Genomic DNA, 72089 nt, shown 5'->3' with positions numbered 1-72089 from the left:
TGAGTTTATTTTTGTGTATGGTGTAAGGAAGTGATTCAGTTTCATTCTTTTGTATGTTGCTGTCCAGCTCTCCCAGCACCATTTGCTAAAGAGACTTTTTTCCGTTGGATATTCTTTTCTGCTTTGTCAAAGTTTAGTTGGCCATACATTTGTGGGTCCAATTCTGGGTTCTCTATTCTCTTCCATTGTCCTATGTGTCTGTTCTTGTGCCAGTACCATACTGTCTTGATGATTACAGCTTTGTATAGAGGCTGAAGTCTGGGACTGTGATGCTTCCCCCTTTGGTTTTCTTTCTAGACATAACTTTGACTATTTGAGGCCTTTGTGGTTGCATACAAATTTTAGGATTCTTATAGCTTTGAAAAGAATGCCGGTGCAATTTTGATTGGCATTTCATTGAATGTGTAGATTGCTTTGGGTAGCATCAACATTTTAACGACATTTGTTCTTCCAATCCATGAGCATGGAATGTTTTTTTTTTTCCATTTCTTTCTGTCTTCTTCAATTTCCTTCATAAGTTTCTTTCAGTTGCTTCATTATTGGCTTATAGATATGTAACTGATTTCTGTACATTGATTTTCTTTCCTGTGACTTTGCTGAATTCGTGTAACAGTTATAGCAACCTTTTGGTGGAGTCTTTCAGGTTTTCCATGTAGGATATAATGTCGTCTGCAAAAAGTGAAAGTTTGACGTCTTTTTTTTTTTTTTTTGGCCAATTTGGATGGCTTTGATTTCATTTTGTTGTCTGATTGCTGAGGCTAGGACTTCCAACCAATGTTAAACAACAGTGGTGAGAGTGGACATCCTTGTCATGTTCCTGAACTCAGGGGGAAAGCTCTGTTTTTCCCCATTGAGGATAATATTAGCCATGGGCTTTTCATATATAGCTTTTATGATGTTAAGGTATGTTCTTTCTATCCTGACTTTCTGGAGGGTTTTTATTAAGAAAGGATGCTGTATTTTGTCAAATGCTTTTTCTATATCTATTGACAGGATCATATGGTTCTTATCCTTTCTTCTATTAATGTGATGTATCACAATGATTGGCTTGTGAATATTGAACCAGTCCTGCTGCCCAGGAATGAATCCCACTTGATCATGGTGAATAATTCTCTTTAAATGCTATTGAATTCAATCTGCTAGTATCTTGCCGAGAATTTTTGCATCCATGTCCATCAGGAATCTTGGCCTGTAATTCTGCTTTTTAGTGGGGTCTCTGTCTGGTTTGGGAATCAAGGTAATGCTGGCTTCATAGATTCATAGAATGAATCTGGAAGCTTTCCTTCCATTTCTATTTATTCCATTTACATTCAGAGTTATCATTGAAGGATATGGATTCAGTGTCATTGTGTTATCTGTTGGTTTCATGCTTGTAGTGATGTCTCTGGTCTTTGTAGTCTGTGCAGCATTCCATTCACAGAGTCCCCCTTAGGATCTCTTACAGGGCTGGTTTAGTGGTCATGAATTCCTTCAGTTTTTGTGTTCTGGGAAAGTCTTTCTCTCTCCTTCTAGTCTTAATGACAACCTTGATGGATAAAGGATTCTTGGCTCCGTATTTTTCCTGTTCAGTGCATTGAATATTTCCTGCCAACCTCTTCTGGCTGGCCAAGTTTCAGTGAACAGGTCTGCTACTACCCTTATGTGTATACCCTTGTAGGTAAAAGCCCATTTGTCCCTAGCTGCTTTCAAAATTCTATCTTTGTATTTTGCCAATTTCACTATGATAGGCCATGGAGAAGATCAATTCCTGTTAAATCTCTGTGCCTCCTGGATTTCGATATCCGTTTCCTTCCCCAGATTAGGGAAGTTCTCAGCTATAATTTGTTCAAGTAAACCTTCTGCCCTTTCTCTTTCTTCTTCTTCTTCCGGAACTCCTATGATACAGATATTATTATGTTTCATTGAATCATATAATCATATAATTCTCCCCTCATGATATAGTATTTTCTTATCTCTCTTTTCCTCAGCTTCATAATTTTCCATAATTTTATCTTCTATTTCACTTAATATCCCCTCTGCCTCCTCTATCCTTGCTGTCACTGCATCAAGTTTATTTTGCACCTCACTTACAGAATTTCTTAATTCATTGTGCCTATTTCTTAGTTCCCTGATTTGTGCAGCAAGATTCTCTGCTGTCTTCTATACTTTTATCAAGCCCAGCTATCAATATTATGACTATTATTCCAAATTCTCAGTTATATTGTTTATATCTGTTTTGAGGAATTCTCTAGCTGTCATTTCTTCCTGGAATTTCTTTTGAGGAGAATTCTCCTGTTTCATCATATTGGCTACTTTTGTGTCTTTTGCTTGTTTTAATAACTTGTTATGAGTCCTGCACTTGTAAGAACTATTATGTTAAAAAGGGACCATATGCTATCCAGGTCCTGGCCCTTCAGGAGTTGTTTTTGGAGTGTGTTTCATGCTCTGTTGTTGAGACTCTGGTTGCTTTATTTCCCTACTTGTAGTGGTAGTTTTGACCTTCCACCAAGTGTGCTTTGATTTGTTAATTGAAGTATCCCTTAAAAAAAAAAAAAAACTTTAAAAAAGGGGGTGGAGGGTGGAAGAGGCCTTATCCCATAAAAAGAGAAATGACAGGGGTGGAGAAAAGGAAAAAAAATTACCAGATAGAGAATCAGAGAAACAATATGGTTTAGACCAGAGAGAGAGAGGAAAATAAAGAAGGAGACACAGAAGAGGTGTAAAAAAAAAAATAGATTAAAGATGTCTGCTTTAAGGGGCACTTAAAGGTGGTTCAGTTGTTGGGCATCCAACTTCAGTTCAGGTCATGATCTTGTGGTCTGTGAGTTCAAGCCCTGCAATGGGCTCTGTGCTCACAGCTGAGACCCTGGAGCCTGCTTCAGATTCTGTGTCTCTGCCCTCCCTCTTCCCCTCCCTGCTCATGCTCTGTCTCTCTCTCTCTTTCAAGAATAAATAAACATTTTAAAAAGATTTTTAAACATGTCTTCTTAAACCAACAAAACAATCAGACTAGAGAAGGGAAGGAAGAAAAGGAAGGGGAAAAATGTATATATACACATAAGATATATATACACACATAGAATAAGAATTGACTAAGAATCAAATCAGAGAATACAAAACCACTGGACTGATACCTGATGGTGCCTTGGGACTGGTGCCTGCGCTGGTCTGGAGGAGTGACTGTCTGGTTCTGTCAGTGTCAATCTTGCTCTGTTAGATATGCAGTTACCAGGCACAAAGGGGCCTGGTTTCGTGTAGGTGATTCCCGCCTCCACTGTGGGCCCAGTTGTCTGTTCCCTGAAATCCCACCTCGTTGGTGATGGGGAGAAAAATGGCGATACCCCAGTCTCTCCCCACTGGACTGGGTGTTCCAAACCACTTTGTTCAGGCCATACTCACAGTGCCACACGGGCATGAGCAGGCTGGTTCTGTTCTGTCCACAGTCTCCCACGCATCCCCAGTGCTTTGCTGTGATTCAAACCCCAAATATTCAAACCCCGCACACCCCAGTTCCAGGGTACTGTCACTCTGCCAGCCAGCCAGCCAACAAAAGGCCTCTGGCTGGCAGGGGCCTGCAGGGTCTGTTGTCCTTAGAATGTCTATTTGCCTTCCCACAGCACTCAAGGGAGAGGATTGCTTTCTCTGACTGCACTGGGAACTACCTACTGAAACTGGGGCTGGCTTACCGCCTCTCTAGGCTCACAAACAGAGTGGAGAAAGCCCCGCAGTTAGAAATTGGTTCTTTCTCTGTGTTTTCCCTTCCTTGGTCTGTGGTTTTTCTCTTGTCCAAATACAATCCTACACTTCCACAGCCTCTCTTTCTCTTCCTTTCATCTCTCCACAGAAGGAGGTCCCTCCTCTCTGTTCCTATACCACCCATTTTATCTCTCCCAGTTCATAATCATGCACCTATGGCTCGCCACATTGTCTTCATGGTCCTCTGGAGATGTTTCTGTCCCTTTGTAGCCCGGATTTATGGAATTCCAAGTCTTCTGGCCTCAATCCTGCTGTGTTTGAGGGACAGGGGAACTTTGGGTCCCCTTACTTCTCTGCCATGTTGACTCCTCTCAATGGTTTCCTTTGTTGTGCAAAAGCTTTTTACTTTTATGTAGTCCCAATTGTTTATTTTGCTTTTGTTGTTCTTCCTTAGGAGAAGATACAAAAACATATTGCTAAGACCTATGTCCAAGAAGTTAAAACCTGTTTTCTTTTAGGAGTTTTATGGTTTCAAATCTTACATTTGAGTCTCTAATCCATTTTGAGTTCATTTTTGCATATGGTGTAAGAAGTGGTCCACTTTCATTCCTTCGCATATAGCTGTCCAGGTTTCCCACCATAATTCATTGAAGAGACTGTCTTTTCCCATTGTTATCCTTGCCTCTTTAGTCATCGATTAATTCACCATATAAATGTGGGTTATTTCTGGGCTCTCTCTTCCGATCCATTGATTGTGTGTCTAATTTTGGGATCAGTACCATACTGTTTTGATTACTATAGCCTTGGAGTTTAGTGTAAACTTTGAGATTGTGATGCCTCCAGCTCTGCTCTTAAGATTATTTGTTGGGCTCATTTTTTGTTTCCTACAAATTTTGGGATTCTTTGTTCTGTTAAAAATGCTATTGGTATTTTCATAGGGATTGCATTGAACTTGTAGATTGCTTTGGGTAGTAGGAACATTTTAACAATATTTTTCCGATCCAGGAGTATGGCATATCTTTTCATTTATTTGTGCTGTCTTTAATCTATTTCATCAATGTCTTAGAGTCTTATTGTAAAGGTCTCTTATTTCCTTGGTTAAATTTATTCCTAGATATTTTATCTTTTTGATGCCATTAAAAATGGTATTGTTTTCTTAATGTCAATTCTGCAAGTTAATTATATCAAAAAACATACAGACTTATATATATTAATTTTGTATCCTCCAACTTTAGTAAATTTATTAGTTCTAATAGCTGGTGAAGTCTTTAGGATTTTCTATATATAGTATTTAACTTACAAATAGTGACAATTTTGCTTCTTTCTTACCAATATGGATATCTTTTATTTCTTCTTGTCTAATTGCCAAGGCTAATATTTGGGCATAGTACTTGCATAAAAATAGAGTGGATATCCCTGTTTTATTCCTGATCTTAGAGAAAAGCTTTAAGCTTTTTACCATTGTGTACCATGTTAACTGTAGGTTTGTCATATGTGTCTTTATTATTTTGAGGAATGTTCCTTCTATACCACTTCAAGAGTTTTTATCATGAATTATGTTGAATTTGTCAAATCCTTTTTCTGCATTTACTAGGATTATATAATATTCTTTACTTTCTTAGTGTTGTGTATCACGTTGATTAATTTGCAGATACTGAACCATCCTTAAAGCTCTGGAATAAGTCCCGCTTGATTGTTGTGTATCATCCTTTTAGTATATTGTTGAATTTAGTTGGCTATCTTTTTGTTCCAGATTTTTGCATCTATGTTCCTCAGGGATATTGATCTGCAACTTTCTTTTTGTGTGTGTGGTGTCCTTATCTTATTACCTTATCAAGGTAATAGTGGCCTTGTAGAATGAATTTGGAACCATTCATTCCTCTTCTATTTTTTGGAATAGTTTGATAATGATATAGGTATTAACTCTTGAAATATATGGCAGAATTCACCTGTAACGCATCTGGTCATTGGCTCTGGGAATGTATCAGTTTCTTTTAGGTTATGCAATTTTGTTGGTGTATAGTTTGTGTAGTCTTTGATAGACCTTTATCTGTGGTATTCTAGATTGTATTTTGTAACTTCTCCTGAATTTCTGATTTTAATTATTTGATTTCCCTTTCTTTCTTTCTTGGTGAGTCTATCGAAATGCTTATTATTTTTTTCATATTTGGTAAGAAACAGTTCTTAGTTTCATTGATGTTTTCTTCTTTTTGCCTTTATTTCATTTATTTGTGCTCTGACCTCTATTGTTTCCTTCCTTTTTCTAAATGCTTTAGATGTTAATTTACATTGTTTATTTAATATATTTCTGGTGTCTGGATATAAGCCTGTATCACTGTAACATTCCCTCTTAAAACCGTGTTTGCTGCATCCCCAGGATTTTGGAATGCTATGTGTCCATTTTCATTTGTCTCAGGTATTTTTAAATTTCTTTTCTGATTTCTTCATTCACCAATTTGTTGTTGAGAAGCATGTTTTAGCCTCCATGTGATTTTTTTTCCAGGGTTTTTTTTTTTTCTTGTAATTGATTTCTAGTTTTATACCACAGTAATCAAAAATGATGCTTGATATGATTTTGGTCTAAATTTATTGAGACTTGCTTTGCGGTCCAACATGTAATCTATCTTAAAGAGTGCTCCATGTACACTTGACAAAAACGTGTATTCTGAGATGGAATATTCTGTATATATCTGTTTAGTCCATCTGTATGATCTCATATGTTGTTCAAAGCCACTGTTTCCTTATTACCTTTCTGTATGATCTATCCATTGATGTAAGTCGGATGTTAAAATTCCCTATTGTATTACTATTAATTTCTCTTTTCGTGGATGTTAATATTTTCTTTAAATATCAAGATGTATCTGTGTTGGATGCATAGATGTTTATAATTGTTATATCATCTTGCTGGATTGATCTCTTTTCATTATCTAACATCCCACTTTCTCCCTTGTTACAGTCTCTGTGTTAAAGTCTATTATGTCTAATAGAATTATTGCTACTCAGATTACTTTTTTTTCCATTTTCATGGAATATCTTGTTCAGTTTTTTTTTTTTTTTATTTCCAGTCTTATATGTATCTTTTAGGTCTAAAATGAGTCTCTTGTAGGCAGAATGAAGATGGTTCTTTAGTTGTTGTTATTGATTTTGTCATGCTACGTCTTTTGATTGGAGTATTTCCTCCATTTGTATTTAAAGTAATTATTGGTAGGTATGTCCTTATTGTCTTTTTGTTAATTACTTTCCATTTTTTGTTATAGTTTTTCTCTGTCCTTCCCTTGCTCTCTCCCTTGTATTTGATGGCTTCCTTTAGTCTTATGTGTTGATTTCTTCACTTTTATTATTTGTGTAACTCTTATACATTAATGAGTTGTGTTTATGGGGAAGTTCAAATATAACCCTTTGTATATGGAAGTTTATATTAAGCTGATGTTCATTTAAGTTCAAACCCATTCTAAAGAACTGCATTTTTACTTCCCACCGTGTTTTATGTATTTGGCATCATATTTCACATCTTTCTATGTTTGTACACCCCTTAAGTAATTATTGTAGATAGAATTGATTTTTACCACTTTTGTCTTATAACTTTCATACTAGCTTTATGTGATCAATCTACTTTTTCTATTTTTTCACTTTTAGCAGTGAAATGTTTTCTTATGTCTAGCTATGGCCTTATCTTTTTTGCTTTAAAAAGTCCCTTTAACATTTCTTATAAGGACAGTTTAGTGGTGATGAACTTCTTTAACTTTTGTTTGTCTAGGAAAAACTTTATCTCTTTAATTCCGAATGATAACTTTTCTGGGTAAGTTTACTTGCTTGTATCTATTTTGCTTTCAGCACTTTGAGTATATCATGCCTTTTCCTTCTTGCCCACAAAGTTCCTACTGAAAAATCAGCTGATAACCTTATGAAAGTTCCCTTAAGTGTAACTGTTTGCTTTTCTCTTGTTTTGTTGGTTGTTTAATGTTATGGTATACTCACCTCAAGTATAGCTAATATGTCACCATACAATACCATTGCAGTACCATTGACTATATTTCCTATGCTGTATCTTTCATCATCATGACATGTTCATCCTTAAAATGCAAACCTGTATCTCCTTCTCCTTTTCCCCCATTTTGCAGAACCCTATACCCCTCTCTCCTCTGGCAACCATACATTCATTCATTGTATTTATGAGTCTTTTTGGTTTTTGTGTGTTTTTTGGTTTGGGTTTTCAGATTCTGCATAGAGTGAAATAATATGGTATTTGCCTTTCTCTGTCTGACTTATTTCATTTAGCATGACACCCTCTAAGTCTGCCCACATTGTTGCAAATGGTAATATTATCTTATTGTTTTTAGGATTGAGTAATTATTGCAGTGTGTGTGCGCGGGTGTGTGCGAAAACACACACCACATCTTTTTCATCTACTGATGGATTCTCTTGTTACTTTTAAGATTTTTCATCTTTATTTTTTATTGAAGTATAGATGATACACAATGTTTCAGGTATACTACGTAGTGATTCGATAAGTCTATATGTTATGCTACCATCACTTTCTTTATTTATGAGTATCTTGAATTTTTTTCATTTTAATTATTGTGTGTGTTGATGTGGACTTCCTTAGGTTCATCTTGTTTTGGGCTCTCTGTGATTCCTGGATTTGAATGTGTGTTATTTTCCCTAGATTGGGAACATTATCAGTTATTATTTCTTCAAATAAGTTTTCTGTCCTCTCACTTCTTCTTCTGGGATCATTATAATGTGAATATTATTATGCTGCATGATGTTCAGAGCTCCCTTAACCTATTTTCATTTTTATTATTCTTTTTTCTTTTGTTATTCAGCTTGGTTGCCTTCCATTAGCCTGTCTTCCAGATTGCTGATCTGTTCTTCTGCATCCTCTAATTTACCACTGATTCCCTTTACTCTGTTTTCCATTGCAGTTACTCTATTATTCAGCACTGAGTGGTTCTTTTTTAAATATTTTCTCTTTGTCGAAGTTCTCACCGAGTTGGCCCACTCATACATCAAGCCCACTGAGTACTTTTATGACCATTACCTTGAACTCATTATCAAGCATCTTGCTTACCTTTGTTTCACTTAACTCTTTGTGTGTGACATGGTCTTGATCTTTCATTTGAGACCTATTTCTCTGTATCCTCATTTTGTGTAACTTCCTGTGTTTGTTTCTATGTATTAGGTAGGTCAGCAATGTATCCTTGTCCTGGAACTAGTGGCCTTGTATAAAAGGGGTTCTGTGGTGACCTGTAACACAACCCCCCTGGTCACTATAACCAGGTGATCTAGGGGTGTCCACTGTGTGGGCTGAATGCACCCTCCTGTTGTGGTTAAGCCACAGTTGTTGTGGGCATGCTAGTGGGTAGCGTGGGCCCTCAGTCCAGCTGGTTGCAATGATCAACTTCACAAGCTGGGGGGCACTGTTGAGCAGGCTTTGCGCCACATCATGCTGAGAGGTGCTACTGTAGCTACTGGGAGCTCACTGGTGGGGAGGGTCAACCCTCAGCCTAGCCATCTGCAATTAGCCACTGCACAGCTGCAGGCACCTGAAGGACAAAGCTTGCTCCCTGCACAGCCAGGTGAGAAGCTTGTCTGCAACAACAGTGGGATCATTGGTATATGTGGTTAACTTCCTTCCTTTCTAGGAAAGAAATGACCAAGGAGAGGAGCTAGTCCCAGCTGGGGTTGCCTTCTGGGTATGGCAGGATGAGAGCCACTTTAGAGCCCCCAAGGGAGGTTGGGTGGGTAGGGTGGGTTCATAGAGAAATGCTAAAGTAGGGCAAGGCATGTGGTGCTAGTCAAGTAGATAGAGAACTGAGAACTGCTCTTGCAAGAATCTGGCTGGGAGAGGTCAAGAAAAAGGACACCTGCCAGTACTTTTGTTCCTGAAGAAATCTCCTACAGATCCCTGCCCCTCCAGCATATGTTCTAAAGTTAGTCAATAAATCTCCTTTACATCTTCTTCATAGATACCCTAGGTACCTTTCAAACTACTGCTTCTGTGCTGTGTCTCACACAGTTAGTGTGTTAGCTCTTTAAGGGAAGGGATACAGTTTCTAGCTCCCTCAGAGTTAAGACCTGTTGATTTTTAAAGCCAGGTGTCATGGGGATTTGTCTTTCCAATGCGGGTCCCCAAGGCCAGGGTTGCCTGGTATGAGATCTGGTCCCCTCCATCCTCTGTGCTTGTGATGTCCCTCCTTTTTGTGATTTGTCAATGTGAATGTCTTATTCCTGACTGTGTCTCTGCCATTCCTGCCCTTTTTTATGTGCCCTTCTCTCTATAGCTAGTTGTCAAACATCTTCTGACAGTCTTCAGGTTGTTTTGAGAGTGAGTTGCAATACATGCAGTGTCCATCTCAGTGTGTTTGTGGGATGAGGTGAGTTCAGTATCCCCACCTCGTCTGCAATCTTCTGTCTCAATTCTTTCTTAAAAATTTGGTGGAATATGGGGCATCTGGGTGGCTCAGTCGGTTAAGCATCTAACCTTGGCTCAGGTCATGATCTCATAGTCTGTGAGTTTGAGCCCCACATTGGTCTCTGTGCTGACAGCTCAGAGCCTGGAGCCTGCTTCGGATTCTGTGTCTCCCTCTCTCTCTGCCCCTCCCCTGCTTGTGCTCTGTCTCTCTCTCAAAAATAAATAAAGCTCAAAAAAATTTTAATTAAAAAACAATTTGGTGGAATTCACCTGTGACATCATCTGGTCCTGGACTTCTATTTCTTGGGAGTTGTTGTTATTGTTTTTTTTTTTTTTTAACTACTGATTCAATTTTGGTACTAGTAATTGGTATGTTCATATTTTTGATTTCTCTCATTTAGTCTTGGAAAACTGTATGATTTTAGGAATGTATCCATTTCATTTTAATTTTACCAAATAATATTCCCTTATAATCCTTTATATTTCTATGGTCAGTTGTAACTTTTGTTTCATTACTGATTTTTGACTCCTCTTTTTCTTTTTGATATTGAAGTATAACTAATATACAATGTTATATTAGGTTCATGTGTACAATATACAGATCCGAAAGTCCTATACATTTTTCAGTGCTCACCACATGTTACCATACATTCTTAAAATATTATTGACTGTATCCCCCCACCTTTTCTTTTTCTTTTTTTTTTTTTTTACCTCTGTAAGTTACTTATTTTACAACTGGAAGTTTGTACCTCTTAGTAATCCTTATCTGTTTCATGTACCTTCCAAATACCTCCCCTCTGGCAACCACCAGTTCTCTGTATTTAGAGGTCTGGTTTATTTTGTTTGTTCATTTCTTTTTTAGATTCCACATATATGTAAAATCATATGATCTCTAACTGACTTCATTTACCGTTGTACTCTCTAGTTCCATCCATGTCTATGCAAATAGCAAGGTTCATCCTTTTTTATAGCTGGATAATAGTCCATTGTGTGTGACATACACATATACACCATATCTTCTTTATCCATTTAAAACTGACGGACACCTGGGCTGCTTCCATATCTTAGCTACTGTAAGTAGTGCTTCTATAAACATCAGAATGCATGTATCCCTTTGAATTAGTGTTCTTGCATTCTTTGTGTAAATACCCAGTAGTGAGATTGCTGGATTGTAAGGTAGTTGTTTTTTTTTTTAACTTTTTGGGGAACATCCATATTGTTTTCCAGAGAGGCTGCACCACTTTGCATTCCCATCATCAATGTAAGAGGGTTCCTTCTCTTCCAGTTCCTCACCAACACCTGTTGTTTCTTGTGTTACTGATTTTAGCCATTGACAGGTGTGAGGTGACATCACCTTATAGTTTTGATTTGCATTTCCCTGATGGGAAGTGATGATGAGCATCTTTTCATGTGTCTGTTGGCCTTCTGTATGTCTTTGGAGAAATGTCTGTTCATGTCTTCTGCCCATTTGTAATTGGCTTATTTTTTCTTATTGAGTTTTATCAGTTCTTTATATATTGTGAATACTAACCCTTTATCAAATATCTGATTTGCAAATATCTTCTCCCACCCCATAGTTTGACTTTTAGTTTTGTTGATTGTTTCCTTTACTGTGTAGAAGCTTTTTATTTTTATATCGTCCCAATAGTTTATTTTGCTTTTGTTTCCCTTGCCTCAGAAGACCTATCTAGAAAAAAATTTGCTATGGCCAATGTCAAAGAAGTTACTGCCTGAGTTCCCTTCTAGGATTTTTATAGTTTCAGGTCTCACATTTAGGTCTTTAATCCATTTTGAATTTATTTTTGTGTATAGTATAAGAAAGTAGTCCAGTTTCATTCTTTTGCATGTGGCTGTTTAGTTTTCTCAACACCATTTGTTGAAAAGACCGTCTTTTTCTCATTTGATATTCTTTCCTGCTTTGTCAAAGATTAATTGATAATATAGTTGTGGGTTCATTCCTGGGTTTTCTATTCTGTTCCATTGATCTATGTGTCTGATTTTGTACCAGTTCCATACTGTTTTGATCACTGTAACATTGTAATATAATTTGAAATGTGGAACTGTAATACCTCCAGCTTTACTTTTTTAAGATTGATTTGGCTATTTGGAATATTTTGTTGTTCCAGTCAAACGGAACCTCTGTCTAGAGGTTTATCGATTTTAGAGTTATTGTTTTTTCTTTTTTTAAAACCAGCTCCTTGTTTGTTTGATCTGTTTTATCTTTTTTTTTAGTTTCTATATCATTTATTTCTACTCTGATCATTATTCTTTCCTTCTGCTGGTTTTAGGTTTTGTTGTTCTTTTTCTAGCTCCTTTGGGTGCAAGGTTAGGTTATTTATTTGAGATTTTTCTTCTTGAGGCAAGTGTGCATTGCTATAAACTTCCCTCTTAGAACTGCTTTTGCTGTATCCCAAAAACTTTGGACCAATGTGGTTTCATTTTCATTTGTTTCCATGTGCTTTTAAATTTCTTAGTTTATTTCCTGGTTGTCCCATTCATTGTTTAGCAACATGTTATTTAACCTCCATATATTTGTGCTCTTTCCAGATATTTTTCTTGTGGTTGATTTCTAGTTTCATAGCATTGTGGTGAGAAAAGGTGCATGGTATGATTTTGATCTTCTTGAATTTGTTGAGATTTGTTTTGTGAGCTAATATGTGATCTAGAGAAAGTTCTGTGTGCACTTGAAAAGAAGGTATATTCTGTTTTAGAATGGAATGTTCTGAATATATCTGTTAAATCCATCTGTTCCAGTGTGTCATTTAAAGCCATTGTTTCCTTGTTGATTTTATGTTTAGATGATCTATCCATTGATAGAAGTGTGGTGCTAAAGTCCCCTACTATTATTGTATTATTATCAATCAGCTCCTTTATGTTTGTTATTAACTATTACATGTGTTGGGTGTTCCTATGTTGGTTGCATAAATACTTTACGTTGTTATATCTTCTGGTTGTACTGTCCCCTTTATTATTATAGAGTGTCCTTATTTGTCTCTTGCGACAGTCTTTGTTTCAATACCTATTTTTTTCTGATCTAAGTATTACTACTCTGACTTCCTTTTGACATCCATTTGCATGATTGATGTTTCTCCATCTCTCACTTTGAATATGCAGGTGTCTTTAGGTCTAAACTGAGTCTCTTGCAAGGAACATATAGATAAGTTTTGTTTTGTTATTCATTCTCTCACCCTGTGCATTTTCATTGGAGCATTTAGTCCATTTATATTCAAAATAATTATTGATAGATATGTATTTATTACCACTTTACTACTTGTGTGGTTTCTGAAGATTTTCTCTGATTTTTTCTTGCCTTTCTCTCTTTCATGGTTTGCTCATTTTCTTTAGTACTGCATTTGGATTTCCTTCTCTTAATCTTTGCATATTAATGATTTTTGAGATATGGTTGCTGTTAGGTTTGCATATAATCTTTTCTGTATGTAGCAACATACATTAAGTTGATTTTCATTTAATTTTGAGCTCATTCTTTTCTCCTGTCCTTCCCATGTTTTGGTGTATTATTATTATTATTATTATTATTATTATTATTTTATATCATTTTATTTTGTGAGTTCCTTGACTGATTTTATTTAGAAATATTAATTTTTACTGCTCTTGTTTTTCCTACCTCTAAATTGTCACTTTTGCCTCTCCTTTCCAGCCAAAGTGTCCCTTTTAACATTTATGGCAGAGTAGTTTAGTGGTCATGCACTCCTTTAGTTTTTGTTTGTTGGGAAATTCTTTATCTCTCCTTCTATCCTGAATAATAGCCTTGCTGGATACGGTATTCTTGGCTGCAGTTTCTTCTCACTCAGCACTCTCAATATATCCTGCCACTCCTTTCTGGTTTGCAAAGTTTCTGTTGAAAAAATTTCCTGCTAGCCTTATGGATTTTCCCTTGTAAGTTAATGATTTCTTTTTTCTTGCTGCCTTTAATTTTTTTTCAAATTTGCAAATTAAATTAAATCGTATCTTGATGTAGGTCTGATTTTGTTGATTGTGTTGGGGTTTCTCTTTACCTCCAGGATCTGGATATCCGTTTCCTCCCCCGGATTAAGGATGTTTTCAGTTAGTATGTCTTCAAAACAATTTTCTGCCCCTTTTTCCCTATTTTCTTCTGAGATTCCTATAATAAGAATGTTACTAAGTTTGGTGGAGTAAGCGAGTTCCATAAGTCTATTCTCATTTTTGTATAATCCTCCTTTGTTCAACTTGATTACTTTTCATTACTCTGTGTTCTAAGTCACTGATTTGTTCCTCTGCTGCTAATTCTATCCGAATGTGTTTCTCATTTCATTTATTTTGCCCTTTACCTCTACTGTGTTATACTTTATATCTGCAGTAAGCCTCTCACTCAGGTCTTCCACTCTTTTCTCAGGTCCAGTTAGTATCCTTATGATCATTGCTTTAAATTCTCTATCAGGAATGATACTTAGATGTTTGCTTAGGTCCCTGGCTATAGACTTCTTCTGTTCTTTCATTTGGGATTAATTTTTCTGCCTTCTCATTTTGTGTGTTTCTCTGTGTTAAGAATGGCAACCGTCTCTTCTGCTCTTGGAAGTGGAGACTCTATGAAGAAAAGGTCCTAGACTGCCCTGGAGTGCGGTGTCCCCTGTGCAGAACCTGACACTTCAGGACACTATTGCATTTATGTTGCTTATGCCCTACTATTCTGTCTGATTCCCTTTTCCTTTCAGTGCAGTTATCTGCACTCACTCTCTCCCTGTTCTGGACTACACTTGTTCTTTGTGGTGTTGGTGGGACCCTGTCAGGCCAGCTCTGAGGGGGCATGCCTGCCGTGGAACTTTGGTGCACAGTGGCAGTTTTAGCAAAATTTGCACCGGTTATTTGTTGGGTCTCCCAAAGTGCTATGGCAGCCGGAGGCTGAGGTGACCAGGGGTGTGAGGCTGGGTGCGGTGCACTATGATGGCTGGAAAGAGCTGAGTTCAGCGTCTAGTGGTGCCTGGGGGCATGCATCTGGGTACAGTGTGTGACAGTGGCCTGGGATGCATGCCTATGTAGGGCTAAACCACATATTCTTTATCCATTCATCTCTTGATGGACGTTTGAGTTGCTTCCATATCTTGGTTATTATAAATAATGTTGCAATAAACATAGGAATGCATATATCTTTCTAAGTTTGTGTTTTGATTTTCTTTGAGTAAATACACAGTAACGGAATTACAGGATCATGTAGTATTTCTATTTATAACTTTTGAGGCATCTCCCTGATGTTTTCCACAATGGCTGTACCAATTTATGTTTCCACCAATAGTGCCTGAAAGTTCCCTTTTTTCCACATTGTCACCAACACTTGTTATTCTCTTTTTAATACTAGCCATTCTGACTGGTGTGAAATGGTAGGTCACTGTGATTTTGATTTACATTTCCCTGATAATTAGTGATGCTGAGAGGCTTCTCATATGTCTGTCAGCCAACTGGGTTTTTTTTGGGGGGGGGGTTATTGAAAAATGTAAATTTCAGGTCTTCTGTCCATTTTTTTTTAATAGGATTGTTTTGTTTTTGTTGAGCTGTGTAAATTCTTTACATATTTTGATTATTCACCCCTTATCAGATACATCATTTACAAATATCTTTTCCCATTCAGCATTGCCTTTTGGTTTTGTTAATGTTTCCTTTACTGTGCAAAAGCTTTTTTATTTTGACGTGGTCCCAGTACTTTAATTTTGATTTTGTTTCCTTTGCTGGAGGAAACATAGCCATAAATGTGTTATTAAGGGCAATGTCCAAGAGATTACTGCCTATGTGTTATTTTAGGAGTTTCATGATTCCAGATCTCACATTTAAATCATTTTGAGTTCATTTTTTGTGTATGGTATAATAAAGTGGTCCAGTTTCATTCTTTTGCATGTAACTGTTCATCTTTCCTAGCACCATCTACTGAAGAGACTTTTTTCATTGTATATTGTTTCCTACTCTGTCATAGATAGACTATATAGGTTTGGGTTTATTTCTTGGCCTTCCATTCTGTACCATTGGTCTATGTCTCTATTTTTGTGCCAGTATCATAGTGGGTTGATTACCGTGGCTTTGTGGTGCAACTTGAACTCTGGGATTGTGATACCTCTAGCTTTAATCTTCTGTCTCAACTTTCACTGGCTATTCAAGGTCCTTTGTGGTTCTATACAAATTTTAGGATTATTTTTTCTAGTTCCGTCAAAAATGCTATTGGCATTGTGACAGGGATTACACTGAATATGTATATTGCTTTGGTAGTATAGACACTTAATAATTATTTACACAATGAGCATGGCATCTTTTTATTTGTGTCATCTTCAGTTTCTTTCATCAGTGTCTTATAGCTTTCAAAATGTAGGTCTTTCCTGTATGGCTATATTTATTCCTAGGTATTTTATTCTTTTTCTGGTGCAGTTGTTAATGGTATTTCTTTTTTAAGTTTTCTGTTGCTTTGTTATTAGTGTATAGAAATGCAACATATTTCTGTGTTTTAAGTTAGTATCCTTCAACTTTACTGAATTAATTTTTTTAGATATAATAGTTGTTAGAGCCTTCAGAGTTTTCTATATGTAGCATCATGTCATCTATAATGATAGTTTTACTTCTTTATTAATTATAATACCTTTTATTTCGTGCCTTATTGCTGCAGGTATGGCTTCTAGCACTATGTTGAATAAAAGTGGTGTGAACGTAGTTGTCTCGCTTCTGTCTTAGAGGAAAAGCTCTGAGTTTTTCAACATTTAGCATGCTATTGTGGGTTTGTTGTATATGACTTTATTATGTTGACTTTATTATTATCTCAACATAATAATTAGGTTATTACTTTATAACCTAAAGTAATAAAGGTTACTTTATTTCAACATAACCTAACATAGAGGTTATGTTTCCTCTAACCTCATTTTGTTGAGTTTGATCATGATTTGATGTTGATTTGTCAAACGCATTTCTGTATCTATTGGGATTATCATATTGTTTTTATCTTTCTTTTTAAAAAATCTTTCCTCTTGCTAATGTGATGCATTACATTGATTTGGAATATAGAAGCATCCTTCTGAGTCCTATAAAAAATCTCTTGATGGTGATGTTTTTTTAATGCGTTTTTGATTGATTTTGCTAATATTTTGTGAAAATTTGTTCAGAGATATTGGCCTATAGTTTTCTTTTCTCCTGGTGTCTTTGGTTTTGGTATCTGTGTAATGCCAACCTTGGTAGAATGATTTGAAAAGGTTTTCTTGATTTTTTTAATTTTTTTTAAATTTCACCTTTATTACTAGTAATCTGTTCAAATTTTCTTTCTTCCTGATATACTTTTTTTTTTTTTTATTGTATGCTACTGGCAGTTTATCCATTTTTTCTAGGTTTTCCCTTTTGCTGGTAAATAATTTTTTTATATTTACATATCCCTTTGTATTTCTGTGGTGTGAGTTGTTTTCTCTCACTTAATGTCTGCTTTTATATATTTGAGTCCTCTCCTTTTTTTTCTTGATGAGTCAGACTAAAAATTTTTCAATTTTATCTTTTCAAAGAACCAGTTCTTTGTTTCATAATATTTTCTATTGTTTTTTTAGTCTCTATTTCATTTATTTCTGCTCTATCCTTGTTTAAATTTCCTTATTTCTACTGGTTTGGGGTTTTCTTTGTTCTTCTTTTTCTAACTCCTCTAAGTGTTAGTTTCTTTATTTCAGATTTTCTTATTTCTTGAGGTAGACCTGTATCACAATGAAGTTCCCTCAAAGAACTGCCTTTGCTGTGTTTCCGTGTATTTTTCATTTATCCTTTGATTTATTTATTGACCCAATTGTTGTTTGGTGTCCTGTTGTTTTGCCTCCACGTTTGTATTTTGTCCACATTTTTTTCTTGTAATTAATTTCTAGTTTCATACTGTTGTGGCGAAAGGATGCTTCAGACAGTATCAGTCCTCTTACATTTTTGACACTTACGTTTTGTGGCCTAATATATGATCTATCTTGGAGAATGTTCCATGTGCACTTGAAAAGAATATGGATTCTGTTTTTTGAATGGAATGTTCTGTATATATCTGTTTAGGCCATCTGTGTCATTCAAAGTCACTGTTTCTTTGTTGATTTTGTCTGGATGATTTATCCATTGATGTAGATGGGCTGATAATGGCCCCTACTATTATTGTATTACTGTCCCCTTCTACCTTTATGTCTGTAAATATTTGCTTTATGTACTTAGATGCTCTTATGTTGGATGTATAGACATTTACAATTTTTTATATCTTCTTATTGGATTTATGCCTTTATCATTATGTAGTGCCCTACTTTATTTCTTGATAAGTCTTTCTTTTAAACTCCATTTTGTCTGTTATAACTATTGGTACCCTGCCCTTTTTCCCCTTCCATTTGCATGGTATGTTTTTCCATCTCTTCACTTTCAGTCTGTATGTGTCTTTAGATCTAACATGAGTCTCGTCTCTTGTAGGCAGCATATAGATGAGTAGGGTTTTTTTAATCCATTTAGTCACACTATGTCTTTTGATTGGAGCATTTCGTTTGTTTACATTTAAAGTAATTATTGATAGGTATGTATTTATCACTATTTTAACTGTTTACTACTTGTTTTTGTAGTTCTTCTGTGCTCCTTTCTTTTTTCCTTCCTTTGATTTGATGCCTTTATTATTTTGCTTGGATTCCTTTCTCTTTTTTAGGCATCTATAATATGTTTTTTTGTGTGTGGTTACCACTGAGGTCATACATAACATTGTATGCATATAATAGTCTATATTCAATTGATAGTTGCTTAAGTTTAAACACAGACTTAAAGCACTAAATTTTAAGTGCCCCCTCCAAGTTTTATATATATGATGTCATATTTTACATCTTTTTATTTTGTGTACCTTTGACCAATTATTGTACATATAATTGATTAGTGTTGTGTTTTAACCTCCATACTAGCTTTATAAGTGACTAATCTACTTTTACTAAATGTTTGCTTTTACTAGTGAAAAATTTTTTCCATTAATAATTTTCTTCTATTTATAGCCTTTTCTTACCACTCAAAGAATTACCTTTAACATCTCTCATAAGGCTGGTTTAATGGTTATGAACTTTCTTAATTTCTTCCTTTGGGAAACTATCTCTTCTATTCTGAATGATAATCTTGCTGGGTAGAGTATTTTTAGTTGCAGGGTTTTTTTTTTCTTCTTTCAGTACTTGGATATATCATGCCACTCTGTTCTGGCTTGCAATGTTCTGACAAAAAATTAGCTGATAGTTTAATGAGGTTTACATTGTATATAACTATTTTCTTTGCTCTTGCTACTTTTTAAATTATCCTTATCACTACTTTTTGTCATTTTAATTATTATGTGTCTTGGTGTGGACTTTTTCAGGTTCACCTTGTTAGGGACTGTGTTTCTTGACCTAGACATTTGTTTCTTTTCCCAGATTAAAAAACTTTTCAGCTATTTCTCCAAGTTTTCTGCCCTCTTCTCTTTTCCTTATGGAGTCCCTATAATGTAAATGCTATTATGTTTAATGATATTACTGAGTTCCATTAACTCATTCTCATTTTTATTATCCTTTTTTCTTTTGCTATTCAGCTTGGTTGCTCTCCATTACCTTGTCTTCTAGATTTGACACATTCTTCTGCATCCTCCGATCTGCTGTTGACTCTTTCTGTGTTTTTTTATTTGAATTAGTAAATTTCTTTATCTATGGCTCTTTTTGATATTTTCTATCTCTCTATTGAAGTTCTCACTGAGTCAGTCCACTTTTTTCTCAAGTTCAGTATCTTCACGACCATTGCTTTGAATTCTTTGTCAGGCACATTGCTTATCTCAATTTCACTTAGCTCTTTTGCTGTGGTTTTTATCATGTTCTTTATTTGGGACATATTCCTCTTTCTCCTCACTTTGTCTAACTCTCTATGTTTATTTCTATGTATTAGGGAAGTCAGCTACGTTTCCTAGTCTTGCATGTAGTAGCCTTGTGTAGAAGAGGTCCTGTGGTGCCCTGTAGTATGGTCCCTTTCCCCCATCACCACAACGAGGTGCCACAGGTGTATCTTCTAAGTTGGCTGTATGTGCCCTACCATTGTGGCTTAGCTGCATTTTCCCTCAACCCAGTGGACTGCAATGACCTGCTTTGCCTTCTGTGGGTATGGTGGGTGGAATTTGGCCCCTGTGTTATTGGAGGGTCTGCCTAAAGCCTCCATAGGCTTATAAATTGTAAAATCAGCAGTCAGGCTAGATGTCTGCAGTTAGTCTTTCTGACACAGTTGCAGGTGCACCAAAGGGCAGCACTTTCTCCCTCCGAAGTCAAGAGGCTTTGTTGATGGGTAGGGTGAGCAGTCAGGTGAGATAATTTCAATTACCTCCCTGCCACAGTTGTTATGGGCTCAACAAATGACAGGGCTTTCTCCCTGAGCAGTCAGTTAAAAGATTTGCCTGCTGGAACTTGGGGCACACTGATATGTGGAATTATCTCCTCTCCCCCATCACTTTGGAGTGGTGCCAGTCTCTGGGATGCTTACAGGTTGTGAAAGGGCAGGAGATGCTTTGGAAGGATGCCTGATGAACAGATGGGTGGGTTTTCAGGGGGATGTGGGGATAAGGCCCACGGTGCTAGCAAGATAGGTGGAGAGTGTTAGTGCAGCATCCTGCAAGTGTCTGGACATATAGGCTAGAAAAGGAAAGAGAAATGACACCTGCCAACACTTTTGTTCTTGGAAAATCTGAAGATCCTTGCCCTTCTAGTGCATGTTCTGAGAAGAGTTATCATCTCCTTCATGTATATGTTATGCATTTTTCAAACTGCTGTGTCTGTGTCGTGTCTCAGGCCAAGGTATTTACTGTGACTCTTCTTAAGGTGGTGATTCAGTTTCCTATTGCCTTCTGTCTGTCCTAGAGTTAAGCTGGATGATTTTTAAAATACCTGGAATTAAGCCCTGCTGATTTTAAAAGCTCCTGGAGTTGAGCCCTGTTGATTATCAAATCAGGTATTATATGGACTCATTTTTTAAGTGGAGGTTTCCATTGCCTGGGGTGGTATCTGACCTTCCTCCTTCTCCATGCTTGTGGTATCCCTCCCATTTATGGTTAGTCTCACTGGGGATTTGCTTTCCAACCACATCTCTGCCCCTTCTACCTTTTTGAAGGTGGTCGTCTATGATTAACAATGGAAGCTCTGTTTTGCCACCTTTCATGTAATTTGGAGAGTTAATTGCATAGGTATAGCTGTTACATTAGTGTGTCTAAGGGACAAGGTAAGCTCAAGATCCTCCTACTCTGCCATTCTTCCGAACTCCTTCATTTTTTATTTTGCTCTGAAGAAGCTTTTTATTTTTCTTCCAGTTTTAAGGATATGTAATTTACATAAAGCATTATAAGTTTAAGATATATGGCATGTATGACTTATATATTGTGAAATGATAGCCACAGATTTGGATAACACCCATCATCTCATACAGATACAAAAAAAAAAAAAACCTGACAAACACAAAAAATAAAACCTTTATTTTTCTTGTGATGATGAAGATTCTTAGGATGTATTCTCTTACAGCCTTTCAAATGTACCATACAGCAGTGTTGACATTAGTCATAATGCTGTACGTTATATCCTTACTACTTATTTATCTTACAGCTGAAAGCATGTACCTTTTGACTACCTTCATCAAATTCTCCCAACCTCCTCCCACTTCTGTAAGTCACAAACCTGATGTTTTCCTATTTTTTTTAAGGTTTGGGGGGCTTTTATATATTCCAAATATATATGAGATCATTTGGTATTTGTCTATCTCTGACTTAATTAAGTCTTGTCTGACTTAATTAAGTCTTGTCTGACTTAATTTCACTTAACATAATGCCCTCTAGGTCTATGTGTTTTGTTATAAATGGAATGATTATTTTTTTCTTAAAAACTAAATAATATTCGTATGTGTATAATAAAACAAATTATTCATCCGTTGATGGACATTTAGATTGTTCCTATGTCTTAACTAATGTAAATAATGGTGCTATGAACATAGGAGTGCAGATATGTTTTCAACATAGTGTTTTGTTTCCTTCAGATATATTCCCAGAAGTGGAATTGATAGATCATATAGTAGGTCTAGTTTTTATTTTTTGAGGAAATTTCATACTGTTTTTCATAGTGGCTGTTTCAGTTTACAGTTCCACCAACAGTGATCAAGCCTTTCCCTTTCTCTGCATTCTCACCAGCATTTGATATTTCTTGTGTTTTTGATAATTACCATTCAAAGAGGCATGAGGTGATATCATTGCGGTTTGATTTGCCTTTCCTTAGAAATTAGTAACGTTGAGTACCATTTAATGTACCTCTTGGCTATTCTATATCTTCTTTAAAATAATATCTATTCAAATCCTTTGACTATTTTAAATTGAATTACTTGTTTTATTGTTATTGAATTGTATGATATTGTTGTATATTTTAGTTATTAACCCCTGATCAGATATATGGTTTGTAAATATTTTCCCACTGTATAGTCTTTTAATTTTGTTGATTATTTCTTTTGCTGTAAAGATTTTTAGTCTGATAAAGTCTCACTGGCTTATTATTGTGTTGCTTGTGTTTTAGATGTAATCCAAAAAAAATCATTGCCAAGACATATTAAAGAGATTTTTGCCTGTTTTCTACTAGGAATTCTACAGTTCCAGTCTTATATGTAAATCTTTAATCCATTTTAAGTTAAATTTTGTGAGTAGGATAAGATAAGGATCTTGTTTCATTCTTTAACATGTAAATATCCAATTTTCCCAGCACCATTTAGAAAACCTTTTTCATTGACTACTCTTGACTTCCTTGTCAAATATTAGTTGACCACATTTGCATGGGCATAATTCTGGATTCTCTATTTTGTTCCATTGGTCAATATTTGATTTTATGCCAGTACCATGCTGTTTAGAACACTATAGTTTTATAATATATCCTGAAATCAGGATGTCTGATGCCTCCAACTTTGTTCATTTTCTCAGAGTTTCTTTGGCAATTTAGGGTCTTTTGTGATTCAATGTACACATTAGACTGGTTTTTGTACTTCTGTATAAGATCCCATTGGAATCTTTATAGTGATTTCATTTAATCTAAAGATGGCATTGTATTATATGGACATTTTAAATGTCATTGTATTTTATAAATGGTATTGTATTGTATGGACATTTTAACAATATTCTTCTCCATGAACATGGTATACTATTCTGGTTGTGTCTGCTTTGATTTATTTCAGCAATGTCTTGAAGTTTTCAGAGTAGAGATCTTTCTATTTCCTTGGCTAAATTTATTCCTACATATATTATTACTTTTGATGCTGTTTTAGATTTAGTTCTTTTTAAATTTATTGTTAGTGTATAAAAACTGCTGGCTTTGTAGTTAATTTTGTTTAATTTTCTTATGCAAATTTACTGAATTTCCTGATTAGATCTGACAGTTTTTCAGTGGAGACTAGGATTTTCTATATATAAAATCATGTTGACAAACCAGACATTAAACCAAAGACTGCAATAAGAGATGAAAAAGGGCACTATATTATAATAAAGGAGGCAATCCAACAAGAATATCACAGTTGTAAATATTTATGCACCCAAAATGAACACCAAAATATATAAAACAAAAACAAAAACAAATTGATAATAACACAATAATAGGAGATTTTAACATCCCACTTACTTCGACAGATGATCTAAACATAAAATCAAAAAGGAAACAATGGCTTTATGTGACACACTGGACAGGATGGACTTAACAGATACACTCAAAACATTCCATTCTATAGCAATAGAATACACAGTACAAAATACATTCTTTTCAAGTGCACGTGAAACGTTCTCCAGAATAGATCATATACTGGGTCATAAATCAGGCCTCACCAAGAATGAAAATATTGAGATCATACCATGCATATTTTCTGACCACAAACCTATGAAACTTGAAGTCAACCACAAGAAAAAATTTGGAAGACCACAAATGCATGGAGATTAAACAACATATTACTAAACAATGAATGGGCCAACCAGGAAATCAAAGAAAAAAGTTTTTTAAAATACATGGAAACAAATATCAATGAAAACACAATGGGCCAAAGCCTTTGGGATGCAGAAAAGGCAATTATAAGAAAGAAATGTATAGAATACAGGTTCACCTGAAGAAGTAAGAAGAATCTCAAACAACCTAATCTAACATTAAAGGAGCTATAAAATAACAAATGAAACCTAAAGCTAGCAGAGGGAAGGAAAGATTAGGGCAGAAATAAATGATAGAGATATTTTTTAAAAAGTAGAACAGAACAATGAAAGCAGGAGCAGGCTCTTTCAAAAAATCAAAGTGATAAACTCCTAGCTAGACTTATTAGAAAGAAAAGAGAAAGGACTGAAATAAAATCACAAATTAGAGAAGAGAAATAACATCACAGAAATACAAACGACTACAAAAGAATATCATGAAAAACTATATGCAAACCATTGGACAGCCTGCAGGAAATGGATAAATTCCTAGAAATATATACACTACAAAAACTGAAACAGGAAGAAATAGAAAACTTAAACAGACCAATAACCAGTAAAAAAAATTAATCTGTAACCAAAATCTTCCAAAAATTTCAAGATCAAATGGATTCACAGGCATCTTCTACCAAAAATTTAAAGAAGTGTTAATACCTACTCTTCTCAAACTATTCCCAAAAAATAGAAAAAAGTAAGGAAAACCTCCAAATTCATTATGAGACCAACACTACTCTGATACCAAAATCAGATAAAGACACCACTAAAAAAGAAAACTAGAGGCCAATATCCCTGATGACCATAGATGCAAAAATTATCAATAAAACACTAAGAAACTAAATCCAACAGTACACTAAAAAAAAAAAAAATTTAAAAAAATAACAGTCACCATGATCACATGGGATTTATTCCTGGGCTTCAAGTGTAGTTCAATATTTTCAAATCAATCAACATGATACATCACATTAAAAATAGGGTAAGAGCTGGGGCAGCTGGGTGGCTCAGTCAGTTAAGCATGCAACTTCAGCTCAGTTCATGAACTCACAGTTCGTGAGTTCAAGCCCTGCGATGGACTGTGCTGACAGCTCAGAGCCTGGGACCTTCTTCAGATGCTCTGTCTCAGTCTCTCTCTGCACCTCCCCTGCTTGCATTCTGTCTCCTTCTCTCTTAAAAATAAACAAACTTTAAAAAAAGGGTAAGAACCATATGATCATTTCAATAGATGCAGAATAAGCATTTGACAGAGTACAACATCCACTCATGATAACCCTCAACAAAGTAGGGTCAGAGGGGACATCTCTCAACATAAATAAGGCCATATATGAAAAACCCAGAGTTAATATTATCCTGAATGGGGAAAAACTGAGAGCTCTTCCTCCATAGTCAGGAGCAAACCTGAGATGTCCACTATCAGCACTCTTATTTAACATAGCATTAGAAGTCCTAGCCACAGCATTCAGACAAGAAAAAGAAAAGGCATCCAAATCAGCAAGGAATAAGTCGAATTTTCACTATTTGCAGATGATATGATACTTTATACAGAAAACCTGACAGACTCCACCCAAAATTTGCTAGAGCTGGTACACGAATTCAGTAAAGTCACGGGATATAAAATCAATGTACAGAAATCTGTTGCATTTCTGAGGCAGCAGAATAATGAGGCAGCAGAAAGAGAAATCAAGGAATCACTCCCATTTACAATTGTATCAAAAACCATAAGATACTTAGGAGTAAACCTAACCAAAGAGGTGAGAGATAAGTACTCTGAAAACTAAAACAGTAATGAAAGAAATTAAAGATGACACAAAGAAATGGAAAGACATTCTATGCTCACAGATTAGAAGAAAGAATCTTGTTAAAATGCCTATACTACCTACAGCAATCTAACATTTAATGCAATTTCTATCAAAATACCACCAGCATTTCTCACAGAACTAGAATAAAGAATCCTAAAATTTGTATGGAACCAGAATAGGCATGGGAAAAGCCAAAGCAATCTTGAAAAAGAAAAACAAAGCTGGAGGGCATCACAATTCCAGACTTCAAATTATATTACAAAGCTGCAGTGATAAAAACAGTATGGTCCTGGCACAAAAATAGGCACATAGATCAGTGGGACAGATTAGAAAACCCAGAAATGAACTGGGTCAATTAATATGGTCAATTAATCTTCCACAAAGCAGGAAACAATATCCAATGGAAAAAAAATCATCTCTTCAACAAATTATGTTGGGAAAACTAGACAGAAACATGCAAAACAATGAAACTGGACCACTTTCTTACACCAGACACAAAAATAAATGCAAAATGGAGGAAAGAACTAAATATGAGACCTGAAACCATAAAAATCATAGAAGAGAACACAAACAGTAACTCCTTTGACATAGACTGTAGCATCTTCTTTCTAGATATGTCTCCTGAGGCAAGGGAAACAAAGCAAAAATAAACTATTGAGACTTTATCAAAATAAAAAGCTGCACAGGAAGGTAACAGTCAACAAAACTAAAAGGCAATCTATGGAATGGGAGAGGATATTTGCAAATGAGATATCTGATAAGGGTTAGTATCTAAAATATATTTTAAAAGCTTCTAAAACTCAACACCCAAAAAATGAATAAACTAATTTATAAATGGGCTGCAGATATGTACAGACATTTTTCCAAAGAAGACATCTAGATGACCAACAGATACATGAAAAGATGCTCAACATCACTCATTATCAGAGATATGCAAATCAAAACTACAATGACATATTATCTCACACCCATCAGAATGGGTAAAATCAGTTCCACCCTCATGTTGGATTAATTTGCTAGAGCAGCTCACAGAACCCAGGAAAACCCTTCTACTTATTAGTTTATTAAAGGAACACTTAAAGAATGCAGATGAACAGCTAGATGAAGAGATACAAAAGGCAAGGCCATGAAGAATCCTAAGCACAGAAGTTTCTCTGCCTGTGCAGTTGAGTCCATCATCCTCCTGGGAGAGGATGTGTTCACCAACCTAAAAGCTCTCTGAACCACATGCTATTGAAATTTGTATGGAGGCTTTATCATATAGGCATGGTTGAACATTAAATTCATTTTTACTGCTTGTCTTTTTTCAGGAGAATTATCTAGGGACTATGACTAAAAATTCAAGTCTTCTAATCATGGGATTTTTTTTCTCAGTGACAGGACCTCATCTAGGAGTTTCTTTTATCTCACAGTAACCATGAGGTTTATATAAAGTATCTTAACATCATGATACCCTATTTTAAACTAACAACAACTTAACTTCAAAAGCATCCCTAAGTGTCACCTCAATATTATGGTATTGATGTTACAGGTTACACACTTTTTTTTTTGTATTGTGTATCCAAGAACAAATTGTCGTAGTTATGATTGCTTTTACTACATTTTATTTTTAACTTTTAAACTAAACTTGTAAATGAACTACAAACTAGAATCTAATTTTGACTATATGTTTACCATAACCAGGGAGTTTTAGACTATTTTGTTATGTGTTTATGATAATTATCACCATTTTACTTCCACTAACAAGCTCTTTGGCAATTCTGCTAAAGCAGGTTTACTGGTATAAACTCTCTCAGTTTTCGTTTGTTGAAAAAGTCTTGATCTCTCCTTTTTTTATTAAATATAATTTATTGTCAAATTGGTTTCCATACAACACCCAGTGCTCATCCCAATAGGTGCCCTCGTTAATGCCCATCACCCACTTTCCCCTCTCCCCTAACCCTTAGCCCCCATCAACCCTCAGTTTGTTCTCAGTATTTATGAGTCTCTTATGGTTTGCTTCCCTCCCTCTCTGTAACTTTTATTCCCTCTTCCCCTCCCCCATGGTCTTCTGTTAAGTTTCTCAAGTTCCACATATGAGTGAAAACATATGGTATCTGGCTTTCTCTGCCTGACTTATTTCACTTAGCATAATACCCTCCAGTTCCATCCACGTTACTACAAATGGCCATATTTCATTCTTTCTCATTACCAAGTAGTATTCCATTGTATATATAAACCATATCTTCTTTACCCATTCGTCAGTTGATGGACATTTAGGCTCTTTCCATAATTTGGCTATTGTTGAAAGTGCTGCTATAAACATTGGGGTACAGGGCCCCTATGCATCAGCACTCCTGTATTCCTTGGGCAAATTCCTAGCAGTGCTATTGCTGGGTAGTAGGGTAGATCTATTTTTAATTTTTTGAGGATCCTCCACACTGTTTTCCAGAGTGGCCGCACCAGTTTGCATTCCCACCAACAGTACAAGAGAGTTCCCGTTTCTCTTTCTAGCATCTATAGTCTCCTGATTTGTTCATTTTAGCCATTCTAACTGGCATGAGGTGGTATCTCAGTGTGGTTTTGATTTGTATTTCCCTTATGAGGAGTGACGTTGAACATCTTTTCATGTGTCGGCCATCTGGATGTCTTCTTTGGAAAAAGTGTCTATTCATGTTTTCTGCCCATTTCTTCAGTGGATTATTTGTTTTTCAGGTGTGGAGTTGGTGAGTTCTTTATAGATATGGATACTAGCCCTTTATCTGATATGTCATTTGCATATATCTTTTCTCATTCCATCGGTTGCCTTTTAGTTTTGTTGATTGTTTCCTTTGCAGTGCAGAAGTTTGTATCTTCATGAGGTCCTAATAGTTCATTGTTGCTTTTAATTCCCTTGCCTTTGGGGATGTGTCAAGTAAGAAATTGCTGCGGCTGAGGTCAGAGAGGTTTTTTCCTGCTTTCTCTCCTAGGGTTTTGATGGTTTCCTGTCTCACATTCAGGTCCTTTATCCATTTTGAGTTTCTTTTTGTGAATGGTGTAAGAAAGTGGTCTAGTTTCATTCTTCTTCATGTTGCTATCTAGCTCTCCCAGCACCATTTGTTAAAGAGACCATCTTTTTTCCATTGGATATTCTGTCCTATTTTGTCAAAGATGAGTTGGTCATATTTTTGTGGGTCTAATTTTGGGGTTTCTATTCCATTCCATAGGTCTATATATCTGTTTTTGTGCCAATACCATGCTGTCTTGATGATTACAGCTTTGTAGTAAAGGCTAAAGTCTGGGATTGTGATGCCTCCCGCTTTGGTCGTCTTCTTCAATATTACTTTGGCTATTCAAGTTTTTTGTGATTCCATACAAATTTTAGGATTGCTTGTTCTAGCTTTGAGAAGAATGCTGGTGCAATTTTGATTGGGATTGCATTGAATGTGTAGATTGCTTTGGGTAGAATTGACATTTTAACAATATTTATTCTTCCAATCCATGAGCATGGTATGTTTATCCATTTCTTCATATCTTGTTCAATTTCCTTCATAAGCTTTCTATAGTTTTCAGCATACAGATCTTTTACATCTTTGGTTAGGTTTATTCCTAGGTATTTTATGATTCTTGGTGCAATTGTGAATGGGATCAGTTTCTTTATTTGTCTTTCTGTTGCTTCATTATTGGTGTAAAAAAATGCAACTGATTTCTGTACATTAATTTTTTACACTGCAACTTTTTGTCAAATTCTTGTATCAGTTCTAGTAGACTTTTGGTGGAGTCTATCGGGTTTCCATGTAGAGTATCATGTCATCTGCAAAGAATGAAAGTTTGACTTCATCTTTGCCGATTTTGATGCCTTTGATTTCACTTTGTTGTCTGATTGCTGATGTTAGCACTTCCAATGCTATGTTAAACAACAGCAGTGAGAGTGGACATCACTGTCGTGTTCCTGATCTCAGGGAAAAAGGTCTCAGTTTTTCCCCATTGACTATGATATTAGCTGTGGGCTTTTCATAAATGGCTTTTATGATGGTTAAGTATGTTCCTTCTATCCCAACTTTCTCACGGGTTTTTATTAAGAAAGGATGCTGAATTCTGCCAAATGCTTTTTCTGCATCAATTGACAGGATCATATGATTTTTATCTTTTATTAATGTGATGTATCACATTGATTGATTTGTGAATGTTGAACCAGCCCTGCAGCCCAGGAATGAATCCCACTTGATCATGGTGAATAATTCTTTTTATATGCTGTTGAATTCGATTTGCTAGTATCTTGTTGAGAATTTTCGCATCCATATTCATCAGGGATATTGGCCTGTACTTCTCTTTTTTTGCTGGGTCTGTCTGGTTTGGGAAACAAAGTAATGCTGGCTTCATAGAATGAGTCTGGAAGTTTTCCTTCCCTTTCTACTTTTTTGGAACAGCTTGAGAAGGATAGGTATTACCTCTGCTTTAAATGTCTGGTAGAATTCCCCAGGGAAACCATTTGGTCCTGGACTCTTATTTGTTGGGAGATTTTTGATAACTGATTCAATTTCTTCACTAGTTTTGGGTCTGTTCAGATTTTCTATTTCATCCCGTTTGAGTTTTGGAAGTGTGTGGGTGTTTAGTAATTTTTCCATTTCTTCCATGTTGTCCAGTTTGTTGACATGTAATTTTCCATAGTATTCCCTGATAATTGCTTGTATTTCTGAGGGATTGGTTGTAATAATTCCATTTCCATTCATGATTTTTTCTGTTTGGGTCCTCTCTCTTTTCTTTTTGGGAAGACTGGCTAGAAGTTTATCAGTTTTGTTTATTTTTTCAAAAAACGAACTCTTGGTTTCATTCATCTGCTCTACTGTTTTGGGGTTTTTTTGTTTTGTTTTTTTTTTTGTTTTTTTTGTTGTTGTTGTTGTTTGGACTCTATATTGTTTATTTCTGCTCTGATCTTTATTATTTCTCTTATGCTGGGTTTGGGGTGTCTTTGCTATTCTGCTTCTAGTTCCTTTAGGTGTATTGTTAGATTTTGTCTTTGGGATTTTTCTCGTTTCTTGAGACAGGCTTGTATTGCAATGTATTTTCCTGTCAGGACTGCCTTTGCTGCAACCCAAAGAGTTTGGATTGTTGTATTTTCATCTTCATTTGTTTCCATATATTTTTTAATTTCTTCTCTAATTGCCTGGTTGACCCATTCATTCTTTAGTAAGGTGTTCTTTAACCTCCATGCTTTTGGAGGTTTTCCAGACTTTTTCCTGTGGTTGATTTCAAGTTTCATAGCATTGTGGTCTGAAAGTGTGCATGGTATGATCTCAATTCTTGTATACTTATGAAGGGCTGTTTTGTGACCCAGTATGTGATCTATCTTGGAAAATGTTCCCTGTGCACTCGAGAAGAAACTATATTCTGTTGCTTTGGGATGCAGAGTTCTAAATATATCTGTCAAGTCCATTTGGTCCAATATATCATTCAGGGTCATTGTTTCTTTATTGATTCTCTGTCTAGATCTATCCATTGCAATTACCACATTCTTATCAATAAGGTTGCTTATGTTTGCGATTGTTTTATATATTTGGGTGCTACCAAATTCGGTGCATAGACATAGAATAACAATTGTTAGCCCTTCTTGGTGGATAGACCCTATAATTATATAATGCCCTTCTTCATCTCTTGTTACAGCCTTTAATTTAAAGTCTAGTTTGTCTGATACAAGTATGGCTTCTCCAGCTTTCTTTTGACTTCCAGTAGCATGATAGATAGTTCTCCATCCCCTCATTTTCAATCTTCAGGTGTCCTCAGGTCTAAAATAGTCTCTTGTAGACAGAAAATAGATGGGTCTTGTTTTTTTTATCCATTCTGTTACCCTATGTCTTTTGATTGGAGCATTTAGTCCATTTACATTCAGTGTTTTATTGAAAGATATGGGTTTAGAGTTATTATGTTATCTGTAGGTTTCATGCTTGTAGTGATTTCTCTGGTACTTTGTGGTCCTTGCAACATTTCACTCACAGATCCCCCTTAGGATCTCTTGTAGTGCTGGTTTAGTGGTGATGAATTCCTTCAGTTTTTGTTTGTTTGGGGAAACCTTTATCTCTCCTTCTATTCTGAATGACAGACTTGCTGGATAAAGGATTCTTGGCTGCATATTTTTCCTGTTCATCACATTGAAGATTTCTTTCCATTCCTTTCTGGCCTGCCAAGTTTCAGTAGATAGGTCTGCTACTACCCTTATGTGTCTATTTTGTATGTTAGGGCCCATTTATTCCTAGCTGATTTCTGAATTCTCTCTTTATTCTTGTTTTGCCAGTTTCACTCTGATAGGTGAATCAGAAGATCGATTCAAGTTACATCTCAAGGGAGTTCTCTGTGCCTCTTGGATTTCAATGCCTATTTCCTTTCCCAGATTGGGGAAGTTCTTGGCTATGATTTGTTCAAGTAGACCTTTAGCCCCTTTCTCTCTCTCTCTCCTTCTGGAATTCCTATGATACGGATATTGTTCTGTTTGATTGCATCACTTAGTTCTCTAATTCTCCCCTTGTACTCCTGGATTTTTTAATCTCCCTTTTTCTCAGCTTCCTCTTTTTCCATAATTTTATCTTCTAATTCACCTCTTCTCCCCTCTGCCTCTTCAACCTATGCTGTGGCTGACTCCATTTTATTTTGCACCTCATTTATAGCATTTTTAATTCATCATGACTATTTTTTAGTCCCTTGATCTCTGTAGCAATAGATTCTCTGCTGTCCTCTATGCTTTTTTTAAGCCCAGCAATTAACTTTATGACAGTTTTTCTAAATTCTTGTTCAGTTATTTTGCTTAAATCGGTTTTGATCAATTTGTTAGCTGTTGCTACTTCCTGGAATTTCTTTTGAGGAGAATTCTTTCATTTCATCATTTTGGGTAGTTTTCTGTCCCTTATGCATTTTAAAAGCTTGTGTGCTCTGCACCTGTGATCACTGCTATAGTAAAGGGGGGGGGGGGGTGTCATACACTCTCCACGTCCTGGCCCTTCAGGAGGCATCTTTTTGGAGATTGTTACTTGCTCTCTGTTGTTGTGACTTTGGTTATTTTATTACCCTACTCTTAGTGATATGTTGGACCCCCAGCAGGTGTGCTTTGATTTGTTCCTTGGAGTACCTCTATAAAGAAAACAGACAAACAGGAGACAAAAACATGCATACACACACAAACAACGCAAACAAATAAAGACAAAAAACTAAAAAAAAAACCCAAAAACACCAACTACAAGTAAATAAGAGGGTGGAGGCGGTGCTGATGGAAAAGCACATACAGAGAAATTATGGGGCGTGGGGGGGGGGGGGGTAGAAAAAATAAACATTGACTAGGCAGAGAGACTAAAAGGCTTAATCTAGAGGGAGAGAAAGGACAATAAAGAAGGGGCAGGGGAAAAGAAACGAAGATAAAGTTACCCAGAGAGAGAAACTATATGCCTTGATTACTCTAGAGAGAGAGAAAGGAATGTAAAGGAGGTGAAGAACATGTATCAAGAGAATGGATTAAATACACCTGTTTAGGCAAACCAATAACCAGAGTAACCAGCCTAGAGGAGGGAAGAGATAAGGAGGAGAAACGGGGAGAAGAATATATATCCAGAATTGACCTTGAGTTAATGCAGGCAATGCTGCCGCACTTGTCTGGAGGAGCTTTCGACAGGGTCTGCCCAGCTCCTGTAGATTCAGTTACCTGGTGTGAAGGGGTGTGGTTTGGTGTAGTCTGGACCCACCTCCACCATGGGCCCCGGGACTGATCCCTGAAGCCCCGGGGGGGTGCGGGGAAGGGCAGAAGGGTGATCCCCTAGTGTCTTCTCCATGGACCTGGACCGGTGGACTCCATTTGAGTAGTCCTTACTGTGCTGCAGGCGCAGAGGGGGTGGTCCTTCTCACTCCGCCAGCTCCCCTGACCCTCCGCTTGGCCAGGATTCAAAGCCCCACTCCGTGCGCTCTGGTACTGGGGAAGCGCCTCTCTCTGCACCTGATATGTGATCCCAGCTGGCTTTGTCTGTGTCACCACACTTCAGAGAGGACTGCCTTCTCCTACTGCAGACTGCACTGCTAACCTCACCGCCAAGCCCCAGGGGTGGCGGCCACAGGCAGGCTTTTTCTTTTCCCACAGCACTTCAGAGAGGGGGCCGCTTTCTCCTACTGCAGACTGCCAGCCACTGAGCCCGGGAGTGGCAGCGCAGGCAGGCTTTGTACTATCCTGCAGCCCTCTAGGAGGGGACCGCTTTCTCCAACTGCGGACTGTGCCCCTGACCTACCGCCAAAGCCAGGACTGGCTCCCCTCCTCCCCAGGTGCACAAACAGGGAACTGGCCCCAGTCCAAAGAAAGCCCCGCAGTTAGAGATAGGATCCCTCTCAGTCTCAGTCTGAGGTCTTTCTCCTGTCCACATATGGTCCTACACTTCCCTAGCCGCTTTCTCTTCCCTTTGTCTCTCCGCAGAAGGGGGTCCCTCCCCTCCATGCCCACGTGGCCTTTTTTATCTCCCCCAGTTCACAATCACCCACCTATCTTTTCTCCAGTTTTCCCATTTTCTTCCTGGTAGATTCAGTCTGTTTTCCTCCCAGACTCTGGGGTTCAAAGTCCTTTGGCTTCAGCACTTCTTTGTTTGAGAGGGGTGGGAAGTATGGATCCCCCTAGTCTCTGCCATATTGACCCCACTCTCCCTGATCTCTCCTTTTCTAAAGGGCAGTTTTGTTGAATGCAGAAATCTTTGTTGACTTTTTTTTTTCTTTCTGAATTTGAAATATATCATTCCACTCTCCCCTAAGTTGAAAAGTTTTGCTGAGAAATCCACCAATAGCATTATGGGGATTTCTTCATATGGAACTTTCTTCTGGCTGCTTTCAAAATTAATGTGTTGTGTTTGACTTTTGACAATTTAATCACATGTTTTGGTGTAGCCCTAATCAGGTTCAACCACTGTTGGGTACTTTAAGTCTAATGGACCAGGATGTAAGTTTTTCCCAAGTTTAAAGAAGCCTTTAACCATTATTGCCTTAAAAATGCTTTTTATCCCTTTTTCTCTTCTTCCTCTAGAATTCCCATAATGTGAATATTGTTTCTTTTCATTATGTCCCATAAGTCCAATAAGTTTTTCTCACTCTTTTTTACTTCTTCCCTCTTTTTGCTCCTGTGACTGGATAATTCCAAATGTCTTGTCATATAGGTCATTAATTCTTTCCTCTGCATGCACTAGTCAACTTTTGAAGCTCTCTATTGAATTCTTCTGTTCCATGTATTTTTCATCTCTATAATTTCTGGGAGTATTTTTTTATGGTCTCTATTTGACCTTATTTTTTCATGCATTGTTCTCCTAATTTCATTTAGTGATCTGTGTGTCCATGTAGTTTATTAAACTACTTTAAGAGAACTTTTCTGAATTCTTTGTGTGACAATTATGAATATACATTTCCTTAGGTTTAATTATTGACACTGCTTTGGTAGTGTCATGTTTACCAGATTTTTTGTCATTATTTTTACATTGGTATCTGTCTATTTGAATAAGCACTTGCCTTTTCCAGACTTCACGATTTCACTTTGACAGAGACTGCTCTTTATCAGTCAGCTCAATTTAGATTTCTGAACATGTCTGCTGGTAACATCTTTATTCTTTTTTTAAATATTTTAACATTTATTTTTGAGAAACATACAGACAATGAGTGGGAGAGGGGCAGAGAGGGGAAGACACAGAATCTGAAGCAGGCTCCAGGCTCTGAGCTGTCAGCAGAGAGCCTGATGTGGGGCTCAAACCCACAAACCAGGAGATCATGACCTGGGCCAAAGTCAGACGCCCAACTGACTGACCCACCCAGGTGCCCCAGTAACCCCGTCTGAGCTCTGAGGTGTGGGGTGGTACCATTGGCTGGGAACAGTTGGAGAGGACTATTAGCTTGGTTCCATCTATGTTGTCACAAATGCTTTATCATGGCTGAATAATATTCCATTATATCTAATATAATATACACACACCACATATTCTTTATCCATTTATCAATTAATGGATTCTCTTACTGCTTTTAAGATTCTCTATCTTTAATTTTTGACATTTTAATTATTATGTGTCTTAGTGTGGACCTCTCTGGGTGCATCTTTTTTGTGCTTCTGTGTGCTTCCTAGACCTGAATATTTGGTTTCCCTCCCGGGCTAGGGAAATTTTCAATTATTATTTCTTCAAATGAATTTTCTGCCCCTGTCTCTGTTTTCCTTTGGGGACACAAAAAATGTGAATATTTGTATATTCAGAGGTCATCTCTTATCCTCATTTTTTTTTAAGTGTTTAAATTTACTTTTAAGAGAGAGAGAGACCGAGCATGAGCTGGGGAGGGGCAGAGAGAGGACACACAGAATCCGAAGCAGGCTCTAGGCTCCAAGCTGTTGGCACAGAGCCTGGTGGTGGGGCTCAAACTCATGGATCAAGAGGTCATGACCTGAGCCAACTTAACTGACTGAGCCACCCAGGCACCCCAACTTATCCTTATTTTTTAAATGTAATTTTTCTTTCTGCTGTCAGCTTGGATGATTTATACTACCTTGTCTTTCAGAGCACAGTTCTTCCACATCATCTAATCTGTTGATTGCCTCTTGTGTTTTTTTTTTTTTCCCGTCTCAGTTATTGTATTCTTTAGCTCTGATTTGTTTTTTCCATCTCTTGGTGTAAGTTTTCACTGAGTTTATTCACTCTTCTCTCAAGAGTGGTGGGCATCTTAATAATCATTATTTTGAACTCATTATCACATAGATTGTGTCCATTTTGTTTAGTGTTTTTTCTGATGATTTGTCTTATTTCATGTGGAACACATTTCTCTCCCTTGTTTTGTCTGACTCTGTGTTTATTTTTATATATTGGGTAAGACAGCTACATCTCCTGTTGTGGCCTTATGTAGAAGGTCATGGCTTATGTAGAAGCTATCCTGTGAGGCTCAGTACTGTAATCTCCCATGGACACCAGAGCCACTCTCTATGGGTATCCCCTGAATGGACTGCATGTACCCTCCTTTTGGAACCAGGCCATGACTGCTGATAGAACATTGGTGGGTGGGGCTAGTCCCTGGCCCAACTGGCAGCAATGCCTGGCCACAGCTACTATTGTGTGTGGGACCCCTGGTGTAGCTAGATGAGAGGCCCAGCTGCACTCTCTGTGGGAATGCTTATGGCTGGGATTGGCCCCTCCAGTGTGGTTGGCTCCAAGACTCACCTATGATTGCTATAGACCTGCTTGTTAGCAGAGCCGGCCCCCTCCTAGCTAGGGCAGGAGTGACATTAAAGAGGCACTAGTCCCTATCAAAGCTATTCCCCAGATGTGGCAAGGCAGGAGCTGCAATGGAGCAGTTCCTGACAGGGCAGGAGGGGGAGCAAGGTGGGTCCACAGGAGGATGCCAGGGCAAGGTGAGTGGTGCTAGCAAGGTAGATGAAAAGTATCCGAACTGGCTCCTTCCAGCACTGGGGCCCCAAGGCAGGATGAAGAAGAGCAATAAAAATTCCACTCACCAGGGAAATTTCCTACAGATCCCTGCCCATCCAGCACATGCCCTAAAATCAGTCAACAAATATCCATCATGTATAGGCCTGGTGCTTTGCAAACTGCTTCTTTTTGTGATGGTTCTCAGAGCAAGTGATATGGTGCATGGGTCCTTGAAGCTGGAGTCTTCATTTCCTAAAGCCCTCTGGGTCTCCCAGCATCAAGCCCCACTGGTTTTGAAAAGCAGGCATTATGGGGGCTCATCTTCCAGGACAAATCTTCCTGGTAGGAGGTGTCAAATTTGGGACTTCAACCCATCACTCCACAGGGAAGGCCTCTGCACCTGTGATATCCCTCCCATTTGTGGGTTGTAACATTGGGGGTTTAGCTCCCAAACATGTTTTCCCCTTCTGCCCTTCTTGAGGTGGCTTTATCTTCTTATCTTTAGCTGTGGAAGAGCTGTTTTGCTAGTCTCCAAGTCTTTCTCACAGTGAGTTGCATTATATTTAGTTGTAGCCGTGGTGTGCCCACAGGACTAAGTGAGTTCAGAATCTTCCTACTTTGCAATCTTTCTTCCTCTTCAGTACCATTCTGTTGTAATTACTATAGCTTTGCAGTTTAGTTTGAAATCAAGAAGCATGACGTCTCTGGCTTTGTTCTTCCTTCTAATTATTGCTATACCTATTTAGGGTCTTTCATGGTTCCATAAAAATTTTAGGTTGATGTTTCAATTTCTATTAAAAATACCATTGCATTTTTTATAAAGTTTGCATTGCAACTATCCATGGCTTTGGGTAGTATGGACATTGTAACAATAACAATATTATCCCGTACCAAGAAAACAAGGTATTTGTCCATTTGTTGTATTCAATTTCTTTCACCAAGGTCTTATAGTTTTTATTGTACATCTTTCACCTTCTCTGTTAAATGTATTCCTAAGTTTTTCATTGTTTTTGATAAAACTGTAAGTGGCATAATTTTGTTTCAGATATTTTTTGGTAGTGTAGAGAAATGCAACAGATTTTTTTAAGTTTATTTTTTAGAAAGAGAATGAGCAGAGTGGAGCAGAGAAAGAGTGAGAAAGAGAATCCCAAGCAGGCCGTTCACACTGTCAGAGCAGGGCCCAACATGGGACCCAATCTCATGAACCATGAGATCATGACCTGAGCTGAAGTCAAGAGCCAGATGCTTAACCAACTGAGCCACCCAGGCACCCCTGAAACCTGGTTTTTAAGTGTTGATTTTATATCCTGCAACTTTACTAATCTGTTTGATAAGTTCCAATACTTTTTGGGTGAGTCTTTAGGATTTTTCATATGTAAGATCATATCGGTTGCAAATGACAATTTTACTTTTTCCTTTCCAATATAGATTGCTTTTATTTCTTTGTCTGGTGCCTAATTTCTCTATAGCTAGGACTTCTAGTACTATGTTGCCTAAGAGTGATGATAGTAGGCAACTGCGTCTCATTCTGATCTTACGGGAAAACCTTTGAATTATTCACTGTTGCACATATTAGGATGTGAGATTATTATAAGTGGTTTTAAATATGTTGAGATATCCTTTTAATTCCAAATTTTTGTAGATGTTTATCATGAAAAAATATATTCTGTCAAATGCTGTGCATCTATTGAGATTTGATTGTATGATTTTTATTTCATTCTATTAATGGTATTTATTGATTTACATATTTAAACTGCTTCTACTTTATGCAATTTAGTGGTATATGATCATAATCTCTAAGGACCCGATGTATTTCTGTAGTGTAAGTTGTAATGTCTGGTTTTTCACTTCTGATTTTACTTTTATTGAGTGTTTCCTCTTTCTTGAGTTAGTGTAGCTAAAATTTCATCAACTTTGTTTATTTAAAAAAAAAACAGTTATAAATGGTGCTGGGAGAACTGGACAGCAACATGCAGAAGGTTGAAACTAGACCACTTTCTCACACCATTCACAAAAATAAACTCAAAATGGATAAAGGACCTGAATGTGAGACAGGAAACTATCAAAACCTTAGAGGAGAAAGCAGGAAAAGACCTCTCTGACCTCAGCCATAGCAATCTCTTACTCGACACATCCCCAAAGGCAAGGGAATTAAAAGCAAAAGTGAATTACTGGGATCTTATGAAGATAAAAAGCTGCTGCACAGCAAAGGAAACAACCAACAAAACTAAAAGGCAACCAACGGAATGGGAAAAGGTATTTGCAAATGACATATCGGACAAAGGGCTAGTGTCCAAAATCTATAAAGAGCTCACCAAACTCCACACCCGAAAAACAAATAACCCAGTGAAGAAATGGGCAGAAAACATGAATAGACACTTCTCTAAAGAAATGGGCAGAAAACATGGATAGACACTTCTCTAAAGAAGACATCCGGATGGCCAACAGGCACATGAAAAGATGTTCAATGTCTCTCCTTATCAGGAAAATACAAATCAAAACCACACTCAGATATCACCTCACACCAGTCAGAGGGGCCAAAATGAACAAATCAGGAGACTATAGATGCTGGAGAGGACGTGGAGAAATGGGAACCCTCTTGCACTGTTGGTGGGAATGCAAATTGGTGCAGCCGCTCTGGAAAGCAGTGTGGAGGTTCCTCAGAAAATTAAAAATAGACCTACCCTATGACCCAGCAATAGCACTGCTAGGAATTTATCCAAGGGATATAGGAGTACTGATGCATAGGGGCACTTGTACCCCAATGTTTATAGCAGCACTCTCAACAATAGCCAAATTATGGAAAGGGCCTAAATGTCCATCAACTGATGAATGGATAAAGAAATTGTGGTTTATATACACAATGGAATACTACGTGGCAATGAGAAAGAATGAAATCTGGCCGTTTGTAGCAACGTGGATGGAACTGGAGAGTGTGATGCTAAGTGAAATAAGTCATACAGAGAAAGACAGATACCATATGGTTTCACTCTTATGTGGATCCTGAGAAACTTAACAGAAACCCATGGGGGAGGGGAAGGAAAAAAAAAAAAAAAGAGGTTAGAGTGGGAGAGAGCCAAAGCATAAGAGACTCTTAAAAACTGAGAACAAACTGAGGGTTGATGGGGGGTGGGAGGGAGAGGAGGGTGGGTGATGGGTATTGAGGAGGGCACCTTTTGGGATGAGCACTGGGTGTTGTATGGAAACCAATTTGACAATAAATTTCATATATTAAATAAAATAAAATAAAATAAAATAAAAACAGTTATGGTTATCTCTGTGGCTACCAAGTACCCCAGAAGCTGCCCCATCTCAGAGTCATAATGGGCACCAAGATGGCATCTACCAGCAAGGTCATTCAGCAAAGCCACATATTCCATTAAGGTTCCCTGACAGAAGACACCATTCTTTTCAAATATTTACTTTGAGAGAGAAAACATGTTCAAGAGAGAGAAGAAGAGAGAATCCTAAGCAGGCTTCACACACAGCACAGAGCCTGACACCGGGTTCAATCCCACGTGAGATCACTACCTGAGCCAATATCAAGAGTCTGATGCTCAACCGACTGAGCCACCCAGGAGCCCCCAGAAGAGACAATTCTAGAGTCAGTGTATCAGAAGCTTTGTGATCAGTAGGACAACCATCTCAGTCTTCTTCAATTTCACAGCATTCTAAGGGAGGTAAATCACCAGACTTGCTGATGCATCTGGATCCACCAGATACTACACAAATAATAAAAGCGTTACCTCAGAAATACAGAAAGAAACTTGTGTCTCAAGAAGAAATTGAATGTATCCAATGTGGAGGTCCAGAAAAGTCACTGACCATGTGGCTGCTGTTTGTCATCAAACAAAAGAATAGTCCTTACGATAAAGGACTTCCAATATGGCACATGAGAAATTATACTTTAATCAACTTCAATAAATATTCCGTAAAAAAAAAAAACAAACAGAAAATTTAGATGAACACTTGCATCCCCTAATAGATGTATCTTGGTCAGTTTTTCCAAAAGAGTACCTATTTGTTTACATGCTTACTAAAGTATACGTTTTTTAAAAAGTTACCAATTGATTTCTATCTACTAGTCTCTCATTTCCACTCTGATCTCTGTTGTCCTTTCTTTTGCTAACTGTAGACTTTGTTTGTTCTCCCTTTTCTAATTCTTGAAGTGTAAAGTTAGGATACATCTTTGAGATGTTTTGCTTTCTTTTTTTTTAAATTTTTTTAAGTTTATTTATTTATTTTGAGAAGGGGGAGGGATGGAGGGAGAGAGAGAAACATCCTGCACTGTCAGAGCAGAGCCCCACACAGTGCAAAAATACAGAACGCTTCGCAAATTTGCTTGTCATCCTTGCACAGAGGCCATGCTAAACTCCATATCGTTCTGGTTTTAGCATATGTGCTGTCAAAGCAAGCACAAGCTGTTTTACCTTTCTTAAAATATGAATTTATGCTATTAATTTCCCTCTCACAACTGCTTTTACAACATCTCATAGGTTTTGTTATGTTGTGTTTCCATTTTCCTTTGTTTCTATAATTTCTTATTTTTTATGGAAGTACAATTAGCATTAATTTCAAGTGTACAATATGATTCAACAATTCTATACATTATTCATGTTCATCACAATAGGTGTACTTTTAATCTCCTTGGTCTTTTTCACTCCTCCCAGTATCCACCATCCCTCTGGCAACCATGAGCTTGTTCTGTGTATTTAAGTCTGTTTTTGTGTATTTCCTTTTCCTTTGTCCTTTTTTTTCTTAAATTCTGCATATAAGTGAAATATAGTATTTGCCTTGTCTGACTTACTTTGCTTAGCATTATACCTTTTTGGTCCATCCATGTTGTTCCAAATGTCAAAATCTTTTTTTTTAATGACTGAACAAAATTCCATTGTAAAATATACCACATCTTCTATATCCATATTTATGGATGGACACTTGTGTTGCTTCCATATCTTGGATATTGTAAATAATGCTGCAATAATTATAGTGGTGCATCTATCTTTCCAAATTAGTGTTTTCACTTTTTTGGATAGATACCAAGTAGCAAAATTATTGGGTAATTCTACTTTTAGCTTTTTAAGGAAACTCTGATTGTTTTCCATAATGGCTGCACCAGTTTGCATTCTTAGACATGTCTCCTCAAGCAAAGGAAACAAAAGCAAAATAAAACTGTTGGGAATACTCCAAAATAAAAACTTTTGCACAGTGAAGCAAGCCATCAACGAGGCAGGCTACTGAATGGGAGATGATATTTGTAAATGACATAGCTGATAATGGGTTAGTAGCCAAAATATATAAAGATCTGGTACAACTTAAAAGAACACAATCCAATTAAAATGGGCAGGACCTGAATAGACATTTTTCCAAAGAAGGCTACAAGTAGCCAACAGACACATGAAAGATGTTTAACATCATAATCATCAAGGAAATGCAAATCAAAATCTCAATGATCTATCACCTTATTCCTGTCAGAATGGCTAGAATCAAAAGGAAGAAATAAGTGTTGAGGAGGATGTGGAGAAAAGGGAACCATCATGCCCTCTTGGTGCTTCTATATGTGTTTTCTATTTCCTTTCAATTTTTTGACCCATTGGTTGTTCAGGAGTGTGTTGCTTAATTTCCACATATTTGTAGTTTTCCAAATTTTTTTTATGTTGTTTATTTCTAGTTGTTGACTCCATTATGGGTTGGAAAGGGTATTTGGTATGATTTCAATCTCCTTAAATTTTTAAAGACTAGTGTGTGTCTTATCATATGATCAATTATTGAGAATGTTCTGGGGGTATTTGAGAAGAACATGTAATCTGCTTTTGAATAGAATGTCTGTTAGGTCCGTTTGTTCTATTTGTTTCACAGTGGTTCAGGTCCAAAGTTGATTGATTGACCTACCATTGCTGACATTGAGGTTCAGAATCCCCCATTGTTGCATTTTTATCTATTTCTCTCTCCAGATTTGTTAGTACTTGCTTACTATATTAGGTATCTGATGTTGGGTGTATGTATATTTACAATGGTTATATATCCTTGTTCAATTGACCCCTATAACATTATATAATGACCTTACACTTCTTTTGTTACTATTTGGCTTAAAATCTCTTTTGTCTGATATAAGTATAGCTATTCCTGCTTTATTATGGTTTCCATTTGCATGGAATACTTTTTTAAATCCCTTCACTTTGAGTCTATGTGTATCATTAAAGCTGTAGACTTTTGTGGGCAACATATAGTTGAGTCTTCTCTTTTTTTAATCTACCCAGCTACTCTGTGCCATTAATTTGTGAACTAATTTAATTTAGGGTATCTCTGTTGGTTAAGCACGGGACTCTTGATTTTGGCTCAGGTCATGATCTCATGGTTATGAAATCAAGCCCCACATTGGGCTCCCCACTGAGCCTGGAGCCTGCTTAAGATTCTCTCCCTCGCCTCTCCCTCTGCACCTCCCCCGCTCATGTTCTTTCTCACAAAAAGACTTCGTTTATATTGAGTTTTTATTGATATCTAATAGCTTACCAATGCTATATTATTAAATATATTCTGATTATTTTGTATTTCCATTGTTTCTCTTTTCCTCCCTTTGCCTACATTTGTAACCTGGTAATTTTCTGTGGTATTCTCTGGTTTTCCTTTCTTTCTTTTTTTTTAATGAGGCATAATTGACCTATAACACTGTGTAAGTTTTAGGTATACAGTTGGTTGATGTATTTATATATTCAAATATGTATATGTATGTTCTTTATCCATTTATCCATTCACAGATGTTTCGACTCTTTTAATATATTGACTATGTTGAATAAATTTGCAGTGAATGTTGGTATGCAGATCTCTTTTAGATACTGATTTCAATTACATATATATACAGATATAGTCTATGCAGTCTATATACATATAATCTATCTACAGATATAGACTAAAGAGTAAGATTGCTAGATCATGTAGTAGTTCAATTTTTTAATTTTTTAAGGAACTTCCATATTGTTTCAAAAATGGTTGCGCTATTTTACATTCCCACCAGCAGTGTATAAGGATTCCCTTTGTCCACATCTTCGGCAACATTTTTTATTTGTTGTCTTTTCTATGAAAGCCATTTTAACAGGTGTGAGGTTATACCTCATTGTTTTTGATGTGCCTTTCCCTGATGATTAGTGATGTCAAGCATCCTTTAATGTAACAGTTGCCATTTGTGTGTCTTACATGGGAAAATAACATTCAGGGTTTTTTGCTCATTTTTCACCTGGATTACTTGGTTTTTTGCTATTGACTTGCATGAGTTCTTTTGGATACTAGCTCCTTATTCAATATAAAGTTTGTGAATTTCTCCCATTCTTTAGGTTGACTTTTCATCCTAATGATTCATTGATTGCTTCCTTTGCTGTGAAGAAGCTCTTTAGTTTAATGTAGTCCCATTTATTTATTTTTATATTGCCTGTGCTTTGGGGGACTTATCCAAGAAACCATCACTTACACCACATTCAAGGACTTTTTTCTATGTTTTCTTCTAGGAGTTTTATGGTTTCAGGTCTTATACTTTAATCTTTGACACATTTCAACTTAATTTTGTGAGTAGTGTAAGATAAGGTTCTAGTTTCATTCTTTCACATGTGAATATCTACTTTTTTCAACACCATTTATTGAAGACTATCCTTTTCCCATTGTGTGTTTTTGTCACCCTTGTCACAATTAGTTGACTTAATATGGGATTTTATGTCTGGGTTTCCTATTCTGTTCCTTTCATCTGTATGCCTGCTTTTAATGCCAGTACCATAGTGTTTTGGTTATTATAGCTTTATAATATAGGCTGAAATTAGGTATTGTGATTCTTCTCTTTTCTAGTATTGCTCCCACTATTTGCAGTTTTTTGTGGTTCCATAAAAATTTTAGAATTGTTTCTTTTATTTTGATGAAAAATGCCACTGGAATAACTTTGATGGGGGTTGTATTGAATCTATACATCACTTTGGGTAGTATGAACATTTCCACAATATTATTTTTCCAGTCCAAGAACATGGGGTATCTTTCCATTTCTTTCTCTTCAATTTCTTTTATCAATGTCTTAAAGTTTTCAGTACACAGGTCTTACATTTCCTTCATTAAATTTATTTCTAAGTATTTTAGTGTTTTTTATACTATTGTAAATAATATGGCTTTCTTATTTCTTTTTTTAGGGAGTTTATTCTGTATGTTCATTTTGTTATCTGCAAATTAACTGAATTAATTTATTCTACAAGTTTGAGTGGAGTCTTGGGTTTTCTGTGTATAGATCTGCAGAAGTAATTTTACTTCTCTTTTAATGTGGATTATTTTTATTCTTCTTGCCTAATTGGTCTGGCTAAGATTTCCAGTACTCTGTTGAATAGAAATGGTGACAGTGGGTAATTTTGTTGCTCTTGATCTTAAAGATAAGGATTTTAACTTTTCATCACTACGTATGAGGTTAGCTATGGGTTTATCATACATGGGCTTTATTGTGCTAGAAATATTCCTTCTATAACCAATTCATTGATCGTTCTCATGAAAGAATGTATTTTGTCAAATATTTTTTCTGCGTCTATTGAGATAACCATATGAATTTTATCTTTCATTAATGTGGTATATATCATTTTTGGATTTGTGAATGTTAAATAATCCTCTTACCACAGTTAGAAATCCTACTTGGTCATGCAGTATGATCCCTTTAATGTGCTATTGAATTATGTTTGCTAATATTGTATTGAGAATGTTTGAATCTATATTCATCAGGAATATTGGCCTGCAATTTTCTACTCCTGTGGAGTCCTTCCCCTATTTTGGTATCCAGGTAATTCTGACATTGTCAAATGAGTTTGGAGGTAGTATCCCTTTTATTATTTTGAAATAGTTTGAGAAGAATTGGTATTAATTTTTCTAAACGTTTGGTAGAATTCACCAGGGAAACCATATGGTCCTGGGGTTTTCTGTGTTGAGAGGGTTGTTTTTTTGTTTGTTTGTTTTTTTGTCTTTTTCTTTTTTTAACTAGTGATTCAATCTTATTCATTATTTGTCTCTTTAGATATTTTCTTTCTTCCTGAGTTAGGGTTTGTAAGTCATATGTGTCTAAGAATTTACCCATTTCTTCTAGATTATCCCATTTGTTGGCATATAATCATTCAGAGTAGCCTCATAATCCTCTCTATACCCTTTCTATAATGTCTCCTCTTTCATGTCTGATTGAATCTTCTCTCTTCTTAATCTTGCTAAAGGTTTGTCAGTTTTGTTTATCTTTCCAAAAAACTAGCTCTTAGTTCTGTGGATTTTTTTATTGTTTTTCTGGAGTCCATTTCATTTATTTCTCCTCTGATCCTTGTTATTTTCCCTTTTATGATAAATTTAAGCTTAGTTTGTTCTTCCAGTTTTTAAGGTATAAAGTGAGACTGTTTGAGATCTTTCCTGTGTCTTAATGAAGGTATTTGTGACTATAACTTTCCCTCTTAGAGCTGCATTCGCAACATCCCATAGGTTTTGATATATTGTGTTTCCATCTTCATTTTTTTCAAGATATTTCTTGATTTCCCTTTTGATTTCTTCTTTGACCCATTGGTTGTACAGAAGCATGTATTTTAGTCTCCAACTTTTTGTGATGTTTCCAGCTTTCCTACTGCTAGTGATTTCTAGTTTCGTTGCATTGTAGTTTGAAAAGATACTTGGTGTAATATCAATCTTACATTTGCTAAGATATGTTTTGTGACCTATTATGTAAACTCTCCCGGAGAGTGTCCCTGTGTGCTTGGAAGGAATGTGTACTGCTACTGTTGGATGGAAATTTCTGTATATATCTGTTAGGTCTATTAGTGTAAAATGTCCTTCAAGTCCATTGTTTCCTTATTGATTTTCTGCCTGAATAATATCCATTGTTGAAAATAGTGTACTGAAATCCCTATTATTGCATTGCTGTCTACTTTTTGCTTCACATCTGCTAATAATTTTTAAATCTATTTAGGTGCTCCAATTTAGGGGCTTATATGTTTAGAATCATTATATCTTCTTGATAAATATACTTTGTGTCTTAAAGTGTGTTTTGTCTTGAGCCCCTGAGTGGCTCAGTCAGCTGAGCATCCAACTCTTGATTTCAGCTCAGATCATGATCCCAGCAGAGTGGGATCAAGCCCCATGTCAGGCTCTGTGCTAAGCATGGAGCCTACTTAAGATTCTCTTTCTCCCTCTGCCCCTCTCCCCAGCTTGCTCACTCTCTAAATTTTTTTTTTAAAGTCTATTTTGTCTGATAAAAGTATAGCTACCCTCATGTTCTTTTGGTTTTCATCGGGCTGAAATAGATTTTTTTTTCAGCCTGTAAATGTCCTTAAAACTGAAGAGTCTCTTGTAGGTAGTATATAGTTGGGTTTTATTTTTTCATCCATTCAGCCACTCAGTGTGTTTTAATTATAGAATTAAAACATTTACATTTAAAGTAATTATTGACAAGAATTTATCACCATTTTACTGCTTTCTTATACTTTGTAGTTTCTTGTTTCCTTCTACTCTTGCTGTATTTCTTTGTAGGTTGATGAATTTTATTGTAGTGGTATGCCTTAGTTCTTTTTATTGTTTTTGTACGTGTTACAGATTTTTTGCTCTGTGGTTATCATGAGGCTTTAATAATACATCTTATAGATATAACTATTTTAAGCCCATAACAACTTATATTGCATAAGTAATTTCTACACATTTAATTTCAACCTCCCCACAATATGTTGATTTCTGAATTTACATTTTTATATTGTGTGCCTATTAATTAACAATAATGTTGTTCAACATTTTTGTCTCAATCAATATTTTTACTTCTCATCTACCATTGCACTATTAAACTATTTTGATTTTGACTACATATTTACCTTTACCAGGAGTTTTATACTTCTATCTATTTTCACTTTACTGATTACAAACCTTTTGTATTTGGTTGAAGATTTTCCATTAGCATTCCTTATAGTGCAGCTTTAGTGGTGATAAATTCACTTATGTCTGTCTGGGAAATTATTTTTCTGTCATTTCTGAGTGACCACTTTGCTGGGTAGAATATCCTTGGTTGACTTATTTTTGAACATTTGAATATACCTACTACTCTCTCCTGGCCTTCAAAGTATTTTCTGAGAAATCTGCTTTATAGTTTTATTGGGATTCTCTTGCGTAAAATATTCTTCTTTATCTTGCTGCTTTCAAAAATTCTAACTTTGTCTTTGATTTCTGAGAACTTGATTATAATGTGTCTAAATGAAGATCTGTTGGATTGAATCTGAGAATCTTTTAGCTTCCTGTACCTGGATGGCCACATCCCTTCCCATATTTAGGAAGTTTCCAACCATTATTCTTTGAATAAGTTTTCTTTCCCTTTATTCCTCACTTCTTATTCTGAGACTCTTATAATGTCAGATTTTCTTTAGGATCTTTTTCTGGAATATTACTGTTTCTTTGGTGATGTCATGTTTCCTTGTTTGTGTGTGTGTGTGTGTGTGTGTGTGTGTGTGTGTGTGTGTTTCTAATGGCTTTGTATTAATGGCTGTACATCTGAGGGTGCAGTCACCTCTCCCGGTATTTTCAGCCAGGCTTCAGTGAGTCAAGACTTTCACCTAGCAATGTCTACAAGGACACCTCTTTGGTGTCTTTTGTTCCTGAGAAAGCACAGTGGCAGAGTCTCCATTTCACTCCATTCAGCTGAGGTTGATGTTTTCCCAACTAAATTTATGACTGCAGAGGATGTGTGGGTGGTAATGGCTGGTAGAGCTCTTGGGATCTTTAGAGGTAAAGGCTGCTGGATGCTTTCTGTTCTTCTCCAATGATGGTCTGTTAAAGTTATGTGTTGGAACCTGGAGTGCTAGGAAGAGAAGAGAGGCTGCAAGGCAATGATATTCAGTGTTGTGAACTGAGACTCAGGGACAGCCCTGGAAATTACTGGCAGAGCCATGACCTGAACCCAGGATGGAGCTTAGGGCAGTGTTATCACCCCAAGGCAGAATGAATCAGAGCTTTGATGTGGGATGAAGGGTATATTTCGGGGCAGCCGCTGCATAGTTCTAGCTATGATAGGTCATAGACCTTGACTTGTCAGTGGAGGGTGGGGCTCAACAAAGTTGCAGTAGCTCTGCAATGACAATCCAGAGCTGCAACCTGGAACACAGTGGGTGGGGCTCAGAGTGGCAGCAGCAACCAAAATGGCAACAAAGCATGGCTTGAGATCTTGGAGTTGGGGCTTATGTTGGTGGAGGCTGCCCTAGTAATGGCAAGACAGAGCCATGATGTCCAAGTTCCTCTCAGGGTTGGAAAAAGTTCTGTTGTGTTTTTTTTTTTAATAATTATATCCCCCCTTCTATCTCCCTTTTCCTTCTGAAATCTCATTTTTCCTAATATTTGTTCTTTTAATGGAACCCATAGATCACAGGTGTGTTTGGTTCTTTTTCATTCTTTTTACTTTGTTCTACTCTAGCTGGGTTACCTCAGAATTCCTGTTCTCTAGCTCACTTATTTTGTCTTCCATTTGCTCTACTCTGATGCAGATTCTCTCTCTTGCACTTTTCATTTCATTCATTGAATTCTTTTTTTTCTCTTTTTTTTTTCCCAATATATGAAGTTTATTGTCAAATTGGTTTCCATACAACACCCAGTGCTCATCCCAAAGGGTGCCCTCCTCAATACCTATCACCCACCCTCCTCTCCCTCCCACCCCCCATCAACCCTCAGTTTGTTCTCAGTTTTTAAGAGTCTCTTTCATTCATTGAATTCTTTAGCTCCAAAACTTTTTGGTTATTTTTAATGATATTCATCTCTTTGACAAATATCTCATTTTGTTATTTTTTTTTTTTTCTGATTTCAGTGAATTGTCTTCCTGAGTTTTCTTGTAGCTCATTTGTATTTTCACAAAAGTATTTTGATTTCCTTATTGGCTAAATCACATAGTTCCATTCCCCTGGGCTTGATTATTGAATTATTGTTATCTTTTGGTAATGACAAATTTCCTTGATTTTTTTTAACTGTTTTTGTACTTTTCAATTGCCACTTTCATATTTGAAATGCCAGACACCTCTTAGATCTTTACTAGAGCTTTCAGACTGAATATACTTTTTATTGACGTCTGGAGTTTCTCAACCTTCTTGGTTTTCTAGAAGAGGGTGCGATAACTGAAGTTGGTGGTTTCTCTATAACCCACAGGTCCTGGTTTGTTTTTCTGACAGCACTCAGTATACTAGACTTGCTCCCATTGCAGTGGGTGATTCACACAAAGAATTGGCCACAGGATGGAAAATTATGGGTTTAGCATGGGGTCCATGGGATCAGTGAGTTCCTGTGAACTCAATGGGGGAGATCCTTGGATATGGTACCTTCAGAGTTTGGTGAGTGTAATCTGTGATGAAGTTCTAAATGCAATCAGCAGGAACTGCCTCCTTTTAAATATCCTTTAGTCTTCCAATATTTGCCAATCTTCCCCCATTCTTAGAGGTTCCACCTCAGTATGCTTGTTGCTGCCAAAGAGAAATGAGTTTCTCCAATGTGTTATCCACACAACTAGGTAGCTAGGCACCTGTTCAGTGCTCTCCTTTCCCTGTGAGAGAAGTCACTACTGATAGATAGATAGATAGATAGATAGATAGATAGTTAGTTAGTTCAGCCCAGTGCAATGTTGACTCAAAGGAGGTGGCAGTTCGGGGAAAATCCTCTTACCATCTCCACTGTAACCAAATTCACTCATATATATAGACATATAGAGATGTATAGAGAGAGAGCATGTGAGTGTGCCATAATTGTTTTGTTTTATAGATCCATTGTTCCTTGTTTCCTGTCTTCTTTCTTTTGTGTGTTTTGATGTGCTATATATATATGCTTTGACTTTTTTATTATGTTCTTTTGTAAATTACTACATGTTTTTCCCCTTTGGTTATCATAAAACTTATACAAAATATTTTAAAATTATAACACCCTATTTTTTATTTTTTTACCTTTATTTTTTATTTTTCAAAATTTACACCCAAGTTAGCATATAGTGAAGCAATGATTTCAGAGGTAGATTCCTTAATGCCCCTTACCCATTTAGCCCATGCCCCTTCCCACAACCCCTCCAGCAACCCTCAGTTCTCCATATTTATGAGTCTCTTATGTTTTGTCCCCCTCCCTGTTTTTATATTATTGTTGTTTTCCTTCCCCTATCTTCATCTGTTTTGTCTCTTAAAGTCCTCATAGGACTGAAGTCATACAATTTTTGTCTTTCTCTGACTAATTTCACTTAGCATAATACCCTCCAGTTCCATCCACATAGTTGCAAATGGCAGGATTTCATTCTTTTTGATTTCTGAGTAATACTCCATCGTATATATATACACCACATTTTCTTTATCCATTCATCCATTGATGAACGTTTGGGCTCTTTCCATACTTTGGCTATTGTTGATAGTGCTGCTGTAACTATGGGGGTGCATGTGTCCCTTCAAAACAGCACACCTGTATCCCTTGGATAAATGCCTAGTAGTGCAATTGCTGGGTCGTAGGGTAGTTCTATTTTTAGTTTTTTGAGGAACCTCCATACTGTTTTCCAGAGTGGCTGCACCAGCTTGCATTCCCACCAACAATGCAAAAGAGATCCTCTTTTTCCGCATCCTCGCCAACATCTGTTGTTGCCTGAGTTGTTAAGGTTAGCCACTCTGACAGGTGTAAGGTGATATCTCATTGTGGTTTTGATTTGTATTTCCCTGATGATGAGTGATGTGGAGCATTTTTTCATGTGTCGGCCATCTGGATGTCTTCTTTGGAGAAGTGTCTATTCATGTCTTTTGCCCATTTCTTCATTGGATTATTTGTTTTTTGGGTGTTGAGTTTGAGAAGTTCTTTATACATTTTGGATACTAACCCTTTATCTGATATGTCTTTTCCAAATATCTTCTCCCATTCTGTCGGTTGCCTTTTAGTTTTGCTGATTGTTTCCTTCGTTGTGCAGAAGCTTTTTATTTTGATGAGGTCCCAGTAGTTCATTTTCACTTTTGTTTCCCTTGCCTGTGGAGATGTGTTGAGTAAGATCGGCCAAGATCAAAGAGGTTTTTGTCTGCTTTCTCCTCGAGGATTTTGATGGCTTCCTGTCTTACATTGAGGTCTTTCATTCATTTTGAGTTTATTTTTGTGTATGATGTAAGAAAGTGGTCCAGGTTCATTCTTCTGCATGTCACTCTCCAGTTTCCCAGCACCACTTGCTGAAGAGACTGTCTTTATTCCCTTGGATATTCTTTCCTGCTTTGTGAAAGATTAGTTGCCCATACGTTTGTGGGTCCATTTCTGGGTTCTTTATTCTATTCCATTGATCTGAGTGTCTGTTCTTGTGCCAGTACCATACTGTCTTGATGATTATAGCTGTGTAGTATAGCTTGAAGTCTGGGATTGTGATGCCTCCTGATTTGGTTTTCTTTTTCAAGATTGCTTTGGCTATTTGGGGTCTTTTCTGATTTCATATAAATTTTAGGATTATTTGTTCTAGCTCTGTGAAGAATGCTGGTGTTACTTTGATAGGGATTGCATTGAATATGTAGATTGCTTTGGGTAGTATCGACATTTTAACAATATTTGTTCTTCCTATCCAGAAGGATGGAATCTTTTTCCATTTCTTTGTGTCCTCTTCAATTTCTTTCATAAGCTTTCTATAGTTTTCAGTGTACAGATTTTTGACCTCTTTGGTTCAATTTATTCCTAGGTATTTTATGGTTTTTGGTGCAACTGTAAATGGGATCGATTCCTTGATTTCTCTTTCTGTTGCTTCATTCTTGGTGTATACCAAAAGCAACAAAAGCTTAGAAAGGGCCAGAGAACACCAGAAACTTCAACTCTACAAACATCATAATGGCAATAAATTCATATCTTTCAGTACTCACTCTAAACGTCAATGGACTAAATGCTTCAATCAAAAGACATAGGGTAACAGAATGGATAAGAAAACAAGATCCATCTATAAACTGTTTACAAGTAGACCTAAAGACACCTACAGATTGAAAATAAGGGGATGCAGAACCATCTATCATGCTAATGGCCAACAAAAGAAAGCCAGAGTAGCCATACTTATATCAGACAATATAGACTTTAAAATAAAGACTGTATCAAGAGATGTAGAAGGGCATTATTTCATAATCAAGGGGGTATATAGACCAATAAAACCTAACAATTGTAAACGTTTATGCACCAAATGTGAAAACACCCAAATATAGAAATCAGTCACAAACAAAGAAACTCATTGATAGTAATACCATAATAGGAGGAGACTTCAACACCCCACTCACAGCAATAGACAGATCATCTAATCAAAAAATCAACAAGGAAACAATGGCTTTGAATGACACATTGCACCAGATGGACTTAACAGATATATTCAGAACATTTCATCCTAAAGCAGCAGAATATACATTCTTCTCCAGTGCACATGGAAAATTCTCCAGAATAGACCATATACTGGGACACAAATCAGCCCTAAGTACAAAAAGATCGAGATCATACCGTGCATATTTTCAGACCACAATGCTATGAAACTCGAAATCAACCACAAGAAAAAATTTGGAAAGGTAACAAATATTTGGAGACTGAAGAACATCCTACTAAAGAATGAATGGGGGGCACCTCAGTGGCTCAGTCGGTTAAGCGTCTGACTTCGGCTCAGGTCACGATCTCACTGTCCGTGGGTTCGAGCCCCATGTCGGGCTCTGTGCTGACTGCTCAGAGCCTGGAGCCTGTTTCAGATTCTGTGTCTCCCTCTCTCTCTGACCCTCCCCCATTCATGTTCTGTCTCTCTCTGTCTCAAAAATAAATAAATCTTAAAAAAAAAATAATGAATGGGCTAACCAAGCAGTTAAAGAGGAAATTAAAAAGTATATGGAAGTCAATGAAAATTATAACACCACAACCCAAAATCTCTGGGATGCAGCAAAGGCGGTCATAAGAGGAAAGTATATAGCAATTCAGGCCTTCCTAAAGAAGGAAGAAAGATCTCAGATACACAACCTGACCTTATGCCTTAAGGATCTGGAAAAAGAACAGAAAATAAAACCCAAAACCAGCAGAAGACAGGAAATAATAAAGATTAGAGCAGAAATTAATGCTATCAAAAACAAAAACAAAAACAGTAGAACAGATCAATGAAACCAGAAGTTCTTTGGAAGAATTAACAAAATGGATAAACCACTAGCCAGTTTGATCAAGAAGAAAAAGGAAAGGACCCAAATAAGTAAAATCAAGAATGAAAGAGGAGAGATCACAACCAACACAACAGAAATAAAAACAATAATAAGAGAATATTATGAGCAATTATATGCCAATAAAATGGGCAATCTAGAAGAAATGGACAAATTTCTAGAAACATATACACCACCCCAACTGAAACAGGAAGGAATAGAAAATTTGAACAGACCCATAACCAGTAAGGAAATCAAATTAGTAATCAAAAATCTGCCAAAAAACTAGAGTCCAGGGCCAGATGGCTTTCCAGGGGAATTCTACCAAACATTTAAAGAAGAGTTAACACCTATTCTCTTGAAGGTGTTCCAAAAAGTAGAAATGGAAGGAAAACTTCCAAACTCTTTCTATGAAGCCAGCATTACCTTGATTCCAAAACCAGACAGAGACCCCACTAAAAAGGAGAACTATAGACCAATTTCCCTGATGAACATGGATGCAAAAATCCTCAACAAAATATTAGCCAACTGGATCCAACAATACATTAAAAAAAATTATTCACCACAACCAAGTGGGATTTATACCTGGGATGCAGGGCTGGTTCAATATCCGCAAAACAATTAACGTGATTCATCACATCAATAAAAGAAAGGACAAGAACCATATGATCCCCTCAATAGATGCAGAGAAAGCATTTGACAAAATACGGCAACGTTTCTTGATAAAAAACCCTCAAGAAAGTAGGGATAGAAGGATCAGACCTCAAGATCATAAAGCCATATGTGAACAACCCAACACTAATATCATCCTCAATGGGGAAAAACTGAGAGCTTTCCCCCTAAGGTCAGGAACAAGACGGGGATGTCCACTCTCGCCACTGTTATTCAACACAGTATTGGAAGTCTTAGCCTCTCTGATCAGACAACACAAAGAAATAAAAGGCATCCACATCGGCCAGGAGGAGATCAAACTCTCACTCTTTGCAGATGACATGATACTCTATGTAGAAAACCGAAAAGATTCCACCAAAAAACTGCTAGAACTGATTCATGAATTCAGCAAAGTTGTAGGATATAAAATCAATGCACAGAAATAACACCCTATTTCTTAAACTAATAACGATTTCAGTAAAATTCCTATGCTTTACATCTCCTCCCACATTTCAGGTTGCTGATGTTACAATTTACATTTATATATTTTTTTACTATATGACTAATACAGATAATTGTAGTTACGGTTATTTTTACTATCTTTGTTTTTTAAATTAGAGTTGTGATTGAATTATGCACAACCATTACCATATTTCAGAATTTAACTTTGGCTATACATTTACCGTTACCGTGGAGTTTTGCACAGCCATCTTATGTTTTTTATGTTATTAGTGTCTTTTTAGTTCCACTCAAATAACTTCTTTTAGCATTTCTTGTAAAGCATGTCTAGTGGTATTTCCCTCAGTTTTTGTTTATTCAGGAAAATCTTGACCTCATTTTCTTTCTTAAGGGCAGCTTCCTTGGATAGAGTATTGGTTCACATTTTTTTTTAATACTTTGAATATATCATCTCATTCTCTTCTGGCCTGAAAAGTTTCTGTTGAGAAATCCACTGTTAATTACAATGGGTTCCTTGTATATAACTTTTTTTCTTTTATCTTGCTGCTTTCACAATTCTTTGTCATTGATTTTTCACCAAATGATACTGTATCTGTATACCCCTATTCTGGTTCAACTAGTAGAGTTACATCTTGGATCTGGATGTCCATTTTTCTGCCCAGGTTTGTGCATTTTCAGCCATTATTGATTTAAATATACATCTTTGCCTCTCTTTCTCATCTTTTGGAATTCCTAAAATGTAAATATTGTTTTCATTCTGTCCTATACATCCCAAAAGCTTTCTTCACTCTTTTTCGTTCTTTTTTTTTCCATTTTGTTCCTCTAACTGGATCATTCCAGTCAAGTGTCTTATCTTCTAGATTGCTGATCCTTTCTTCTGTTAAGTCGGCTTTTGAATTCTTTATTCAATTTTTTCAGTTATTATATCTTTTAGCTCTAGGATGGCTGGGTATTTTTTTTATGGTTTCTATTTTTTTATTGAACCCTTGATTTGTCCATGCATTTTCCCATAAATTAATTTGGTTGTCTGTGTGTTCTTGTCATTCATGAAAATTATTTAAGGGTGTTATTCTGAATTCTTTGACACTTCTTAAATCTCCACATTCTAGGATCAGTTATTAGAATTTTATTAGTTTCCTTTGGTGATATCATATTTACCTGATTTTTCATGATCCAAGGATCATTCCTCACAGTTATAACTACATTTGAGTAAGTGGTCTCCTCTTTCAGAATTTTTGGGTTTGTTTTTGTAGAAAGAGTTCTTCACCAGTCACTTCAGTTTGGGTTTCTGGATGTGTCTGCTGGTAACATCTTTGTAAAGTTGGGGCCTGCTATTAAGGTATATTTTTGTGCAAGTCAACTGTTCAAGTTCTGAGGTCAAGCATAAGGAGATGTGCCCCTTTCTGAGAACAGCAATATTGCAGTTTTAACTGCAAGTTTTGTTCCTGCCCAAGTGAGGCTCTAGAATGGTCTCCAAATTTTCCTGGATTTTTCCACCAAGTTTCTATATGGTCAGAGCTAGGTATTGTACTCAGCAGTACAATTCAGTACAGGGCTATGAATTAGCTTTCGTGACCTAATAGGGCAGCAGAACAGGTCCCAGAGGCTGCATGGCTTATTGTTTCAGAATCCAAAAGAGGCAAGAGTGTGCACTGAATATCCTAGTCAGGTGAGGGCAGTGGTTTGGCTCTACAAAGTCATGGGGTATGCTTTCTGTTCAAGTTCTACTGTAAGCATGACTGATTGATAAGTGATGCAGCTTCCCAGGTACTCTGTAAGGACCCCTGGTGGTGACCTGAATTCTGTATTCAGCATAAACAGGGTTATGGATTAGTTTTCCTGCCTCGGTACAGCAGGAGAAGCAGCTTCTAAGGCACTAAAGCTCTTGGCTTGGGGTCTTAGGTTGACCATGCCCTAATTTCCTGGCTGAGCAGGGCCACTGGCTTGGCTCTGGGGATGATCAGATCTGCCCACATGCCTCTTGGCTTAAGCATTGCTGGGTTTTGTACCAGTTTCCAGGTGTTCTCATTAGCCCTTCCTGTCAGATGGGGCTGGGGCTAAGAGCCATGCTCCACAGTGGGTTGGGCTATGAATTAACTCTCAGTCATAAAAGGGAAACCCTCCAGGCCCAGTACTGGATTTGTTCAGAGGGCAATAAGCTCTACCCACCATCCTTTCAAGCACTGCTAAGTTAACAGCTTCCAGGTGTGCTTGCCAGCCCTTCCTGTCAGATGGAGCTAGGGGCCATGCTATGCAGCAAATGGGGCTATGGCTTAGTTCTCTTGCCCGGGTAAGCCTGGGAGGACACATTTCAGGAAACTCCCAAATTTCCCAGGTAAGTTTGGAGGGGTGGGTAGGAGCCATGTTTACCCTCCAGTGGGTGTGCCTATGACTAGCTCTTCTGCCTGGGCGTGGACAGACCATGCTCTAGAACTGGTGAAACTCTTTTAGGATCTGAAGGAGGCTGACCTATTCCCCATGAGTTCCTTGGTCAGACAGACCGTTCGGCTGACTGGTTCTGCAGATGATCAATGATACGAGTTAGTACTATTACTGGGCTCTGTAGGTAGGAACTCAGTTTGCCAAGATCTGAATGCTGGTGTTTTCAAGACCCTCCCCTCATCTCCATCAGAGATTCCCAGTGGCTGAGCCTGGCAGATTACTATTCCCATGGGTCAGAATCAGAGTAAGGTCTCCCATGAAATGACTCACAATACTGGGGGAATATTCACCCTTGGGTTCTCTTTTCCCAGGAACCATAGACTCAGGGGAGACCACTTAGCATGGTTCTCCACCGGTGTCTTGGAGGGCCAATGCAGTCAGCTTGTAGCCATTTCTCTTATGCTTCTGATGTAGTTTGTTTAGTTGTTTGTGGTGTAGGGATTGCTTCAGCTCACTCTCATGTTCTAGGATTCTCTCAGTGATGTCTTGTCCATGAATAGTTGCTCTTCTTGTGAGAGGAAGTGATATCATAAACAGCCTACACTGCCATCTTTGTGACATCATTCCTGGCACTTTTCTTCTGTGTCCACATTAGGCTTGTTCATTTTGGCATTGCTGTGTCCTTATATTTTTTACAGTTTGATAGTGGAATTATGGGGTGATAAATTCATGTTGGCTTGTTTTGTTATATTGCTTTCCAATAACTGTTTCTGAAACAAATATATATATATGTGTATGTATATATATAAGAAATATTAGAATATTAGAAATGATGTTTATAGGGGCACTTGGGTGGCTCATTCAGTTAGGCATCTGACTCTTGATTTCAGCTCAGGTCATGATCTCACAGTCATGAGATCAAGCTCCACATCACTCTGTGTTCTGGGCATTGAGCCTATTTAATAGTGTTTCTCTCCCTTCTCCCCTGCTCACTTGCTCTCTCAAAAAAAATTAAGTTTAAATTTTAAAAATTCTGTAGGGGCACCTGGGTGGCTCAGTTGGCTAAGTGTCTAACCTCTGAATTTCAGCTCAGGTCATGATCTCACTGGGATCATGGGATCAAGCCCCAGGTTGGGCTCATTGCTGAAAGTACGGAGCCTACTTGGGATTCTCTCTATCCCTCTCTCTCTGCCCCTCCCTGGCTGATGCTTTCTCTCAAATAAACATTTAAAAATTTTTTATGGAAATTATATTTATAGAAACTATATCTTACTAAACTGATATAGCTGGCTTATTTCATTGTGTTGAATTTTAACATACATGCAGGTAAGTGAACAAAACATTGTAAATGTACAGCTCAACTATCCCAAAGTGAACATTTGTGTAGCCTCCATCTAGATCAAGAAATAGAGTATTGCCAGCGTGCTAGAAGGACTTCTGTTGCCTCCTCTCTGTTTCTTACAAGTGACTACAATGACTTTTAATGATATACTTTGGGCTTTCCTGTTTCTTGCACTTTATATAAAATAGGACCCTATAATATTTTTGTCTAGCTATTTTCATTTGCTTTCTGTTTTTTATTATGGAAATACTTTTGTATATAGACCTTGTATTTCGTGACTTTGCTAAGCTTATTTATTGATCGAAAAATATATCTGTATATCTTTACGACAGGGTTTGCTCTTTATAAAATTATAGCATTTAATAAAAGATGTATTTCTTCTTTTCCTACCCTTATATCTTTTTTATTGCTTTATTGTAATTACTAGGAATTCTAGTACACACTTTCTTCTCCCCAATTTTAAGAGGAAAGGCTTCAACATTTAAGTACAATTGCCACATGTTTTTTTATGTGTTCATTAGATAAAGGAAACTTCTATCTCTCATTTTCCAAGGCTTTTTTTTTGTTCTTGGGAGTGGGGTACTGGAGTCAGATACTTATTTTTTTCCAGTTGTATTGAGATATAATTCACCTATAACGTTGTATGAGTTTGAGGTATGCGACACAATGATTTGATATTTCTATATATTGTAAAATGATTACCTCAATAAGTCTAATTAAATCCAAAACATCACATACTTACGATTTTTTTCTTGTGATGCAAACTTCTAAGATCTACTCTCTTAACTTTGAAATATACACTATTATTAACTATAGCACCATGTTGCACACCACATCCCAGAACTTGTTTATAACCTAAAGTTTGTATTTTTTTTTTATTTTTATTTAAATTCTGGTTAGTTAACATATAGTGTAATATTGTTTTCAAGAGTAGAAATTAGTGATTTATCACTTACATATAACACCCAGTGCTCAAGAAGACAAGTGCCCTCCTTGATACCCATCACCCATTTAACCCATCCCCTCCATCTTCCCTCCACCAACTCTCGGTTCTCTTTTAGAGTCTCTTATGGTTTGTTTCCCTCTCTCCCTTCTTTCCCCCTTCCCTTATGTTTATCTGGGTTTTTTTCCCTTAAATTCCATATGTTAGTGAAATCATATGGTGTTTGTCTCTCTCCCTTCCTTATTTCACTTAGCATAACACCCTCTAGTTCCATCCACGTTGTTGCAAATGGCAAGATTTCATTCCTTTTGATGGCTGAGTAATATTCGTGTGTGTGTGTGTGTGTGTGTGTGTGTGTGTGTGTGTGTGTGTGTGTATACCACACCTTTATCATTGATCAGTCAGTGGACATTTGAGCTCTTTCCGTAGTTTGACTATTGTTGACAATCCGATATAAACATTGGGTCACGTGTACCCCTTCAAATCTGTATTTTTTTATTCTTTGGATAAATACCTAATAGTGAATAAGTACACCTAATAGTGGATTGTAGGGTAGTTCTATTTTTAGTTTTTTGAGGAACCCCTCTACTGTTTTCCAGAGCGGCTGCACCACTTTGTATTCCCCTCAAGAGTGCAAGAAGGGTTCCCTTTTCTCTTCATCCTTTCCAACACTTTTTGTTTCTTGTGTTGTTAATTTTAGCTATTCTGACAAGTGAAGTTTGTATCTTTTAGCCACCTTTGTCTATTTCCCCCCTCCCCATTCGCCACTTACATCTGGAAACCACCAATCTGTTCCCCATTTCTAGAAGTTTGGCTTTTTTAGATTCTGCATATAAGTAAGATCATGAACTATTGGCCTTTCTCTGTGTGACATTTTCATTTAGCATAATGCCCTCAAGGTCCACCCATGTTGTTACACATGGAAGGATTTCCTTTTTTTTTTTTAATACCTGAATAATATTCCACTGTGTGTGTGTATGTCTGTATACACACATATACACATAACATACTACAGCTCCTTTGTCCATTTATCTGTCAATAACACATTGTTTCTATGCCTTGGCTATTGTAAATGATGTTGCAATGAACATGGGTTTGCAGATACAGCTTCAGAAGGGTGTGTATATATACACAAAGGAATTGCTGGATTATATGGAAGCTCTACTTCCTATTTTTTATAGTACTTCCATATTGTTTTCTATAGTGGTTGAATGAATGAACCTTCCCATACACAAGTGTTCCCTTTTGTCCACATTATAGACAACTCTTTCTTGTCTTTTTGATGATGGCCATTTTAACAGGTAAATACATATCTCATTGTGGTTTTAATGTGCATTTTGCTGATAAGTGATGTTGAACACACTCAAGCACTTATTGCTTTTAGGGATAGATCTGTTTAGTTCCTCTGCCAGTGCTTTATTAAGATTCTTTGGTGGGTTTGTTTTGTTTGTTTGTTTGTTTGTTTGTTTGTTTGTTTGTTTTTTGCTGTTGAGTGTATGACTTTATGCATTTTGGGTATTAAACCCTTATCGGATATATGATTTATAAATATATTCCCTTATTCAATAGTGTGACTTTCTTTTTGTTAATCATCTCATTTGCTGTGCAGAAGCTTTTTAGTTTGATGTAGTCTCACATGCTTATTTTTCCTTTTATTGCTTTTGATTTCAGTTCCACAGGAGTTTTAGAGTTCCCAGTTTTATATTCAAATTTTTAATAAATTTTGAGGCCATTATTGTGTATGGTAAAATAGGTCTAATTCTATTCTTTTGCATGTGGTGGTCTAGTTTTCCAGCATCATTTATTAAATGACTGTCCTTTCCTCGCGGTATGTTCTTTGACACTGTATCATAAATTTATTGACCATATACGCATGACTTTATTTGCAGGCTCTCTTTTCAGTTTCATTAATCTATGTGTGTGTGTTTATGTCAATACCATAGTATTTCGATGAATGTAGTCTTGCAATGTACCTTGAAATCAGGAAGTGTAATGCTTCTAATTTTCTTCTATATCAAGAGTGGCTTATCTTCGTATTAGGGGTATTTTGTGGATCCACACAAATTTTAAGATTGTTTTATTTCTGTGAAAAAAAAATGCCACTTGAACTTTGATATGGATTACATTGAATCTGTCCACCACTTTGAGTAGTGTGGACATTTTAACAGTATTTATTCTTTCAATCCATGAGTTCAAAATATCTTTATTGTGTCTTCATTTTTTTGGCATTAATGTTCACAGTTTTCAATGCATATGTATTTCATCTCCTTAGTTAAATTTATTCTCAGGTATTTTATTCTTTTCTTGATTTTAAATGGGATTTTTCATTCAGATATAATTGACATATAAAAATTTTATTACTTTCAGATATATCACATAATGATTCAATATTTGTGTGTATATTATGAAATGATAAGTCTAGCTACTTAACATTTACCGCCATGTTTACTTATAAATTTTTTCTTGTGATGAAATGTTAAGGTCTATCTCAGGAACTTTGAAATATACAATGCAGTATATTAACTATAGTCACTGTGTTTTATATTATATATCCCATGACTTATTTATTTTATAACTGGAAGCTTTTACCTTTTGAACCCCTTTACCCATTACACACACTCCACACCCAGCTGCTGACAACCACCACTTTATAACTAGGAGTTCATGGGGTTTTTTGAGATTAGTGACATTATATGGTATTTTTCTTTCTCTGTCTGAATTATTCACTTAGCATATTGCCCTCAAGGTCCATTCATGTTGTTAAAAATGGAAAGATTTCTTCCTTTTTTGTGGCTGAATAATATTCCATGGGTTGTATGTGAATGTGTGTGTATGTACATACATATATATACACCATCTTTTCTTTATCCACTCATCCTTTGATTGATTGTTTTGTTGCTTCCTTGTCTTGGCTCTTATTAATAATGAACATGCAGGTGCATATATCCTTTTGAGTTAGTGTTTTTATTTCCTTTGGATAATTACCCACAGATGGAATTGCAATAGCACATGGTAATTCTATTTTTAATATTTTGAGGAAACTCCTTACTGTTTTCCATAGTGATCCCACCAACAGGGCACAAATGTTCCCTTTTCTTCACATTATTGCTAACACTTATTATCTCCTGTCTTTTTGGTGATAGCCATTCTAACATGTATGAAGTGATATCCAATTGTGGTTTTGATTTGCCCTTCTCTGATTAGTGATGTGAGCATATTTTCATGTACCTATTTGTCATTTGTGTGTTGTCTTTGGAAAAATGTCTATTCAGCTTCTATGCCCATTTTTATTCAAATTGTTTGGGGTAGGGTTTGTTTTTGTTTTTGTTTTGCTGTTGAGTTGTATTTGTTGTGGTTTTTTTTTTTTTTAAGTATTAATCCCTTGTCATATATGTGGTTTGCAAATATCTTACCAATTCTGTAGATTGTTTTTTGATGGTGGTGGTGGTGGTGACTTCCTTTGTTGTGCAGAAGATTTTTAGTTTTGCATAGTCCCAGCTGTTTATGTTCATATTTGTTGCCTTTGCTTTTCAGTGTCAAATTCAAATAATTATCACCTGGGCTGGTGTCAAAAAGCACACCCCTATAAATCTCCTTCTGGAAGTTATGGTTTCAGGTGTCACACTCAGTCTTTAATGAATTTTGAGTTGACTTTTGGGTATGATGTATGACAGCCATTCTTTTGCATGTGGCTGTCCAGTTTTCCAAGCATCATTTATTGAAGATATTGTCATTTTCTCATTGTATATTTTAGACCTTTTGTCATAAACTTATTGACTATGTATTAGTGGGATTATTTTGAATCTCTTTATTCGTTTATGTCTGTTTTTATGCCAATATCACACTCTTTTGATGAGCATAGCTTTCTAACGTAGTTTGAAATCAGGAAGCGTGATGCCTCCAGCTTTGTTCTTTCTCTAGATTAGCGATATGGGGTCCTTGTGGCTCCATATAAATTTAGGACTACTTCTTTTATGTCTGTGTAAATGCCAATGGAATTTTGATAAAGGTTGCATGGAATCTGTACATTGCTTTGGGTAATATGCAAATTTTCACAATACTCTTCCAATCAATGAACACAGAAAATCTTTCCATTTATTTGTGTAATTTTCAATTTCTTTCTGTCTTAGGAGCTGGTTTACACATATTTTTCCTCCTTATATTTATTACTAGTATTTTATTTTGATGCAGTTGTAAATGGGAATGTTTTCTCAATTTCTCTATTATTATTGTATAGAAATCCAATTTTTTGTATATTGATTTTATATCATGCAGCGTTACTGAATTCATTTATAAGTTCTGTTTTTTGTGATCTGTATATAACATCATATCATCTACAAATTGTGACAATTTTACTTCTTCCTTACAAAATTGGATGTCTTTTATTTATTATTGCTGCAGCTAACACTTCCAGTACTATGTTGGATAAAGGTGGTGACTGCAATCCTCATCTTGTTCCTGATCTTAGACGAAAGTTTCAGGTTTTTTTTTTTTTTTTAACCATAAACCCTGGTTTTTTATATATAGTCTTTATTATGTTGAGGGATGTTTTCTCCAAACACATTTTGTTGAGAGTTTTTGTCATGAGCAGATACTGTATTTTGTTCAATGCTTTTTCTGCACCTATTGAGATGATCACATGGCTTTTATTCTTCCTTGTGTTAATGTGATGTGTCACACTGATTGATTTGAGTGTATTGAACCATCCTTGCATCACTGGCATGAATCACACTGGATCATAATGAATAATTTTTCTAAGGTATTGTTGAAATTGGTTTGCTAATATTTTGTTGAGGATATTCACTTCTATATTTCATCAAAGACATTGGCCTGCAATTTTCTTGTAGTTCCCTTGTTTGTGTTTGGTGTCACAGTAATTCTGTCCTCATAAAATGAGTTTGGAAGTATTTCCTCCTCTTTTCTTTTTTGGAAAAGTTTGAAAAAGATTGGCATTAATTTTTCTTTAAATATTTGGTAGTATTCACCAAACATCTGTTTTCACAAAGATCTACAAAACCATCTGTTCCTGGACTATTGTTTGCAGGGAGGTTTTTATTACTGATTCATTCTCCTTAGTAGTAATTAGTCTCTTCTGATTTCCTATTTCTTCATGATTCAGTACTATAAGGTTAAATGTTTCTAGGAATTTATCCATATTTTTACATTGTCGAATAAGTTGGCATATGATTGCTTGGAGAGTCTTATAATCCTTCATATTTGTGTGTCATTGTCAAGGCTTTTTAAAACCGTGACTAGATATTGAATGTTTTTCATTGCATTTTATGCATCTGTTAAAATAATCATTATAATTGAAGTTATAAAATTTAGTATTCTGTAAAATATCTGGAAGGTTTACTCAGTGATACTTCTGAGCCTAAAGTTTCCTTATAAGAGGGTTGTTGATTATAAATCCAATTTATTTAATATAATTCTGACTTTCCTATTTCTTCTTGTGTCCGTTAAAGTCACCACTACTAACATTTTTGTGAAATGTCCTTTTTTCTAACTTAGTAAACACTGTTTAAAGATTATAATATACTAAAAATCTTTTAAGTGTTTGCAGCAGGATCTATAGTGTTGTCTCCTTTTGTAATCCTGGTATTAGTTCTTTGTGGTTTCTACCTATTCTCTTTTAATCAGTCTATTCTGGATTTAATTGACTTATTATTCCTTTCTAAGGCCAAACTCTTAGCTTTAATGATTTTCTTTCTTGATTGCTTTTTGTTTCATTAGTTTTTTTCTCTTACCTTAATATTTGTATTTGGGACGGGGACTTAATTTATCTCATTCTAATTTCTTGAGATGAAGGCTTATTTTCAGATCTTATTTTTTACTAATATATTAGTTTAAAGATATAACACTTAAGCATGGCTTTCACTCCATCTCATTGATCTGTTTGATTAGTAGCAATATTACTTTTGCATCCTTGTATGCATAGGTCTGTACTTTATCACCTATTTAAAAAATAATATTACATCTACTTTGCCTTGCATCATAAGCCTTTAAACTATTTTAAGATATAAGTTTATGTTGATAAAAAATGGTGGGTGGAGTGCTTTCAACTTCCATTAAAGTGAACAGATCAAAAAGATGTACACTCTTACACCTTTTTGTTTTCAATTTTATTTGTTTCAGGTGTAAAACATAGTGATTTGACAATTATATGGATCAGTATATAGTATAAGATGCTCACCATAATAATTGCAGTTAACAGCCACTATACAAAGTTATTATAATATTATTGACTATATTCCCTATGCTGTACTTTGATTACTGTGGCTTATTTGCTTTGTAATTGGAAGTTTGTACTTTTTAATACCCTTGACCTGTTTTTGCCATCCTCCCACCAACCTCCTCTGTGACAACCACAAGTTTCTTCTCTGTACTTTTAGTCTGTTTCATTTATTTTTTGTTCAGTTATTTTATTTAGATTCCATAGAAGTGAAATCATATGGGATTTGTCTTTGACTTGTTTTACTTAGTATACTTTCTAGGTCCATCCATGTTGTTCCAAGTGGTAAGATTTCATCCTTTTTTATGTCTGAGTAATATTCCATTGTGTGTGTTTACCACATCTTTACCCATTCATGTATCAGTGGATGCTTAGGTTGCTTTTATATCTTGGCCATTGTTAAATAAAGCTGTAATAAACATAGGGGTGCATCTGTCTTTTCAAATTAGTATATTCATTATCTTCGGGTAAATACCCAGCATTGGGTGTATTAGATTAATTTTTTGAAGAAAGTCCATACAGTTTTCCAGTGCACAAATTTACATTCCCACGAACAGTGCACATCCTTGGAAACACTTTTTTTTTTCTTTTTTCCAGACTAACCATTCTGATTGGTGTGGAGTGATATATCATTGTGATTTTGATTTGCATTTTCCTGATGATTAGTAACACTGAGTATCTTTTCATGTGTCTGTTGACCATCTATATATATATATTCTTTATAAAAAAGTTTACTCAGGTCCTCTGCCTATTTTTCGGTTATTTCCCTTTTTGGTGTTGACCTGTAGGACTTGACTTCTTTACATATTTTGGATATTAATACCTTATCAGATAGGTTATTTGTAAATAAACTCATTCAGTAGGTAGTATTTTCATTTTGCTGATGGTTCTTTTAAAAGACGGTGCAAAAACTTATTGGTTTGAAGCAGTTTTAATTGTTTATTTTTGCTTCTTTCCACCCTCAGCTAGACACACAAATCCAAAACTCTGTGTGTCTGTTTCTATGTGTTAGGAAAGTCAGCTATGTTTCTAGTTCTTGGAAGTAGGGGCTAATTAAGAAGAGGTCTTGTGGTGCCCTATAGTGCAAGGGTGCCCTACTGTTGTGGTTGAGTAATAATTGCCCCCAATCAAGTAATGTGCAATGGCTCTCTTTGACTGTCATGGGCAGGGTTTTGTCCCATGCTCTTAAGGGTCCAGTCTGGGGACCACCTTGAGCTTCAGTTTGGTCCAACCAGATGCCTGCCCTCAGTTTGTTTGCTAGAACTGTGGTTGCATCAAATTATAGGCACACTCCTTGTGTTGTCCCTTGTGAGGTTTTTCTTGGGAAGCAAGGCCTTTGGTCAGACCAGATATCTGTCATCTGCCAGTCTTTTTGTTGGGGTTGCTGTGACCCTGTAGTACTATGCTGTCTCTTGTGCTGGTTTATATTGGTGGGCAGGGCTGGCAGATCAGATGTCTGCCCTAAGCCCACCCTGGGGCTACAGTCAAACTTGTGTGTGCCATTATCTTCCCCTCTCCCCAGGGTGGGCTCACTTTGGAGTGGTGCTGGCCACTATTGGAGCTGCTTGTACAATGCCACGCTTGTGACGTCACTTTGGATGGACTCCTACTGAGGTGGGTGTTTTCGATGAAGCATCTGCAGGAGAATACAGTGTCGGTATGCATGGTGTTAGCAAGACATCCATGGTCTGCTTATGGCAAGAGGTCTTGAGCCGATATGGAGGAACTCCAGCCAAGTGAGCCAGTTGGATCGGGTGGATCTGTAGAAGAATGTGGGAGCAGGGCATACCGTTTGCAAACTAGAAGGAGAGCGTTTGCTGTCATTCCCACAGATGTCATCGTATCTGGGGGTAGGGGGTTGGTGACTGAGAGAGTTGGAGTCCATCAGCTCTTTTGTCCTTGGCAAGGTCTCCTAAAGATCCCTGCCCTCCCTTGCACATTCTGAGATTACTAAGTAAATCTCGTATACCTCGGGCAATTTCAAAGCACTGTTTTTATGCTATATCTCTGTGATTGTCATACTGTATTTTTTATATACTTTTAGTGTTTGTTTTTGAGAGAGAGAGCGTGAATGAGGGAGGGGCAACGAGAGAGGGAGACACAGAATTCGAAGCAGGCTCCAGGTTCTGAGCTGTCAGCACAGAGCCCGACACAGGGCTGGAACTTACGAAGCACGAGATCATGACCTGAGCCCAAGTCAGATGCTTAACCAACTGAGCCACTCAGGTGCCCCTATGCTGTCTCCTTAAGAACAGGAACTATTTCCAGTCACCCGCAGACTCTTCCAGAGCCAAGCCCACTGGTTTTTAAAGTTGCTGGTGTTAAGCCCCTCTGGTTTTCAAAGCCAAATGGGACTCCTCTTCCCAATGCTGCAGGTCCTTTGTGCTTGAGGTGCCTGTGGCGGAGTCTACTCCACTCCTTTCTCCATGCTTGTGGCGTCCCTCCCTTTTGTGTTAGTCTTGCAGGTTAGTTTGTTTCCACACTGTGTCTTGCCCTTTCTACTACTTTTAGTATGGCCTCTTCTCTATGATTATCTGTGGCACTGAGGTGGGTGTTATCTAGGTGTATCCATAGGATGAGGTGAACTTGGGATTCTCTTGTTCTGCCATCTTACCAGTGTTATTACAATATTATTGACTATATGCACTGTGCTGTGCTTTTGTCTCTGGACCCTGTTTTATACTTGGAATTTTGTACCTTTTAATCCCAATTATCTAGTTCACATACGATTCCACTCACATTCCCTCTGCAACAACTATTCTTTGTATTTTGACTCTTTTCCGTTTGTTCCTTTGTTCGTTTAGATGCCACATATAAGTTAAATCATATGGTATTTGTCTCTAACTTATTTCATTAGCATCATACCCTCCAGGTCCATCCATGTTTTTGTAAATGGCAACATCTCATCCTTTTTATGGCTGAGTAATATTCCATTGTAAATATATACATCTTTTTTTAATCCATTTATCTCTTGATGGACACTTGGGTTGATTCAATATCTTGGCTATTGTAAATAATACTACATATTTTTTCTTAGTGATTTCATTTTATTTGGGTAGTAGTATAATTACTGGATCATATGGTATTTCTATACGTTTTAAAGGAAACTCTACTGTTTTCCATAGTATCTATACCAGTTTACATCCCCACCACCAGTGCATGAGACTTCCTTTTTCTTAGTCTTCACCAACACTTGTTATTTCTTGTCTTTTTTATTCTAGCCACTCTGACAGGTATATGTCGTTGTGGTTTCAATTTGTATTTCTCTGATGACTAATGATATTGAGCATATTTTTCACACGTCTCTTGTCATGTATGTGTCTTCTGTGGGAAAATGTCTAGTCAGATCCTTTGATGATTTTTTAATTAGGTTGTCTGGGTGTTGAGTTATATAGTTCTTTATATTTTTTGGTTATTAGCTCCTTATCTGGTATATCTTTTGCAAGTATATTCCCCCATTCAGTAGGTTGCCTTCTTGTTTTGCTGATGGTTTCCTTCACTGTGCAAAAGCTTTTTGTTTTGGTATGGTCACAATACTTTACTTTTTATTTTGTTTCTCTTGCATGAGAAGTCCTATCTAGAAATATGTTGCCAAACCAATGCCAAAGATATTACTGCCTGTGTTTCCTTTTAGGGGTTTTATGGTTTCAAGTCACACATTTAAGACTTTAATCTATTTTGGGCTCATTTTTGTGTATGGGGTGAGAAAATGGTCCAGATCCATTCTTTTGCATGTAACTGTCCAGTTTTCCCATCCAGTTTGCTACCATTTATTGAAGAGATTTTCTTTTCCTTATTGTATGTTCTTGTCACATTGTCATAGATTAATTGACCATATAAGCATTTGTATGTATCTATTTTATGCCAATGCCGTAATGTTTTGATTGCTGTAGTTTAGTAGTATATTTTAAAATCTGGGATTGTGATACCTCCTATTTTGTTCTTCCTCAACATTGTTTTGGCTATTCAGGTCGTTTATAATTCCACACAAATTTTAGTATTATTTGATCTAGTTCTGTGCAAAAGTCTATTGGTATTTTGATAAATATTGCTTTCAATCTTAGATTGTTTTCGTTAGCCTGGACATTTTAACAATACCTATTCCTCCAATCTATGAACATGGAATATCTTTCCACTTGTTGGAGCCATCATCAATTATTTTCATCAGTGTTTTATAGTTTTCAGAGTACAAGTATTTTACCTTGGCTAAGTTTATTGGTGTTTTATTCTTTTTGATGCAATTGTAGAGATTGTTTTTTTACTTGATCTTTCTGTTACTTCATTATTAATGTGTAAAAAGACAACAGATCCTGTATATTAACTTTTTATCCTGCAACTTTAGTGAATCTATCAGTTCTAATCGTTTTTGGTGGAGTCTTTAGGATTTTCTATATAGAGTATCATGTCATCTGCAAATAATGATACTTCTTTTCTAATTTGAGTGCCTTTTATTTCTTGTCTGATTGCTGTGGCTAAGATTGCCAACACTACGTTGAATGAAAGTGGTGAGAGTGTACATCTTTATCTTGTTCCTGATCTTAGAGGAAAAACTTTCAGATTTACATAATTATGATGTTAGCCATGGATTTTTTGTATATGTTCTTTGTTACACTGAGGTATGTTTCCATTGAACCCACTGTTGATAATTTTTATCATAAATGAATCTTGTACTCTGTCAAATGCTTCCACTGCATCTATTAAAATGATCATAACATTTTTATCCTTCCTTTAATTAATGTGAGGTATCACATTGATTAATTTGCAAATGTTGACCACCCTTGTATTCCTGGAATACACACTACTTGACTATGGCCAATGACTTTTTAATGTGTTGTTGAATTCAGTTTGCTAATATTTAGTTAAGGATTTTTGTGTCTTTGTTCAGCAGAGATATTGGCTTACATTTTTCTGTTTTTGTTGTGTGTTTGTGTGGTTTTGGTATCAGTATAATGCCAGTCACATGGAATAAATTTGGAATTTTTTTCTCTTCAATTTTTTGCAATAGTTTGAGAATAGTAGTTATTAAATCTTTTTTAAATGTTTGGTAGAATTAACCTGTGAATATATCTGGTATTGTATATTTGTTAAGAGTTTTTTAAATTTCTGATTTATTTCATTACATTAATTGGTCAATTCAAATTTTCTATTTTTTCCTCATTCAAATTTGGAAGATTATGTGTGTCTAGGAATTTATCTGTTTCTTCTAGATTTTCAATTTGTTGGGATATAATCTTTCATAATCTCTTATAATCTTTTGTATTTCTGTTGTGTCAGTTATTTCACTTTTTGATTTTCTTATTTGAGCTCTCACACTCTTTCTTAGTTGGTCTAGCTCTAGGCTTATAAATTTGTTTATCTTTTCAGTGAAACTCCTACTGGTTTCATTGATTCTGTTGTGGGTTTTTTGTATGTATTTCACTTATTTCTGTTCTAATCCTTAACATTTCTTCCTTTCTCTACATTTTGGCTTTTTTTTTCACTAGTCATTAATTGTAGTTGGGCTGTGCCATTCCAGGTGTTCTGGCCAGGCTTTCTGGTCAAGACAGTGAGTGGGGTTATGAATTCGCTCTCCTTCATGAGCAGAGCTAGGGAACAAACCCAACTGCAAGAGATCTTTTTCATGGTCTTGACTCAAACCAATCTGTTGCCTAAGTTCCCTGGCCAAACGTTGCCAGGGGTTTTGCTCTGAAGATGATCAGTTCTGCTTGACATCATCTCTGCTCAAGTTTTACTGGA

General features: G+C 36.5%; 1 non-coding gene and 1 pseudogene across 1 annotated transcript; one reads left to right on the top strand and one right to left on the bottom strand.

Annotated features, from left to right (window-relative positions):
* The first annotated feature begins 40526 nt into the window (after positions 1 to 40526).
* Positions 40527 to 44552, top strand: LOC125908500 (alpha-ketoglutarate dehydrogenase component 4-like; annotated as a pseudogene).
* On the bottom strand, positions 41518 to 41621 carry LOC125908513 (U6 spliceosomal RNA). Its single transcript, XR_007453395.1, has one exon. It is a non-coding gene; the product is annotated as a U6 spliceosomal RNA (small nuclear RNA).
* Positions 44553 to 72089: the final 27537 nt, after the last annotated feature.

This window comes from Panthera uncia (assembly GCF_023721935.1).
Source record: "Panthera uncia isolate 11264 chromosome B2 unlocalized genomic scaffold, Puncia_PCG_1.0 HiC_scaffold_25, whole genome shotgun sequence".
Taxonomy (NCBI): Eukaryota; Metazoa; Chordata; class Mammalia; order Carnivora; family Felidae; genus Panthera; species Panthera uncia.
This window is presented reverse-complemented; position numbering and strand designations above follow the sequence as displayed.